The 72089-nt window shown below is 39.4% G+C and overlaps 2 protein-coding genes and 1 pseudogene across 6 annotated transcripts in view; 2 read left to right on the forward strand and 1 right to left on the reverse strand.

Moving 5' to 3' along the window:
• Positions 1–13699: 13699 nt before the first annotated feature.
• Positions 13700–38725, reverse strand: LOC106026950 (zinc finger protein 599). Of its 4 annotated transcripts, XM_063252324.1 has the most exons (6): positions 38322–38725; positions 34963–35089; positions 32678–32729; positions 22036–22131; positions 18223–18252; positions 16213–16421 (listed from the first exon to the last, which is right to left on the reverse strand). In XM_063252324.1, exons 1-6 carry the CDS (start codon positions 38337–38339, stop codon positions 16403–16405), a joined length of 342 nt encoding a protein of 113 aa, XP_063108394.1. In that variant the 5' UTR covers positions 38340–38725; the 3' UTR covers positions 16213–16402. The 4 variants fall into 4 exon arrangements, with proteins under 4 accessions (XP_013004563.1, XP_013004564.1, XP_063108394.1 ...); XM_013149109.3 differs by lacking the exon at positions 32678–32729 and having other exon boundaries at positions 13700–16421; positions 38322–38720; XM_063252325.1 differs by lacking the exon at positions 18223–18252.
• A 1458-nt stretch (positions 38726–40183) lies between these two features.
• LOC111755866 (U2 spliceosomal RNA) lies at positions 40184–40293 on the forward strand (annotated as a pseudogene).
• Positions 40294–67813: 27520 nt separating this feature from the next.
• The window catches only part of LOC100718196 (zinc finger protein 419-like), a 16982-nt gene continuing 12706 nt past the window's right edge, over positions 67814–72089 (forward strand). For both annotated transcript variants that reach the window (XM_003466606.5, XM_005002245.4), the window contains exon 1: positions 67814–68086. In XM_003466606.5, coding sequence (XP_003466654.2) covers positions 68054–68086 — 33 coding nt within the window. In that variant the 5' untranslated portion in view covers positions 67814–68053. The remainder of the gene's footprint in view (positions 68087–72089) is intronic.

Raw genomic sequence — 72089 nt, forward strand, 5'->3', positions numbered from 1 at the left:
AAGAGGATCATTGCAAGTTTGAGACCAGCCTGGGATGATACCTTCACTACTGAATTCTACAAAAAAATTGGAGATCTAATACCACTACTTCTCAATGTTTTTTAATGACATTGAAAGAGAAGCAGTATTCCTAGGTTCATTCTTAGAAGCAAGCATTACCCTGAATAAGCTGCATAGCAAGACATTGTCTCAAAAAGATGAAAAAAAATAACAAACAAATGAAAGACAAAACTACAGTATGCTGAAAAAGGAGATTGAAGAGAATATCAGAAAATGGAACAATATCACTTTTTCTTGGGTGAGAAGAACCAATATGGTGAAAATGGCCTGTCAAAATTGTTGTACAGATTAAATGCAATCCCTATTAAAACTTCAATAGTGTATCTCACAGGATTAGCAAAATAATCCTAAACTTCGTTTGGAACCAGAAGAAACCTACTTTAGCAAAAGAAATTGTAGGCAAAAAAGACAAGCCTGGGGGCATCACAATCATGGACTTAAAATTACAGTACAAAGCTACTGTGATAAAAAAAAAACAGCACAGTATTGGTTAAAACAAAAAAGACCTGAGGACCAAGAGAAAAGATTTGAGGGTGCAGAAACAACAACAAATAACAACAACAAATTCACCCACTTGATCTTTGACAAATGAGTCAAACACCTTCACTGGAAGAAAGACAGCCTCTTTAATACATAGTGTTAGGAAAATAGGCTTTCCACATACCAAAGATTAAAACTGGACCCATATCTTTCACCATACCATACACTAAAATTGAAATGGCTTAAAGATTTAAATTCTAATACAGAAACACTAAGTCGGCTGAAAGAACTCTTAAAGACATTGGTATAAGCAAAGACTTTATCAAAAATGACCAACGGAAACTGTCAAAAAAAATGAACTGGGATCTCATCTCATTAAAAAGGTTTTGCACAGAAAAAGAAATCATCAATGAAGTGAAGAGACAAACTACAGTGTGGATAAAACTGTTCTGCACAGCTATATATCTCAAAGGACTAATATCTATAATATATAGAGAATTTTTTTAAAATTCAGACTCCCTCAAATTTAAAGGCTCCATCCAAAAATAGCCATCTGAAACAAAGAAACACTTCTCAGATGAAGTAGAAAAGGCAAATACATGAAAAAATGTTCAAATCACTGGTCATTCAGTAGATGAAAATTAAAAGAACTCTCAAATTCCATCTCACTTCCACAAGGCTATTGCCAAGAGATCAACTAATAACAACTGGTGGCAGGGCTGTGGAGCAAAAGCAACCCTTACCCACTGTTGATGGGAATAAAGATTGGTGTAACCGCTGTGGAAATCATTATGGAGATTCCTCTAAAAACTAGGATTGGATATCCATTCACCCACCTATCTCCCTTCTGGGTATCTTCCCAAAAGAATTAAAAATATCATACCACAAAGATAGATGAGCACCCAAGTTTATAGCAGCAGTTTGTAATAAATAGCAAGATCTTAGAAACAACCCAAATGCCCATCAACGAGAAATGGATAAAAAGATGTGACGCTAAAACACTAAGTCACCCGGGCTGGTCTCATAGTCTTCCTGCCTCAACTTTCCACATTGCTGAGATCCCAGAGACCATCTCATCTTAGGAAACAAGCACCTCCAGTAGTAGGTTGTCAGCTAACCCTGCAAAGTTTTCTTTGTTGACTTGATTGAAACTGTAGGCATATGAAAGCCTTGGCTAAAATTGGTCCTGTATGAATTGAGAGGAACATGGAAGGCAAAGCCTTCCAATGAAACATAATCAATTTCAAAGGCAAGGTCCAGCATACCAGAACCAGCCCAGGGAGTTTAAGATCATCGCTCCCAGTGGTTAAGGATCTGCCCAGCTTCCAGCCACACTACACTGGGCTCTGCAGGTTTCCAGCCTGGCTGGGCCATGCCCAGCAACCTTCTTTCAATCTGGGGAACTAGGCTGTCAGCAGTGAGAACCAACACACCAGCTTGGGCCCCAGGAGAATTTAACACCCTCACTCCCAGTAGTGAAGGACCCGTCCAACTTTCAGCCACACTAGACTGAGCTCTGCAGATTTCTCAACCTGGGTGAGCCATGCCCAGTGACCTTTCAATCCGGGGAACTGGGGCTGCCTGAGGTGACTTTGGGCACTCTGGCCCAAGCCCAGGGAGAGTTTAACATCATCGCTCTCAGTGGTCAAGGACATGCCCAGCTTCCAGACACATTGTACTGGGCTCTGCAGGTTTTTTGGCCTAGCTGGGCCAACCCAGGAAACTTCTTTCAATCCAGGGAACTGGGGCTGCCCAAGGTGAATTTCAGCACACCAGCACAGGCCTGGGAAGAGATTAAGATCATCATTTCCAATGGTTAAGTGCCTTGCCAGCTTCCAGGCACACTAGACTAGACTCAGGAGGCTTTACCAACCAACTAGATCACACCCAGTGACCTTCTTCAATCAGAGGAGCTGAGGGCACGTGAAGTGAGTTCCAGAACATCGGTGCTTGCCCACAGAAAGCTTTGGAACATCATCCACAGTGGTTAGGAGCCTTCCCAGCTTCCTGGAACACTGGCAGTGACACAGGAGGTTCTGTGGGCCTGACTAGACCACGCTCAGCAACCTCATTCAGTCCCAGGAGCTGAGGGCATAGTAGACGATTGCCAACATTCCCAGGAAAAGCTTTGGAATATCACTTGATACAAGGAAATATAGGAAAATGACAAAATGAAAGACCAAAATGCAATATCAAACCTTCAACCCATCCCAAAAAAGCCTAGGAGCAATGGACATAGAATAAAATATATGCAATATACCTGAAATAATAGCAACTGAAATAAAGAAGCAACTCTGGAAAGCTCTTCAGGGGAATTCACACTAGAAATAATCTCCCAGGTAAAAAAAGAAACGATAAAAGTAATTAAAGAGATGCTGAACACATCTAAAGAAGACACAGTTAAAAAAAATAGAGGAGCAAAAAAAAAAGAAAGAACCCCTGGATGAACAATATAAGAAACAAACAGAACACATGAAGAAGATTCAGAGAGATATACAGGGAATTAAAAATTCCATTAACAGTTGTCAAAACTGCCTCAACAAAAATGAAGATAGAATTTCAGACCTCAAAGACAAGATTGCAGCTAGTGAACAGGAAAGACCTTTTAAAAATAACAAGGAATCAGGAAATCACAATGCAACAGCTGCAAGATAATGCAAAGAAAAACAACATAAGATTTATAGGTATAAATGAAAAAGAAGGGGAAAACATAAATGATATCAAGGCTATATGCAGAAGTAGTAGCTGAAAATTTCCCAAACATGAGAATGGAAACTGACATTAGGATTAGTGAAGCATACAGAACTCCAAATAGCCATAACCAAAATAAAACTACACCCAGACATATAATAATAACCATCCCATAAGCCCAATGGAAGAATAAAATATTAAAAGGTGTTAGAGACAAAAGACAGATCATTTATAAAAGAAATCCTATCAGAATCAGAGCACACTTCTCAACACAAACAATGAAGTCAAGAAGAGCGTGTAGTGAAGTATGTCAGATCCTAAAGGAAAACAACCTCCAACCTAGACTAATGTACCCTACAAAACTGTCCTTCAAAATCAATGGGGAAATAAGATACTTTCATGATAAAGAACATCTGAAGAACTTCATGATCACAAAATGAACCCTGCAAAGAATACTAAAACACATTCTAGATACACATAGGAAAAAGCCACTAAGCAAGGAAGACAAACAGAATGGAAAGATAAAGATGCAAGGTAACATGTCCACAATAAAACCAATATATAACAGTTATAACCGTTAATGTAAATGGTCTCAATTCACCTATTAAAAGAAATAGACTGGCAGAATGGATCAAGAAACAACATCCAACCATATGCTGTCTACAAGAAACCCACCTAACCCAAAAGTGTATTCACAGACTGAAAGTCAAAGGACAGAAAACAATATTTCATGCAACAGAACCCAAAAAAAGCAGGGGTAGCTATTCTGTTTGCAGACAATGTGATCTTCAAACCAAGAATAACCCAAAAAGATAAAGAAGATCACTACGTACTAATTAGGGGAAAACTTCAAGAGGAAGAGATAACAATCTTAAATATATATGCACCATTTGCCAGAGCACCCAGCTATACAAAGCAAGTATTAACAGAAATGAAAAATCAAATAAGCAATAACACAATTATAACAGGAGACGTTAACAACATTGACACCAAGGGACAGATCAACCACACAAAATCAGCAAAGCAATAACAAACTGAATCACACCAGTGAACAAATGGACATGATAGACATATACAGTGTTCCATCCAACAACATCAGAATATACATTCTTCTCAGCAGTACATAGGACATTCTCTAAAATAGACCATATATGAGCCTACAGAACTTATTTAAGTAAATGCAAAACAATTGAAATTATCCTATGCACGTTATCAGGTCACAGTGCCATGAAACTAGAAATTAATGATAAAATAAACTGCAAAAAACACCACAAACACATGGAAATTGAATAATACACTCTTGAGCATTCAGTGGGTCACAAGGGAACTTAAAGAAGAAATTAAACAAACTTAAGCAAACAAAAATACAAATACAACTTAACAGAATCTGTGGGATGCAATGAAAGCAGTCCTCAGAGGAAAATTTATTGCACTGAGTTCCCACATCAGGAAAACAGAATGAATACAAACAACCTGATGCTACACCTCAAACACCTAAAAAAAAGATCAAGTCAAGCCAAAAGCCAAAAGAAGAGAGGAAATTATAAAAACCAGAGCAGAAATAATTGCAACAGAGACTAAGAAGACAATTGATAAAGGCCTGGTCAAACTTATTTAAAAGGTGGAAGAAAAAACTCAAATTGATGCAATAAGGAATGAAAAATGTAAATCACTACAGATTCTGTGGAAATATAGAATTTCAACAGCTATTTCAAAAACCTCTACTCTCATAGGTTTGATAACACAGAAGAAATGGATAGATTGCCAGAAACATATGAAGTATCAAAGCTGAGTCAAAAAGATGTAAAATTCCTGAATAACCCAATTTCTATTAATGAAATTCAAAATGTAATTAAGTCCTTACCTACAAAGAAGAGCCCAGGCCCAGGCAGATTCACTGCAGAATTCTACAGGAAATACAAAGAAGACTTAATGCTGACACTCCTCAAACTGTTTAATGAAATCAAAAGGGAAGCAATTCTTCCTAAGTCATACTGGAAGCAAATATTACTCTAGTACCAAAACCTGAGAAAGACCCAACTAAAAAAGAGAACTACAGGCCAATCTCCCTAATGAACACAGATGCAAAAATTCTCAATAAAATATTGGTAAACAGAATGCAACAAATCATCAAGAACATTATACACCACGACCAAGTGGGATTCATCACAGGCATACAGAGATGGTTCAACATAAATAAATCAATAAATGTAATCCACCATATCAATAGAGCCAAATGGAAGAATCATATGATCATTTCTTTCTATAGATGCAGAAAAATATTTAATAAGGTCCAACACTCATTCATGATAAGAACCTTTCAGAAAATTAGAATAGATGGTCTTTACCTCAATCTAATGAAGGCCATCTATGACAAACCAACAGCCAGCATCACATTAAATGGCCAAAAACTGAAGGCCTTCACCTTAAAATTAGACACAAGACAAGTATGTCCATTATCACTGCTCCTATTCAACATAGTACTGGAAATACTAGCCAAAGCAATTAGATAAGAGAGAAAAATAAAAGGGGCAAATATAGAAAAAGAAGAAGTAAAATTATCATTATCTGCAGATGACATGATACTCTATACAGATGACCCCAAAATTCCACTGAAAGACTCCTAGATATAATAATTCAGCAATGTAGCTGGATACAAAATCAATACTCAAAAATCAATAGCATTCCTATGCACTAACAACAAAATCACAGAGAGACAAACAAGGGAAGCCACACCCTTCACACTAGCACCCAAAAGAATGAAATACTTAGGAATTAATCTGATGAACGAAGTAAAATATCTATACAGGGAAAATTATAATACCCTGATAAAACAAATCAAAGAGGATCTCAGAAAATGGAAAGCCATTGCTTGCTCGTGGATAAGAATATTAAAAATTGTGAAAATGGCCATTCTCCCAAAACTGTTATACAGATTCAATGCAATCCCAGTGAAAATATCATCAACATACCTCATAGATCTCAAGAAATCACTTCTAGAATTCATCTGGAACCAGAAGAGACCTAGAATAGCAAAGGCAATTCTAAGCAGCAAAGGCAAGGCAGGAGCCATCACAATCCATGACTTGAAATTATAATACAAAGCAACTGTAATAAAATCAACATGGTACTGGAATAAAAACAGATCTGAAGATCAGTGGAATAGATTAGAAGAAACAACCATAACTACAAACACACTCAACCACCTTATCTTTGATAAAGGGGCCAAACATGTTCACTGGAAGAATGAGTCTGTTTAATAAATGGTGCCGGAAAAACTGGCTCTCCATATGCCGAAAACTAAAACTAGATCCATGCCTATCACCATGTACTGAATTAAAATCTAAATGGATCAAAGATCTGAATATTAAAACAGAAACACTAAATCTATTGGAAGACAAATTAGGTAAAAACCTTGAATACTTAGAGGTAGGTAGATTATTCATGCACAGGACTCAAACCACACAGAAAATACTCCCCAGAATCAATAAGTGGGATCACCTCTTATTAAAAAGTTTCCTGCATGTCAAAAGAAATCTCCAGCATCATGAAAAGAAAACCCACAAATTTGGAAAAAATCTTAGTGAACTGTCCCTCAGACAAAGGACTTCTATCTAAAACATATAAAGAATTTTTAAAAATCAGACCCCCGAAATTCAAAGACCCAATTCACAAATGGGCATCTGAGATGAATACACACTTCTCAGATGAAGAAATACAAATGGCAAATAAATACATTAAAAAAATGTTCATCATCATTAGTCATTAGAGAAATGCAAATTAAAACAAAACTGAGATTCCATCTCATTCCAGCAAAAATGGCCAGGATCAAGAAAACTACCAACAATAAATGCTGGAGAAGTGTGGGGGAAAAGGAACTCTCCTGCACTGTTGGTGGGAATGAAGACTGGTGCAACTACTATGGAGGTCAGTCTGGAGATTTCTCAAAAAGCTGGGATTGGGGGTCCCATTTTACCCAGCTATTCCATTTCTGGGCATATTCCCCAAAGAACTGAAAATATCACAGTGATATATGTGCATCCATGTTTATAGCAGCACAATTTGTAGTAGCTAGATCTTAAAAACAACTTAAGTGTCCATCAACTGAGGAAAGGATAAAAAAGTTGTGGCATTTTTATACAATGGAGTACTACTCAGCTATAAAGTATGATCACATTGAGACATTTATAAATAAATGGACTCAGCTTGAGATCATACTCATAAGTGAAATAAATCAAACTCACATGTGTGAATACAGAAGTTTCCCTAGTGTAAGAAATGATTCAAATATATAAAAGTATGTGGTAATCATGATTCCCAATCATATTGGTTTGAAGCCATATAATGTTTTCACTCATTTATTGCAATGGTTTTAACCTGGGTTGTTTGATTTTAGTATCTATGATAGTACAAATAGCGATTTTGAAGAAAACAACACAACATAAAAGCTAGTGCTGATTTAATATCATCTTGTTTTGAAGTCCCATCAAGCTGTGGTACATCTGTTTCCACTGGTTTTGACATGATGTATCTTACTATATTTCACTATATGCTATAGTATAAACAAAATTCTTTATAGGCAAAGAAATAATATAGAAACCATTGTTTTCTATTAGCTGGTTCTAAATACCCTGTAATTCTTGCATTCTCTTAAATGGCTTCACACTGTCTTGATATGCTTGATGTTATATAATTCAAGGAAAAAGGCACTATGGCGACTACTATTATGTTAGATTATCTGGTGGTGAAACACAATGATGCTTGAATTGTTCAGTTCTGACCTGCGTTGTTCTGTTACAATGTCCTCTCTTATCTCAATCCCCCCCCTTTTTTTAAATCTATTTTCTCTCATTTTTTAATTAAGGGAAAACTAAATTAAAAAATAGCAGGACATATTATAGTAACTTTCTTGGTTTTCCTATTAACCTGATTTGAACCCCAGTATTGTTCTCCCCATCTTGTTAGGTCTATTCTATATTCTATTTTGTTTGATAGTATCAAGTTTGAGGGTATAGGCAACCACTTTGAAGGCAATAAGATATACCATGATGCCCATTATGGTTTGACTATTATCTTCTTTTGAAGTCCTGTAAGGTCTCCAGTGTAGGTTTTATTGGTCTTGTTCTGTACTGTTTTGATCAATTCTATTATACCTGATGATATAGGCAACTCAGTTTAAAAATAGCAAGAGGCACAATGGTAACCACTTTTGATCACCTGGTATTCTATTTTTGCATCATGTACTATGCCCACTCTTTTGTTATAACTGACTATGTTTTGCTTAGTCATGTTTGGTTTTATTCCCTTCAAAAAAAGTAATAAGAACCATGGGAGTAATAAAACCCAAAAAGTCTAATTGTTATTGTAAAAAAGAGAGGAAAGTAAGGTGGACTAAGGGATATAACCGCAGGTATGTTCAAGTGTGTAGGATGGAAAACCATATTACTGAGCTTTTGTTGGATCATTGAACGGAACTGTCTACAATGTCACTGTATGAATGTTCACTTTATATGCTTTCATTTTGTAATTTGGACAACTGTTTCTAGGAAGATAATATGTAACTTATTAACTGGTGATTTCTTACTGTATATTTTTTCTTGAAATTCTCTATTACTTGTACCCTTTTACTGCTTTGTTTTTTCATGTCCTTTCTTTTTTTTTCTTTAAATAAAAAAAAGTTGTGGCATTTTGATACAATGGAGTACTATTACTCAGCTATAACAAATGATTACATTGAGATATTTATAAATAATGGATGCAACTTAAGACTATACTCATAAGTGAAATAAATCAAACTCAGATATATAAATACTTTTAGTCTCCCTGGTGAAAAGAAATGATGAGTACATAAGATATTATGGTAATCATGATTCCCCATTACATTGCTTTGAAGCCTTATAATGTTTTCATTCATTAGTTGGAATGGTTTTCTTCTTTTGATTTTATTATGTGTGATGGTATAAACAGCTATTTTGAAGAAAACAAGGCATTATGACAGCCATTGCTGTTTAATATCATCTTGAAGTTCTACCATGCTTTTGTTCTTCTGTTTCCATTGGTTCTCTATCATGTTGTATCTTAGTTGATTTTATTATATATGATAGTATATACAAATTTTTTATGGACAATGAGATAACATAGTAGCCACTGTTCATTTTCTGTTATTTAGTCCTGAATGCCCTGTAATACTTTCATTTTCTTGAATAGTTTTATACTATTTTGTTATGTTTGATACTATAAGAAAGTATGCTCAACTATTTCAAAGAAAGAGATGTCATAGTAGCTACTGTTAATATCAGGTTGTCTTGTGAAATACTGTGTTACTTAAATTGTTCTGATCTGCTCTGTTATGTCTTCTTTTGTATTAATCTCTTAAAATTTTAAAAAGATATGGTATGGAGGGCTTCCGGAGAACATGGCGGACAGACAACAGCAACTACTGAACGCTCTCTAAAGGCTCGGCTCAGAGGCCAGGAATGATGCGGACTAAGGAGATACGAACCAGTAGAGATATGCTCTGCTGACTCAGGAACGAATTGGGCTGAGAGAATCCAACTTGGAATACAGTCCTGGCGCTAAAATAGGAACAGAAAAATCTCGGTGTGGAGGCTCGACTCCGCGCCATTGGAAACCGCGGTTTGGATTTCCCGCCCCGCCCGGCGGCCGGCGCCTTCATAGCGGCTCGGCAAGGAGAGACGCGCCCACCGAGCTCTGGGAACGGGAGTTTGCGAACGGAGTCGGAGACGCGACGGTCAGGGAGGAAGGCTGACTGGTGGCAAGGTGAGCGAGGAACTGACTCCCTACCGCAGTTTGACTCCAGCGGAGGTTTTTCTGGGCGCGGGCAGTCCTGTAAGAGCAGGGCGCGGTGGCACTGCAGCCGCACGTTTCCCTCTCGGACGGGATTGGTGAAAGGTGCCTGGCCGGAGGGACGCTGCTCGCGGACTCCCTGGGCTGGCCTAACCCAGATCCCAGAGCCTGACGGTGGCCCGGAGGAGCGACCGACTCCCGCGTAGGCTGCCTCCTCCGCAACTCCCTGGGGCGCAGCGGTGAGCGGGAACAACTAGCCAGCGCAATTTGATCAAGCTGTGGCTGACAGGCAGGGAAGCCGGGCCTCCTGTGTAAGATTACATTTTATAAGGAACAGAAAATATGGGGAAGGGAAGCAAAAAAAAAGGCTCCTCGACCCCCAATCCTGACAATCAGGCAATAGAGGACACTGCACCAATATACATTAAGCGCCATTTAGAGAGCCACATAGACCAATTCAGGAATGAAGTTATCAATGACCTGAAGCTAGAAGTATGCAGAATAGTTAGAGAAATGCTAAGCACCACCCAGGAAAAAGCAGATGGTGGAATGGAAGAACAGAAAAAGAGGGGAGAATTGCTTGATGGAGAAAACAGAGAAAGCATTGAGTATGTGAAGCAGGTGCAAAGAGACTATCAAGAAATTAAGAAGTCTACCCAAGACTGGCATAACAGCTTGAAAGAAACTAAGGACAGACTATCTGAATTGGAGGGCAGACTTGAAACATGGGAGAATGAAATGAAAAACTTCTTAAAAATAACAAAGAAACACACAGCAATAATACAAAGACAAGAAGATGATAAGAGGAGCCATAACTTAAGGATTAAGAACATAAAAGAAGAAGTAGGGACACAAACAAGTGAACTACAAAAGCTACTCACAGAAATAATCCAGGAGAATTTTCCTAATTTAGCAAAAGGTAAAGATACTCAAATGTATGAGGCATACAGGACCCCAGCTACCTACAACCCTAACAGAGAAACACCCAGGCATATAATAATAAAAATTCCAGAAATTCAATACAAGAACAGAATATTAAAAGCTGTAAGAGACAAGAAACAGATCACTTACAAGGGGAGACCCATCAGAATTACAGCAGATTTCTCTTCACAAACCATCAAATCACAAAGAGCATGGGGAGAAATAATTCAAGCTTTGAAAGATAATAATCTACAGCCAAGATTGAGATATCCTGCACAACTGTCCCTGGAAATTGATGGAAAAACGTGGTGCTTCCAGGATAAAGAGGAACTGGGGGAATTTGCAACCACCAATTCAACCCTACAGAAAGTATTGCAGGATATTCTAAAAAAAGAAAAATACAAAGAACCCAGAAATAGGGGCGGGGAAGCCACAACGAATGGAGCAGAGAACAAAATGAAGAAGACAAACTGACAGCTACTGACAGAAAAAGAGCTCAACAGAAATGAGACAGAGAAGATTGGATGATAGGAACAGCTTTTTTTGGAGAAAATGACATCTTAATAGGTAATGCTGATTTAGTACCATCTTGTTTTGAAGTCTCATCTAGCTTTTGTTCTTCTGTCTCCAATGGTCTAAACAGGTTGTATCTTATTGGATTTTGTTATGTACGATAGTATAAGAAAAAACCTTTTAAAGACAAGGAGATTATACAGAGACCATTGTTCATTTTCTGTTAGTCGATTCTAAATACTCTATAATGCTGTCATTCTCTTAAATGGATTTACATTGTTTTGATATACTTAATGCTACAGTATATGAAGTTGTACTCAAGGACTTCAGGGAGGGAGTCAATATGGTAACTATTTTTGGGTCAGGATTATCTGGTGGTGAAACACTATTCTGCTTAAATGGTTATGTTTTGATCTGCCCTGTTTCGCTGTTATGCCCTCTTTTTTTCTCAATCTCCACTCCATTATTTACTTTTTTATTTTTATCCATTTAATTAAAGGGAAAAATATAGCAGGATATAATATAGTAACCCACTTTGACTTTCTATTATCTCGATTTGAAACCCTGTGTTACTCTCACCATCTTGTTATTGACTGAGGTTCCTCTATTCTGTTTTGCTGGATAGTATCAGGTTCGAAAGTTTAGGCATCAGCTGAGAAGATAATGAGATTCATTATAACGCCCATTCTCGTTGACTTTTATCTACTTTTGAAGACCTACAATATCTCCAATGTTTTGGTTTTGTCGGTTTTATTCTTTACGGTTTTGTTCAATTGTATTACAACTAATGATATAGGCAATTCTATTAGAAATAGCGGGAGGCATTATGGTAACCATTGTTGATCACCTTGTATTATGTTTTTATATTATCTATTATGTCCACCCTTTTGACTTGACCGATTCTGCTCTGTTATGTCACATTTGGTTTTACTCTCTTCCAAAAAAGCAACAAGAACCGTGGGAGCAATGAAACCCAAAATGTGTAATAGTCACTGTACAAAAGAGAGGAAAAGAAAGTGCTCTAAACTATATAACTGCATGTATATTTAAATGTATAAGATAGAAAATGATATCACAGAGTTTTATTGGATCATTGAACAGAACTGTTTGTAGTATCATTGTTGGAATGTCCACTCTACAAGCTTTAATTTTGTGACTGGAATAATTATTTCTAAGATGGCAATATGTAATCCATTAACTAGTGATTCCCTACTGCGCATTTTTTTATTCTGTAAATCTGTATAACTTGTACCCCTTCACTGTTTTTTTTTCTTTCTTTTCTTTTCTCCTTAAATAAAAATTTAAAAAAAAAAAAAAGATATGGTATGTTTATACAATGGTGTGCTACTCAGCCATAAATAAGGATAAACTGGAAAGTTTTATAGGTAAATGAATGAAACTTGAGACCATACTCAAGTGATTGTACCCCTTGCCTCACTCCATTCCTTTTATGGTGGGATGCTTACGATTTAAGGTGAAGGGCTGGGGATTTAACTCACCAGCATTAAGTGCCTGCTTTGCAATTGTGCAGTCGTTAAGTTCTATTCCCAGTACCCAAAAAAAAAAAAAAAAAAAAAAAAAAAGATTTAAGGTGAAAAACTAACAGATAAAACACGTATTTTTTCAAGCCAATTCAGGAGGGAAAGTTGGTGAAACTATCAAGTGGTGAAAGTCAAACACCAGAGACCATACCAGATGTTATCGTGTCACACTCACAAATGTCTTTCTCTTCTGCAGAATTAAGTTCCATCAGTCTCTGTTTTCTTGGGGCAAAGCAATGTCATGAGGTTTAATCACAGAGTACTGTCCCATCACAGATCCTGTAGCTCCATCCAAAATCAAATTTTAATCTTAGTTAACTAATTCTAGTTTTTCTTCAATGTTTTTAAACATTAAAACATGATGTACCTGGCTATACTTCACACTATAGATTGTGTCCACAACACTGTTTCCAGTATTAGAACTATGCAGTGTTTACTTGATATGTGTGCTGTATATAAATACTGTGCTTGTGTGAATATAACTGAGTTAGCTAGGCATCATGGCATATACCTGTAATCCTAGCACTCAGGGGGCTGAGACAGGAGGACTGCATTAAGTTCAAGCCCAGCCTGGGCTACGCAGTAAGATACTATCTCAAAAAATAAAAACCAAAAACAAACAAAAAACTATCAAAAAATTGAATTAAAGAGATATAGTAACAATATACTACAGTATAACAAAATACTATAGTTAAAATACTTTATTATAAAGAAAAATTATAATTTTTAAGAAACATGTATTAATGTATCTTTAAATAGAGAAAACATGTAAAACAACATGTAATTTTTTGTACTGGGGATCGAACTCATGACCAAGCAGGCCCTTATGCCACTGAGCTAAATCCCCCACCCAACCTATATAATGGTTGATGAAAATGTTTGGATCAGAGGCTCCCAACAACCTAACCAAGTATTTTCCCTGGCAACAATGACTCTAATTCACAAATTCAGTGTTTCAAATTCATATAACATAACGACCAGGAATAAGAATTCCCTGTAACTATGAAGATGTTTGCATGCATCTAGGTATTTAACAACTACCAAAACTACTTGAAGATAAAAATTATGTATTATAACAAAGAACGCTCTTAATAAATGTTGGCAAAGTTGTCCTTATGAGTCAATTCTCCAGATCACAGATATATAAAAAACACATAAGAGGGATGAGCCCTTTTTAATCTTTCACCTGTTACCCTGGCTTGACAGAGAAATTGGAAGGAATGCATGCATACATTTCTTTTACACTTCATTCTCCATTTCTTAGTTTTTTGTTTTGCTTTGAGACAGGGTCTCACTATGCAGTTCAGGCTGGCCTTGAGCTTACTTCGTAGCCTACACTGTCTTGAACTCACAACGATCCTCCTGCCTCAGCCTCTTTAGTGCTGGGATTACAGGCATGAGCCATGCCTGGCTCATTTCTTAGTTTTTAAAAAAATAACCAAGTTAGGGCTGAGGCATAAGCATCTGCCTTGCAAGCATGTAGTCATGAGTTCGATCCCTGGTACAAAAAAAAAAAAAAGAAAAGAAAAGAAAAGAAAAAAAATAACCAAGTTAGATATTTGTATAAATTAAAAGAAATTGTTGCTAACATTTTACCTAAAGACATAATAACCGCAGTGACTCTTTGCTGGGCAATTTTCAGATGTGACATAAGGTTCAGGCTGGGACAACTTCTAATATACTTTAGATGACAAGAGATGACCTACCATAAAGTTTTCAAGGGGATGACTATTGTTTCTTTTCAATATGAACTTATGGACACTGGTTTTTCTCTGTTCAAAATATTTTCCTTAATTGTTACATTCAAAAGAAAAGATATTTCAAAATGTGTTCACTCAAGTTGACTAAGAACACTGTTTTAAAAGTTCTTCCTATAGCTTTTTATTTATTTATTTATGAGATGGGGTCTTTCTTTGTAGTACAGGCTTGACTTGAACTCACTACATAACCCAGGCTGCCCTCAAACTTGCAGTGATCTTCTTGCCCCAGCTTCCCAAGTGCTGAGATTACAGCTATGTGCTACCACGTCCAGGTGGCCTTTCAATACCTTTTAAATTCTACTATGAATCTTTCGATGAAGAGTAAAGGATGAACTATGCCTGAAGGTCTTTCCACATTCACTGCATTCAAAGGGTTTCTCACCAGTGTGAGTTCTCATATGCTGAGTTAAAGCAAAATTGTCAACAAAGGCCTTTTCACACTCTTTGCACTCAAAGGGTTTTTCACCAGTGTGGATTCTATAATGCCGAACAAAATTTGCAGTTTGAGTAAAGGCTTTTCCACATTCTTTGCAAACATAGGGCTTTTCTCCAGTGTGACTCCTCATGTGTCGAATGAAGGAAGAACTGTAGTAAAAGGCTTTTGTACATTCATTACACTTTAAAGGTTTTATTCCACTGTGGGTCCTATTATGTCGGATAAAAGCAGAGTGCTGTGTAAAGGCCTTACCACATTCATTGCATTCATAGGGTTTCTCACCAGTGTGAACCCTCATATGCCGAATTAAGGAAGAACTGTCACGAAAGGCCTTGCCACACTCTTTGCACTCAAAGGGTTTCTCTCCATTATGGGTTCTCTTATGCCTGATGAGAGTAGAGCGATGAGCAAAGGCCCTTGCACATTCGCTGCACTCATAGGGCTTTTCGCCAGTGTGAATCCTCATGTGTTGAGTGAAGGAAGAGTTCAGACCAAAAGCTTTTCCACATTCTTTGCATATAAAGGGTTTTTCTCCAGTGTGAGTCATATTATGGTGAATAAAAGTAGAGCGATGAGTAAAGGCCTTTCCACAGTCATTACACTCATAAAATTTCTTTCCAGTGTGAATTCTCATGTGTTGAGCAAACGAAGAACTGTAGTAAAAAGCTTTCCCACATTCTTTGCACAAAAATGGCTTTTCTCGACTGTGTATATGCTGATGCTCTATGAGGTGAGACCTGCGTTTGAAGGCCTTCCCACACTCATTACATTCATAGGGCTTCATGCCAGTATGAATCTGTTGATGCTGAGTAAGGGCCCAATTCTTGCTAAAGCCTTTTCCACATTGTTTGCATTTATAGGGCTTGCTCCTTGCTTTAATCAAATGTTCTTTCCCTGACTTTTTAGAGTCATGTTCATGGCTATCATCTTGTGCCATGACTTGTTCCTGTGAAACTCTTAAACATAGGTTATCACCTGTCTCTAAATTATCAAGTTTGTGGCTTAGCTTTCCAGAGAATGTCTCCTTAGAGAGGTCTGTTCCTGGCCTCAGGTTCCCTTCTTGTGTCTCTAATAGCCTTTCCTCATGTGTGGCATGCCCCAACCTGGAATCCCTTGAGGATCTCTGTATCAGTTGATCTTGGTAAAAGGATTCCTTGGAGAAGGCCAGCTGAGAATCAGTGGGCTCTGTTGTATCAGCTTTTGCTTTCTGACCTAAAAGAAAGTCAACATAAAAACCATCTATTAGTGACATAAACAAAACAGATGAAATCACCACTTTAGTAAAAACATTAAGATGGAAATACAGTGACTTTGAGGCCTCCTGAATTTGTATGTTTTCTTTTGTTTTTTGTTTGTATTTGAGACAAGGTCTTGCTATGTAGGTTCAGGGTTGGTCTTGAACTCACAGGCTGGCCTCAAACCCATGGTGATCCTCCTACCTCAGCCTCCCAAGTGCTGGTATTATTGATGTGTACTGCCATGTCCATCTTGCATTTGGAATATACCTTAAAACCACATTTACAATTTCTAATCTGTTGGTTCTTGACATCTTCAAAAGGATAAAAAGGTGGGACAAGAGAGAGAAAACCTGGAAAGAAGACTATTTCTAACTCTCCTGAATGTAGACGGAGGAAGGATTACACTGTGTATAATTAATATACTCTAAGAGAGGAAGTCTCAAGTCATTCAAACAAGACCGACAGAATAGCTAACCCAGAGGGAAGACATAAGGAGATCTGTGGAGGCAATTTAGAAAAGGTGCTTATGTGTGCTTACTTCTAAAGCATAAGAATTACAGGCCGGGCCTGGTGGCTCATGTCTGTAATCCCAGCACTTGGGAGGCTGAGACAGGAGGTTCATTGCGAGTTCAAGACTGGCCTGGGCTACAGAGTGAGCTCAAGGCCAGCCTGGACTGCATAGTAAGACCCTGTCTCAAAAAGACAAAAAAAAAAAAAAAAGGAATAAGAATTACCAGACCGAAGAATTAAGAGGGAAACTGGCAAGTGAAAAAAAGAAGTCACAAAGATTCAGAGTTTTAAGAGACGCCAAATGCTTAGCAAAGTGAAGAGGGTGAAAGAATAGTGGAGATAATGTATGCAAAGAGAAAAAAACTGTCAAGATTCGGGCTATACAACAGTAGAGAGGGTGAGAAGCAAATGGACATGTCTACTGAGACTGCTATATCAGACTAAAGAGCAGGTGAACATCCCCAAAATAGACAACATGTAGATAAAGAAAACTAATATTTAAAACATGAAGGATTATATGAAAAGATTAATAATAAAAAATTGTAATTCCAAGTCCATCCATAAATCCAATATACATCAGGTAAAACTACAATAGTTTTTCACGGATATTGAAAAGCTAATTGTAGAATTTATATTAGGATGAAGTATCTCTGAAGAAGAATAAAACAGAAGAATTTGCCATGTAAAATGTTAGTATTATAATATTTCAGGGAATTGGAGTCATATATGTAAAATTAACTGTCAATGGAAAAAGTGGAAGAGAGAACTAGAGGTGTATAATACAATTATAAAATGTACATAAGATAAAAATGCATTAATTATAAAAGAAAAACTAGTTGATTTGATTAAACTAAAAATAAAACAGATGAGAAAATATGGCTATATTAATATCTGATAGCCAAATTCAGACAAAAGAAAGTGAGAGAAAAAAAGGACATTACATAATGATTTTTAAAGAATTCATTTTCTAACAACACAAAACTGTCCTAAACTTATATGCAACAGACACCAAAGCTTCAAATACATGAAGCAAAAACTAACTGGTAGGAGAAATAATAGGAAACAGGGAGATAGATCTTTTGCCAGTGGAAAGAAGACCAAGACATGGAGTTGAGAGGTGTGGAAAAGGGTATAAAAGAAATTAAGATGTGTTATATACATGACCAACTTCCCATAATGAATATAATCATCATGTACTTCAAATATATATTAATAAAAATAAAAATCTGGGGCTGGGGATTTAGCTCAGCAGCATAAGCACCTACCTTGCATGCAGGCAGTCGTGAGTTCGATCCCTGGTACCAATAAAAACGAAAAAGACAATAAATAAATAAATAAATAAATAAATAAATAAATAAATAAAAATAAAAATCTGAGGCCAGGCATGGGGGCATACACCTGTGATCCCAGCACTAAGGAGGCTGAGGCAGGAAGATCATCATGAATTCTAGGCCTGCCTGGGCTATACAATGAGTTCAGGCCAGCCTGAACTACATAGTGAGATCCAGACTCAAGAATAAATATAAATATATAAATAGTTGAGGAGCTGGGGTTTGTGGCACACAACCGTAATCCTAGCACTTGGGAAACTAAAAAAGGAAGATTGCCATGAGTTTGAGGCCAGTGCAGGATACACAGTGAATGAGAATTTAGGTCAGTGACTCAAGTGCTTGCCTGGTAAGCCCAATGTCATCAGTTTGATCCCCCATACAAAAACAAAACGTTTCCCAATAGATACCACCCATCAGGCAAGAGATTTGGACTTTATAAGAATTGAAAAATGAAGCCAGGTGTGGTGGCTCAAATCTGTAATCCCAGCACTCAGGAGGCTGAGGCAGGAAAATCATTGTGAGTTCAAGACTAGGCTGGGCTACAAAGTGAGCTCAAGGCCAGCCTGAACTGCATAGCAAGACCCTGTCTCAAAAAGACAAAACACAGAACAAAACAAAGAATTTAAAAATGAGTGTAGGATACACAGTGAATTCAAGGTCAGTCTGAAGTACATAGCAAGACCCTGTCTTTAAAAAAAAGAAAAAATATATGCTGATAATAAATAAAAATTAGAAAAAAAAAACAGAAAGGACAAATGAACTCAAAATTATAGTTAGGAACTTTAACACTCATGTTAGTCAACCAGTGTATGAAATTCTTGGTAATGGTTTACATCTAGATGTTCCCCCAACTACAACTCATAGGCAGGGCTTTTGGAAGGTCACTGAATTATGGGGTGGTATAACTGACTAGCTGTTAGGAGGCAAGATCTGGTTGAAAGAGAGGTTGCTGGGGATGTGACCTAGAAAGTCCTTCCCAGCTCCTTTGGCTTTCTGTTTCCTGTCTACCATGAGGTGAGCAGTTTTGCTCTGCCCAAGCCATATCCCACACAAAGACTAAACCTTATGAAACATGAACCAAAATAAACTCCTCTTCCTTTAGGTTGTGGGTGTTGGGTATTTGTTTCAGCAATGAGGAAAGTAATTAAGACATGAAGCAAAAACAAATTAAGACCATAGTGATATACCATTTTATAATTTCTTGGTTGAAAAAAAATTTTTTTTTTTTTGTCTTTTTCATTTTTATCGGTACCAGGGATCGAACTCATGACTGCCTGCTTGCAAGGCAGGCGCTTATGCCGCTGAGCTAAATCCCCAGCCCCCATTGGTTGAAAAAATTTAAGAACTTGACAATATTGAGTACTACAGGGAATGTGAATCCATGGAATTGTTCAGACAATGCAAATACAGCATAAGTGAGTATAGGGTATTCTCCCTTATTCATAGTTTTGCTTTCTGTGTCTTTATTCCCAGTTGACCACAGTCTGAAAATATTACTGTAAGAAATTGGAGAGAGTGCATATTCACTAACTTTTATTACAATGTTTTATTATAACTGCTCTATTTTATTATTACTTGTTGTTAATGCCTTATTGCACCTAATTTAGAAATTAAAGTTATCAAAGGTATGCATATGTAGGAAAATAAACACAGTATTATAAGGTTTGATACTATCTGATTTCAGATTCACACAGAGGATCTTGGAATGCCCTCACCTCAATAAAGCAGGATTATTTCATTTTTGTTTCTGCTTTTCTGAGAGAGTTATGTACTACTATGTCGTCTTAAACTTACGATACAGTCCAGTCTGACTTTGAACTCTGGTAATCCTCCTGCCTCAGCTTTCTAAGGTTTGGAATTACAGGCACGCTCCACCATGCCTGGCAAGCAGAAGTATTGTAATCATTTTAATAAACACCAGCGTATCTTCTAACAGATTTCTCCTATTGCTTACCTTATAATCCAAAATAGATAAACATTAGTAAAATAAACTCATACATGTGCATAAGAACACATTTATATGTATGTTCATGATAGCTTTGTTTATGAGAACAAGAAGCCTTCAACAGGCAAATGTCCCTGAAAATGGATAAACATATTATAGTTTACTCATGCAATTGACTACAATATAAAAAGAATGAATGATCTGTAACTATATACACAATGAATCTTAATAACATTCTTTGAATAAAGAGTAAAAATCTGGAGTTGGGGATTTAGATCTGCAGGATAGGTGCCTGACTGATAAGTGTGAGGTTGTGAGTTCAATCCCTGCCACCAAAAAAAAGTAAAAATCTTTGAAGACAACATGCACCATCATACACTTTTCATAATGTTCCAAAAAAGAAATATATGTACCCATATAAATATACTCAAACAATATTTCAGAAAATTTTTTGAAAAAGTAGATCAGTTTTCACGGTATTATATGAATGAAATATACAAATCATATACAGTTCACCTTTTATTATAGTAAAATATATATAATATTTACCATTTTAAGATGAAGCATCTTCAAAAGTAATGGGTAACTAAAGTGAACAAATCCCTTAAATGACTCAAATTACCAGAAAGGACACAAGAAACCAGAGTAACTGAATTGCCTATACCCTCCCCCTACCTAGATCTTCCTACAGAACAAGCAATCATAAACCTGCAAAGGTACCAATTCACATACTTGATAGCTCTAGCTGCCCTTAGGAGCAAGGGTATAGGACTAACAAAGGCAAACATGTCGCCAAGAGATTGCAAGAAAGCAGGAGGGCAAGAAGACAAGAGGACTTGGGACTGTTTCTGAGTCAGATTCGCAAACAGAAAGTTGGATGCATGAAAGTATGCACAGGACAATCAATGACTGGATGGGAAAAGGGTAGAACATAATGGACAGCTGGAGGTAGCAGTCTCAGAAAAAGGATCACCTGTTGAATTTGGAAGTAAGTTTGAAATGTCACTATTCATTATGACTAATAATACATACATACTAATAATAGGTGACTTTTGTCAAGTCATCCTGGATAAGGCAGTGTGCTACACAGTTTCTTGTTACCTAATTACATTCAACCCAGTGATGCAGAAACTATTCTCACTACTTTTTTCAAACATAGGCCAAGTTTAAGAGACTGAGTAAATGCTCATAACATGGGCTTTTTTCCTTGAACAAAAGGCAAAACCACTTTTCTAAGCCTGATATTACATGTAGCTCAAAACTGTTCTTGTTAATGAAATGTAAAAGGAAGGAAATGTGTACAAGTGAATATGAGTACTGTCCTCTTGGCCAGGGAAACTAAAAACCACATATTGACAACAGAATAACCCTCGGTCCTTAAATAATATGTGGTGTAGGGCTCTCCTGGTGACCCACAATAAAACTATGATATGAATGAGAAAAAAATCTGCTGAGTCACTAAAAGGTTTGAATTTGTGTTTTAGAGAAGGTCACATAAACTCAGCCTAACTTGTATCATTTTCACAGTGAGGTCATGTAACTTCCACAGTCAAAAGGCTAGTAAGTAGCATATAGGCCCACAACCTATCTTCTACCTGATATGCCACATTCTGTTCCAAGTAAAGGTAAAGAGTATATGTTGGGGGAGGGAAGTTAGGGGATCACAATTCAAAGAGATCTATAATCACTCAAGAGCCAAGGAAGGCCACAAAAAGGAGCTGTCTTCAGAATTTCAGATGCCATAATCCCATAGTGTTTTGCTGACTGCTCTGACACCTCATGCCACACTCTCAGGCCCTTACCTGTGCAGGTGTGTTGTAGGAGAGCTCTCTTCATCATCCACAGTCTCTGTCCATACTCTAGGAGACACATCAGCTCTGCTTTTGGAACAGGATGCCCTGCCATGAGAAATAAGTGGTGCATGGATAAAGAGGAAGTCTCAAGTTCAGAGAGTACATACCTTCAACACAAGGACAGGAAACCTTGCCCCTGCTCCACAAGGTGTTCCGTAGTCAATCAGTACATCAAGACTACCTGGCAAATCTAAGCTAAAAAAAAATTAAAACTGGTGAGCACAGGACTAAGAACTGGTAGTTCTGAAGGGTTTTGTTGTTTCTTTATTTTTTTGCTTTGCTTTTGGTTTTTTGAGACAGGGTCCTACTAAGTAATTCAGGCTGGCCTTGAACTTGTGGCACTCCACCTGCTTCAACCTCCCAAGTACAGCATTGGTGGTTTTTAAAGCCACTCAGGTAATTTTCATGCCCAGATGGTTGACAAACACTGAAGCAAATCCACTAAGGAATGGAATCTACTGGTAGTCAGCTAAATGAGCTAAACAGATGAATTAAGCCCAGTACCACTTTATGGAAAAAGCCTTTATTTCACATTATCTTAATCAAATGTGGAGCTTTTTACTATAGTTGTTTTACAGCACCTACAAGGTGCTGGCCTGATGACCCAAATCAGGACAGAAAACAGTTAGAGAACTGGAATGTCATCTGTCAACCTGGGGCCAACACTAACTTTGCCTTTTTCATTAGGTGAAGTAGTAAGTTTTTTTCAGAATGAAACCTATGGAGTTCCTTGTGACACTCAACAGATTAATGTCTGCTTGAGTTGACTCAAAGAATGGAAGACCTGTAACTCTGAGAAGATAGAACATCTGAAGTCAGGATGTTTTGCTAACTCAAGCAGAGATGAACCCTACAGGGAAAACAAGGGAGTTCCTAGAGGACAACCAGATAAAAGTAATTCAGTCAAATGATCACTATGCATTGATAACCTAAAACAAACTTCTGTGCTCAGCAGAGCACTGTACCTGTGTTGTTTCTCAATAAATCTGGGAATTTGAATGAGTTTGGGGGTTCATTTCAGTGAAGTACTTGGAACTTACACAAAGATATTTTGTCTCTCGCTCTTTTCCTTTAACTCTTTATTGGAGTTTGCTAACCTGAATCTGGCAAAACCAGTATGAGGTGGTCTTCTGTTATATTCAGCTAAACATACAAATGTGAGGGCTAAAAAAAAGAAGGCTCTGAAAAGAAGCCAATGAATGAGGCAATAGGACACACAGAAACATCAACTAGAAAATCCTGTCTGCCAGGCTAGAATGCAACTACATGTCTTGTAGCACATATTCAAGGATAACTGCCATGTGCCTGGCACTGAGCTCAGTGATGCAGCAGTGGGAAAGAAAAACAAGACCTTCCTTCATCTCTATTAAAGAACTGAACTCCCCATCTATGCAAGGACTTTGCTTGTGCTGGTCCCTCCACCTGGAATGCTGTGTGCTTGTTCAACAACTCATTTTAAAAAACTCATAAAATAGAACTGTTTTTAATTACTGATGACCAAACTCCCAGAAAAGAATGAGAGGATTTAAGCTGGAAGAACCCTGTCAGATATAACTATTTGGATGTCTGTGAAAAAAGAGACTTTTTGACTCCATTCAATTCCTATTTAGACCAATTTCTAGGTAAAACAGCCATTAAAAGTTTAAACAGGGGGCTGGGGATTTAGCTCAGTGGCATAAGCGCCTGCCTTGCAAGCAGGCAGTTGTGAGTTCGATCCCTGGTACCGATAAAAACGAAAAAGACAAAAAAAAAAAAAGTTTAAACAGGAGAACATTTTAGATTTGTTCATTTGTTATATATAACAAATACATTTGTAGAACTTGCTGTAGTCTACAGATTTTACTCTTAAGCACATAATACATATTAGTTCACTCACCTTATAGTTATTAGTAAAAAGTTAGTACAAAAATGATCAAATCAAATTAATGTATGAATTCTCACAAGCTCATGCTGCCTGCTCAAGGCCGGGAGTTTGAGACTATTTCATTTTGCTGAGGGGGCAGTTAGTCAACAGCTAGAGGAGCGTGAAGTCAGAACCAAGTCAAGGTGTAAGAAACACAAGGCTGGCAAGGTGTGGTGGTGCATATCAGTAGTCCCAGCACTTAGGAGGCCGAGGCAGGAGGATTCCCATGAGATTGAGGCCAGCCTGGGCTAGTTAATGCAAGGTCAGACTGAACTGTATAGTGAGACCATGCTTCTTAAAAAAAAATAAAATAGAGATTGGGTCAAAATGGCGGCTTGCTAGGGGATCGAGCGAAGAGTCTCCCCGGAGAATTCATACTAGAAGCTAAAAAATGACAACATGGAGAGGGCCAGACAAATCGATAGCGATTCTTATTAACCAAGACAGTACAGCTGGAGGATTTAAAGTCGTGCTGAGACCATGAACGCTGATAACGGGAGGCTGCAAATCCCGCGCCTTTAAATCAACAAACTGACCCGTGGACCCAGCAGGAAAAGCTGAGTTGCTTTTGGGGACTGCGGGAAACTGAGACCCGGGCCAGGACTCCAAGTAGCAGCCAGGACTGCACCGCTGCACCAGAGCGGATGTACAAAGCTCTGGCGTTTCAAATCTAAACGGTGCACAGATATCTGACCGTTCAGCGCTGTGCCGGGAGCGCACGCTGTGCACCATTCCATGCTGTGCCGGGAGTGCGGGAAAGGTGGGCAGCTTGGTGTGTGGTGGTCCCGGAATGAGGACCTGCACTGGACTCTGGTGAGTACTGGGAACCCCGCAGCTGCTGGGGTTGGCCAGAGAACAGCTGGCCCGCCACCACGGGGAAATCAATAACACAGAGTCTGGTGCAGACATTTTAGCCTGGCGGCAGAAACTGCAGCGTGGTGACATCACCAGGTCCCCCTTAGGGAGGGCTGGTGGAAGACATCTTGAATCCTGGCAGAGCCTGATTACTTGCTGGCTTCAGCTCCACACAGAGAACTTAGTGGGAGACATCTTGGTTTTGGGAGGATCTGCTATTCTGGTGCTCCTGTCACCGAGAGGTTTGGAAGAGAGCGGCTGGGATTTGGGCAGAACCCTGTGCCATAGTGACATTACTCAGCTGCTTCTGGTACAAAGAGATCTGGCAGGAGCTACTGGGGCTAAACCAAGCCTCTGCTTGGGGCCCAATAAGCAGATACAAAATAGTCACAACTCAGTGACAACCAGAAAGTACAGCCTAATTTATGAACTAACTGGCACAGAGGCTAGAGACTAGCCTGTACCACCCCTGCATCCCAGCCTACCCCAGATAACAGTAAATTGGGGAGGACAGCAAAAACTCAAGCCAGCACGCTTCTGAAAGGCCCTAAGCAATTCGGAGAGGGCCAGAGAACTCCAGGACAGTCTGAAAGAAACCAGAAACATGACGAGATAAAAATAAAAAAAAAATCTCCAGCTGCCCAACAGGAGAAAATAAGCCCAGGAGAACTAAACACTGAAGAGAACAAGCACAGTAACTATCCACTATTCAACACAGCATCAGCCGAAATTAAAAAGTACCTACATGATCTCATAGAGGAATTTAAAGCTGTACTCCTGATCCAAGTGAGGCAAGATATAAAGAGATTAATTAAAGAAATGACAAGCCCCGCCCAAGAGAACACAGATGGAAGAACTGAGGAAATCAGAAAAGAAAGAGAAGCATCTGAAGAAGAATTTAAGCATAACTTAGAATACATGAAACAGATCCAAAGAGAATATCAGGAAACTAAAAACTCCATTGAACATTGGCAAAATGCCTTGACAGAAACTAAAGACAGCCTTCTGAAACTTGAAGAGAGATTTAGGGCATATGAACGTGAAAGAAAAAGCCTCTTAAAAATAACAAGGAACCAGAAAGAAGCAATTCTAAAACTGGAAGATGACAAAAAGATACATAACCTAAGAATAAAGAATGTGAGTGAGGAAGCAGGAACATCCAAAAATGAAATACAAAAAATATTCACAGATATATTAAAGCAAAATTTCCCATGTATAGCAAAAAGAAATGATATCCAGATAAAAGAAGCATACAGAACACCAGCTACCTACAACCAAAACAGATCTACGCCTAGACATATAATAATCGAGATCCCAGAAATCCACCAAAAAAACAGAATATTAAAAAGCAGCCAGAGAAAAGATGCAGGTTACCTATAACGGGAAATCGATCAAAATAACAGCAGACTTATCAACACAAACTCTTAAGTCAAGAAGGGAGTGGGGAGAAATATTCCAAGTCCTGAAAGAAAAAAATATGCAACCAAAGTTCATATATCCATCAAAACTCTCTCTAAAAATTAATGAAGAAATAAGATACTTTCAAGACAAGGAGGAACTGTGGGAGTTCGTGGCCACCAATCCAACCCTACAGAGAGCGCTGAAGGACATTACAGAGAAAGAGAGGAAGAGATACCAGGATTCCAGCAACAGTGGCAGAGAGGCCTCAGTGATCGGGGCAGACAATGGAATGAGGGAATAAGGTGGACAAATTATAGCAGAAAAGTGGAGTAGCAGACATGAGGCAGAGACGGTAAGCTAGTCTTTAGTATAGACAGCTCTGAAACTATATTTTAAAAAAAGCAGAGGTCATTGCTAATGGTGTATAACAATTTAAAAGACACAGTAGTCCTAGTGCCATATTTAGATTGAATTTAATTTGTTCTGGTCTGTCCACTCATGTCAGATTTGAGGACACAGACCTCTAGAATCAAAAATAGCAGGTTATACCATGGTAACCATCCTTACTTTCCTATTGACTTAGGCTGAAATCCTGTATTACTTATATTGTCTTACTATGATCTTAATTGTATCTGAATCATAAGACTATTGGTTGGCCTTGACTGATTCTATTTGAAATTGGTATGCTTGTTAGAATCAACCCTAAAAGTAGAGGAAACTACTCTGAGCATGACAAGATGTAAAGGATATCCATACTGGTATGAATTAGTAACAGCTCTCAAATCCTACAATGCAGTCAAATTTAAGTTTTAATAAAAATAGATGATAGTATGTTTAACTATAATAAGCCAGTGTTGTGGACAAATCTATTGAAAATAACAAGAGAAAACATAGTAGCTACAGAAGATCATTTATATTGTAGTTTTATATGTCTTATCCATTGCATGTTTTTTTAGGAAATTGTTTTGCTGTCTTGCTATGACTTGGTTTTCCCTATAATACAGAGAGGATAGACATATAGGTAGAAATTCACACATGGGTTTTTTTTTCTTAAATTATTTATGGGAACAGATTATATAATGCAAGATGTAAGGAACAAATACTCTGAGGAAGAGACGCTGAGAAACCCGAGGCTTATTTTGTAGCATTATAATATAAATTCTAGCAATCTATTGTTTGCTGATTAGAATGACATTGGACTGGTTTCTTCAGTTCAACTTCAGCATATGCAGAGATGGGGACGGCTATCACAAAGAGAATGAGAGATGCGATGGTAGTTGCTATTGTCTTCCCTAATTTGGAACTTGAGGACCTAAAAAGACTTCATCATCCTGTAATGATTTGATTAGTTCTATAATATGCAATAAATATATAAAGTGGGTGAAGATAGGGACAACTATTTGTAAGAAGCTAGAGACAGTTAGATAATGAAGATCTCCAGTGGACTTGCTTTGAAATCTGTATTTCTTTAAATTGTTTTTTATTTTTTTTTAAATGTTCTGTTCTGTTTTGATATGGTTAATATTACCCTCTTTGAGATGTAAAACAAATGTGTAGGACTGATAATCATATTACTGAGCTTTTGTTCGATCATAGAGCAGAATGGTTTGTAGGGTCACTTTTTTGAATGTCATTCTAAATACCTTAATTCTATAACCTGAACAACTATTTCAAAGATGACAATGTGTAACTTATCAACCAGCAATTTCTTACCTTTTGTTTGTCTGTAATTTTGTATTATTTCTACCCTTTTTTTATCTCCATGTATTTTTTTGTTTCCTTTTCTTTAAATAATAAATAAATAAATAAATTAAATTAAATTAAATAAAGAAGTAAAGATCATCACTCCCAATGGTTAAACACCCTCCCATTTTCTAGCCATACAAGACTGGACTCTGCAGGTTTTCAGGACTACCTGGGCCACGCCCAGTGACCTTCTTTCAATCAGGGGAACTAGGACATGAGAGGGGAGTCCAGCAAACTAGTGCCAGCCCAGGGAGGGTTTAAGATCATCGCTCCCAGTGGTTAAGGATCCACCCAGTTTCTAGCCACACTAGACCAGACTCTGCAGGTTTTAGGACTGCCTGGGCCACACACCCTGCCCTTCTCTCAATTCGGGAAACTGGTCAGCCTCAGGTGAGTTCAGGCACACCAGCGGCAGGGCCCAAGGAGAGTTTAAAATAATCACTTTCAGTAGTCAAGGACCAACCAACTTTCAATCACACTTAGACTGGGATCTGTGGGTTTCTCCACCTGGCTGGGCCACACCCAGTAACCCTCTTTCAATCTTGGAACTAGGCTGCCAGAGTTGATTTCCTGCACACCAGCTCAGGCCCCGGGAAAGTTTAAGATCTTTGCTCCCACTGGTCAAGAGCCCACCCAGCTTCCAGCCACACTAGACTAGGCTTGGGAGATATTGCGGTCTGACTAGACTACGCCCAGTGACCTCCTATAATCAGGGGACTTGAGGGCACATGAAGTGAGTTCCAGCGCATTGGTCTTTGCACGAGGGGAGCTTTGAATCATCATCCACTGTGGTTAGGTGCCTGCCCAGCTTCCTGGAACACTGCAGGTCACACAGGAAGTCCTGTGGGCCTGACTGGACCATGCTCAGCAACCTTCATTCAGGCCCAGGAGCCGAGAGCATAGGAGACGACTGCCAGCATTCCCAGGGGAAGCTTTGGAATATCACTTGAAACACGTAAATATAGGAAAATGACAAAACAAAAGACCAATATGCAAACTCAAGCCTTTAGCTCATCCCAAGAAAGCCTAGGAGCCATGTACATATAAGAAAATATATGCCATACACCTGAAATAATAGCAACTGAAATAAAGAAGCAACTCCAGGAAGCTTTAGAGAAATTTACACTAGAAATAATCTCCCAGGTAAAAGCAAAAATGATAAAAGTAATGAAAGAGATGCTGAACATAGCTAAAGAAGACACAGTTAAAAAATGAGAGGAGTATTTGGACATAGTGGCTCACGCCTGTAATCCCAGCACTCAGGAGGCTGAGGCAGGAGGATCCTTGTGAGTTCAAGACCAGCCTGGGCTACAAAGTGAGCTCAAGGCTGACCTAAATTGCATAGTGAGACCTGGTCTCAAAAAGACAAAAAATTTAAAAATTAATTAATTAATTTTAAAAAATAAAAATTACAGGAGCAAAACAAAAAGATAGAATCCCAGGATGAACAATATAAGAAACAAACAAAATACATGAAGCAGATGGAGAAAGATATACAATAAATCAAAAATTCCACTGAAAATTGTCAAAACTGAAGACAGAATTTCAGACCTCGAAGAAAAGATTGCAGCTAGTGAACAGGAAAGGAAAGATCTTTTAAAAATAACAGGGAGTCAGGAAATCACAATTCAACAGCTGCAAGATGATGCAAAGAAAAACAACATTAAGATATACAGGGATAAATGAAAAGAAGGGGACAACACAAATGATATCAAGAACCTATTTACAGAAGTGATAGCTAAAAATTTCCCAAACATGAGAATGGAAACTGACATTAGGATTAGTGAAGCATATAGAACTCCAAATAGGCATATCCAAAATAAAACTACACCCAGACATATAATCATAATCCCAGAAATCCAACATAAGAATAGAATATTAAAAGGTGTTAGAGACAAAAGACAGGTCACCTATAAAGGAAAACCTATCACAATCTCAGCAGACTTCTCAACACAAACAATGAATTCAAGAAGAGTATGGAGTTAAGTATGTCAGATTCTAAAGGAAAACAACCTAGAACCTAGACTGATGCACCCTACAAAACTATCCTTCAAAGTTGATGGAGAAATAAGATACTTCCATGAGAAAAAACACTGAATAACTTCATGATCACCAAACCAATCCTGCAAAGAATACTGAAAGACATTATAGATACACATAGGAAAATGCAGACAATTACACAGAATGAAAAGATAAAGATCCACCAGCAAAAAAATAACATGTCAACAATAACCCCATATATAACAGTTATAACCATTAATGTAAATGGTCTCAGTTCACCTATTACAAGAAACAGACCGGCAGAATGGATCAAGAAACAACATCCAACCATGTGCTGTCTCACAGGAAACTCACAGACTGAAAGACAAAGTATGGAAAACAATACTTCATGCAGCAGGAATCCAAAAAAAGCAGGGATAGCTATTCTGTTTGTGAACTTCAAACCAAGAATGATCCAAAAAGATAAAGGTCACTACATACTAGTTAGGAGAAAACTTCAAGAGGAAAAGATAACAATCTTAAATATACATGCACCAAATTCCAGAGCACCTAGCTATACAAAGCAAATATTAACAGAAATGAAAAATTAATAAGCAATAACACAATTATAACAGGAGATCTTAACACAACATTGGCACCAAGGGACAGATCAACCAGACAAAATCAGCAAAGCAATAACAGAATTAAATCACACCTGTGAACAAATGGACTTCATAGACATATACAGAGTGTTCCATCCAACAACTTCAGAAGATACATTCTTCTTAGCAGTACATGGGACATTCTCTAAAACAGAACATGTACTAGCCCACAGCAAATATTTAAGTAAATGCAAAAGAGTTGAAATTATCCCATGCATGTTATCAGATCATAGCGCCATGAAACTACAAATTAATGATAAAAGACACTGCAAAAAAACCACAAACACATGGAAATTGAATAATACACTCTTGACCAATCAGTGGGTCACAAGGGAAATTAAAGAAGAAATTAAACAATACCTACAAATGAATGAAAATACACATACAATTTACCGGAATCTGTGGGATACAATGAAAGCAGTCCTCAGAGGAAAATTTATTGCACTGAGTTACCACATCAGGAAAACAGAACGAATACAAACAAATAACCTGATGCTACACCTCAAACATCTAGAAAAAGAAGAGCAAGTTAAGCCCAAAGCGAAAAGAGGGAGGTAATTATAAAAATCAGAGCAGACATTAATGCAATAGAGACTAAATCCAATCCAAAGAATTAATGAATCAAAGACTTGGTTCTTTGAAAGAATAAATAAAATTGATAAGTCCCTAGAAAACCTTATTTAAAAAATGAAGAAAAAGCTCAAATTCATGCAATAACAAGTGAAAAAAACAAAATCATTACAGACTCTGTGGAAATACAGAAGATCATCAACACCTATTTTAAAAACCTTTACTCTCAAAGGTTCAATAACACAGAAAAAATGGACAGACTGCTAGAAACATATGAAGTCCCAAAGCTGAGTCAAGAAGATGTAAAACTGCTGAATAACTCAATTTCTATTAATGAAATTCAAAATGTAATTAAGTCCTTACTTACAAAGAAGAGCCCAGGCCCAGACAGATTCACTGCAGAATTCTACAGGAAATACAAAAAAGACTTAATGTCGACACTCCTCAAACTCTTCAATGAAATGAAAAGGGAAACAGTTCTTCCTAAGTCATTAATGGAAGCAAATATTACTCTAGCAATACCTGAGAAAGACCCAACAAAAAAAAAGAGAACTATAAGCCAATCTCCCTAATGAACACAGAGGCAAAAATCCTCAATAAAATACTGGCAAACAAGATGCATCAAATCCATTAAGAAGATTATACACCACGACCAAGTGGGATTCATCACAGCCATGCAAGGATGGTTCAACATACATAAATCAATAAATGTAATCCTCCATATCAATAAAGCCAAAAGTAAGAATCAAATGATCATTTCTGTAGATGCAGAAAAGTTTGGATAACGTCCAACACTCATTCATGATAAGAATCTTTCAGAAAATTGGAATAGATGGTCTTTACCTCAGTCTGATAAAGGCTACCTATGAAAAACCAACAGCCAGCATCATATTAAATGGCCAAAAACTGAAGGCCTTTTCCTTAAAATCAGACACCAGACAAGGACGTCCCTCATCACCGCTCCTATTCAACATAGTACTGAAAATACTAGCCAGAGCAATTAGATAAGAGAGAAAAATAAAAGGGATGAACATAGGAAAAGAGGAAGTAAAATTATCATTATCTGCAGATGACATGATACTCTACATAGAAGGCCCCCCCCAAACTCCATTAAAAAAAACTCCTAGATATAATAAATTCAGCAATGTAGCTGGATACAAAATCAATACTCAAAAATCAATAGCATTCCTATACACTAACAACAAACTCACTGAGAGACAAACAAGGGAAGCCACACTCTTCACACTAGCACCCAAAAAAATGAAATACTTAGGAATTAATCTGACGAAAGTAGTAAAAGATCTATACAGGGAAAAATTATAATACCCCGATAAAACAAATCAAAGAGGATCTCAGAAAATGGAAAGCCATCCCTTGCTCATGGATAGGAACAATAAATATTGTGAAAATGGCCATTCTCCCAAAACTGTTATACAGATTCAGTACAATCCCAATGAAAATACCATCAACATACCTCATAGATCTCGAGAAATCACTCCTAAAATTCATCTGGAACCAGAAGAGACCTAGAATAGCAAAGGCAATTCTAAGCAGCAAAGGCAAGGCAGGAGCCATCACAATCCCTGACTTGAAATTATAATATAAAGCAACTGTAATAAAATCAACATGGTACTGGAATAAAAACAGATCTGAAGATCAGTGGAATAGATTAGAAGATACAACCACAATTACAAACATACTCAACCACCTTATCTTTGACAAAGGAGCCAAACATGTTCACTGGAAGAACGACAGTCTCTTTAATAAATGGTGCCGGAAAAACTGGCTCTCCATATGCCAAAAACTAAAACGAGATCCATGCCTGTCACCATGTACTAAACTAAAATCTAAATGGATCAAAGATCTGAACATTAAAACAGAAACACTAAATCTGTTGGAAAACAAATTAGGTAAAAATCTTGAAGACATAGGGGTAGGTAGAGAATTCGTGAACAGAACTCAAACAGCACAGGAAATACTTCCCAGAATCAATAACTGGGATCATGTCTTATTAAAAAGTTTCTGCATGTCAAAAGAAATCTCCAGTATAGTGAAAAGAAAACCCACAAATTAGGAAAAAAAAATCTTAGTGAACTGTCCCTCAGACAAAGGACTTCTGTCTAAAACATATAAAGAATTTTTAAAAATCAGACCCAAAATTCAAAGAACCAATCCAAAAATGGGCATCTGAGATGAATACACACTTCTCAGATGAAGAAATACAAATGGCAAATAAATACATAAAAAAAAATGTTCATCATCATTAGTCATTAGAGAAATGCAAATTAAAACCACACTGAGATTCCATCTCATTCCAGCAAAAATGGCCAGGATCAAGAAAACTACCAACAACAAATGCTGGAGAGGCGGTGGGAGAAAAGGAACTCTCCTGCACTGTTGGTGGGAATGTATACTGGTGCAACTACTGTGGTGGTCAGTCTGGAGATTCTTCAAATGGGACTGGAAGTTCCATGTTACCCAACTATTCCACTTCTGGACATATTCCCCAAAGAACTGAAAGCATCACACCACAGTGACATATATGCACCCATGTTTATAGCAGCATAATTTGTAATAGGCAAATCTTGGAAACAACCTAAGTGTCCATCAACTGAGGAATGGATAAAAAAGTTGTGGTATTTTTATACAATGGAGTACTACTCAGCTATAAAGAATGATCACATTGAAATATTTATAAGTAAATGGACACAACTTGAGACCATACTCATAAGCGATATAAATCAAACTAAAATGTATAAATACCTTATGGTCTCCATGGTATATGAAATGGTAAGAGTACATAAGAGTTTATGGTAATCATATTCCCTATTTCATTGCTTTGAAGTCTTATAATGTTTTCATTCATTAGTTGGAATGGTTTTATCTTGTTTTGTTTGATTTTATTATCTATGATGGTATGAACAGCTATTTTGAAGAAAACATTATAATAGCTAGTGCTGATTTAATATCATCTTGCTTTGAAGTCCTATCATGCTTTTGTTCTTCTGTTTCCATTGGTTCTATCATGTATCTTATTCGATTTTATTATGTGTGATAGTATAAATAAATTTTTATGAACAATGAGATAATATAGCAGCCATTGTTCGTTTTCTGTTATTTGGTTCTGAATGCCCTGTAATACTTTCATCCTCTTTAATGGTTTTATATTATTTTGTTATGTTTATTACTATTGTATATGAAGGTAAACTCAACTATTTCAAAGAAAGAAACATTGTGGTAGCTACTATTATATCGGGTTGTCTTGTGGTGAAATACTGTGTTGCTTAAATTTTTCTGTTCTGATCTGCTTTGTTATGTCCTCTTTTGTCTTAATGTCTTTAAAATAAAAAATAAATAAATAAAAGACAGACAAGTAAGACGGATAAAGGGGGGAAAAAAGCCTTTTATTGAGGACAAGTTGCTTAGAAAGATACTAGTAGTACAGCACAATTACTTTCTACTGCCTGTCTGAATCATGCTCTTCTTGGAGAAGGCCCCTGCTAACTGAGCTATGAAGACATTTGACTCAACCATGCTGGGCCAGTGACCTCAGACTGAGGCTAGCTTGTGCTGGTCATCAGGTGAAAGTGCTAAGAAGGAGACCAAGAGATCAGACCACAATATGCTGAGGCTGCAGGGAGCAAGGAAGGTGGCCTCCTGAAGCTTTCTCAACCAACTAAGCCTATGGTAGCAGGGAGTAGGTGTGGGAAATAAAAGAGACTTTAAGTTCCTCTTTCTGGAAGAGAAATGAGTCCTTACCCAGAGAGACTAGGAGCTCACAGGTCTGGAGCGTCACTTCCTGGTATAGGCTTCTCTGGGCCAGATCCAGATGCCTCCATTCCTCCGCAGTGAATGTCACAGCCACATCTTCAAATGACACCAATGTCTGGAAAATCAAAAAGAAATGGGAAGGGTGGCTGTGAAGCTAAAAAATGACATTACAGCCTACTGGTTATTGGCAAGAGTTCAGGTAGACCCGAGGCCAGAAACACTGACATTGAGTTCCTCAAAACCTCCCTTGAACTTATCTGTGCTAAGTTCAAGACAGAGGCAGCTGGTGCCTTTGACAGAATAGAAAGCATAGAAGGGAAAACAGTAAGAAGTCACTGAAGAATTACACAGACAATGATAGTTCCATGAGGACTGTGAGTAGATAGTAAATGTTCTGGGACATTAGAAGAATGGGAAGAAAATAATAATTCAAATAATGATTATGGCAGCAGCGGCTGAGCCTTACTAATCTGTTTGCCTGCCCTTGAGGCCTTTGCATGCTCTGTTCAAGCAATTAAGTCTCCAGGTCTCCTGGGATTTAAATCCAGCTTCTTGAATATATATCATATGTGTGACCTGAGAAAAGTCTCTTCCTTTTCTACATTAATACATTAGTTGATACTATTCCAGATTGTTAGGGGAATTTTCATAAAGCAAACACTGCAATACCTGTTACATGTCACAGGAGTAAGTTTTGCATGTTTGCAAATTTTATTAATTGTCCCATAGCCTATCAGGTAAATGCAGTCATCATCTCTATTTCACAAACTGAGGCTCAAAGTCAGCTCATTCAGAGCCATATGTTTATTGAGTAGGATTTGAACTTAGGTCCCTTTGGTCCAGAGTCTATGGGTATAACCCTTTCCTCTGTCATGAGTAAATTCACAGTGACAAGGGCAAAAAAAAATTTCCAATAATTTTCACATTTAAAAGCATTTCAGCCATCTGAAAATATTTTCACATATAGGTAAGAACAAAGAGCCCTTATCATGCATTTCACAGAAGAGGTACCTGAGGAGATACAACTGCTTAGGGTTTGGCAGGGCTCACACAAGCTCTCCCTGCCCTCAAGCTGTAACTGTAGCATGCAGTCTCCCTGCCAGATTCCACCAGGAGACACTAGCCTATTTTTTCTTTCTGAATCACTGTCACCACATTTCCCCAAGGTATTACTAATTATGTACCAGGTAACACAAGTAACCAAGGACAATGTAAGCTATGGGTGTAAGAACACAGGCAGTAGCCTGTAGCATGACTTTTGTTTTGGGTAAGGATGGCCTAGTAGAATGAGGATCAAAAGCCACACAATCATACTTCCTGAAACACATTTCAGCAGTTTCTGAGAGTCCTGGCAACCCGTCAGGCCTTCTCATGCCTCCGTGATCAAAACCTATCTCCATGCAGCTCCCTTTGTCTGAAGGTTCCTGAAAGTCCCCCTCATTCCTGTGCCAGTGAAAGACTTGTCAGAGAATTTTTTCCCATTTGTTCTTATAGTGCCCTGGGAAAGTTCAATACAGCACACATCCAAGGGGCAGCCTTGCACAGATCTCAAGACGATGTAACAGATGGAGGAGGACAACAAGCCTGGCAAGTTCAGGCCAACACATGCCAAGGACAGGGTGTGAAAGAAAAGAATGGGAGGGTGGCTTGGTAGTAGACTTTGTAGCCTTTGTAGAAATATTTAATCCAAAGATGATGAAAACCCTAGAGGGTAAAATCTTTCATTCATCAACCATTAGTTGAGTAAATGCTATAGCTGAGCTCTTTTCCAGGAACTCACAATCCAGAGTTAGGGGCAGTCTCAACAATAAATGAGCAAGATAAAGTCAGATGATTCTAAGGGCTCTGAAAACAAGAGAATGAGATGACTACAAAGATTAGGGGAGATTTTAGGTGACACAAGCAGGGACGATCCAGAAAAAAAGGCTGGAATGAAATGAGAGAATAGGCCCAGTGACAAAAAAATGAATCAATAAGAGAAGTCCAGAAGGTGATCAGGGCTATGAGAGTAAACAGGGTGGTAAGCTACAGAGTAACCTGGAGTTTGTTGCATATTTATATCCCAAAAGACACAACAGCCTAGTCCCTCTCATTAATGAATACTGTAATTGATTCTCTTTACAAATATAGGTAAATGCAACAGACAGAAAAATGGATTCATTGCTGTTACATGGAAGACCAAATTCACTTATGATAAACAGAAATTTATCATATCAGGCATTTGGAAAGATAAACCCAGTGCTTGTCTTCCAGCCTTGTCAGGAGACATCATATTCCTGTTAGAGAGCAACAATTCCAAAAATACTGCTTCCAACTCATTTCTGCCTTGGAGATTTTAATCCCTTCGCCCAGCTTTCAGGGAGACAGAAGGCTGAGGCAGGGAGACCTGAGGATCAGAGTCCCTCCTCAGAAATGGCATACAAAGTGATGTTCTCTTTGTGGTGCTGAGCACTGCAAGACACATGTCATAAGCATACCATCTTCAGTTCCCTCAATAAAGAATTAATATTCCCATTTCAGATCCAAAGAGCTGAAGTCCAAGTGCAGTATACTATCAAGTTCAACACTGGACCAAGAAACGGAAAACTTAAAGGCATATTACAGTGATGCATACATACTCATGTTTATAGCAGCACAGTTTACAACAGCTGCTAAATCAATGAACGAACAGGTAAAGAAAATGCAGGATATATCCACAATGGTGTATAAGTCAGTCCAAAAGAAAAATTAATGTGAGTCATTTGCAGGAAAACTGATGGGCCTTGAGACCACAATACTAAGTAAAATAAATCAGACTCGGGTTAAATATCAGGTCGTTTCTCTAATATGAAAGATCAAAACTATAAATAAAACGCAAAATAAAAGAGATGGTAGGAAACGGGGAGACTGATTCTGTGAGGATGAGAAGGGGATTTGGTTAATGTGGGGAGGGAGAATAACGGAGGAGCAAAAATGATCAAGATGCCGGGCTTGGTGGTAGATGCCTGTAATCCCAGCAGTGGAGACGGCTAAGAGTGGGGGCTTATGCAAATTAGAGGTCAGCCTGAGCTATACAGCAAGTTCAGTTCCAGCCTGAACTATATAGCAACACCCTGTCTCCACAACAAGCAGACAGGATCAAGACGTGGTGTGTACATGTATCAATTCTACAAAACGAAAGTAATTGCTACTAGTAATTACTATAAAGTAATCACAGAGACTAAGAGAAAGGGGACACAGAGCAAGACAGAAAATTTCTCTTATTAACTTCTGACCCGGAAGGACACAAAAAGGGTAAGAAAAGTTGCAGGATCCCCTAGGACCGAAGCGAGCCAAGTGCGTTTGGGTTTGTGGAGCGCTTCACTCACCAGCGCAGGCGCCGCCATGAGTGCAGTGGAAGGAGCAAGGCTGTGAGTGGGGACGACCAGAGCCGCTGGGGTAGCCTCAGCGAACCTCTCGTTCCTGTCTTGAGCAGGGCAGACCCTCAAAGTCTCAGCTGCATAACATGCGCACAAGGCTCAAGTCGCCGCCTCCAGATGTTACGCAGGCAGAAGGCTGATGCTAAAGCACCTCAAAGCGCTGGGCAGACTACTCTATAATGGGAAGGAGCGCAGGACGGGGATACAATTCACATAATAGGTGCAAGTGAGTCTTACTGTCCTCACTGTCCTTGTCTGCTTGGTCGCAAAACCCTGACAAGCAGCTACTGACCACACGCCAGGCACTGCGCAGCTGCCAAGTGTCTGGCCACCAACGAATGACGTCAAGACCGGAAGTCCGAGACGCCCAGGAAATGCCAGTCTCCGTGTTCCGTCATTAGCCCAGAGACTGCCCCCCCCCCGACGGCCGAAGCATTGCCTTCTGGGTAACATAGTTTCTGATGGGAGTCGAGGTGGAATTTGAAGCCCTGTTCCGGTTCCCTAGAAAAGGCAGCCTAAGATTCCAAAAGGGGGCGTGGCTTCTCTTGCTCTTAAAGGAGATGCGTACAGATTTCCGAGGCCCCTTCATGCATGCTTATAACTAAGATCTTCACTTTGTTCCTTAAGTGTCTCTGACCTGGCCCTTAATCTTTCTGGGCCTTGAAATTTATAAGAAAAATGAAGACAATTCTTTAATACAATATTAGATGTTTTCTTATTAAGTTTTCAGAGCACATTAAGCATTACTTGGGCTTTGCTTCAAATACAAGATCTTAAGAGACATTCTCAGCTGTGCTCTATTGGGCATTCTGTTTAAGTCCTTCGGAGGATTTTGCTGCTCTAACACAATTGAGAATTGCTTTAAATTGCAGTGAATAAACAAAACCAAACTGTTTATGGGAGATAACTGAAAAGTGCTTAAATGGGCCCAGAGCAAAATAAGTAAATCTATTGCTGTTAGTTATATTCATATCATTGGCAGCCTCTTCACGACAATCTCACACTGCCATGAGAAAGTTTGAAATATTTATTTGCAGACTTATTGGTGATATTTATCAAAATGTGAAACACATTTACTCAGCAAGTTTCCTTATGAGTAGTGTTTACCTTTTTTTACACAATAATATAATTTTTTGGTTTTTTTACCACTTTCTTCTTGTAAGTTTTTTCCTGTCTCCACTATGCCTTATCATCCCTATCACACTTATATGAGTTTCCTGTGTCTGTGTTGTGTAGACTGTCTGGGTGCTTAGACTCTCCCAGAGAAGATCTTTGAGGAGATTCACAGAAAGGAACTCAGTCAGTAAGTAATAGGCTTTACAAGCAACTTTATTGAATAGTAATCATGTTACACACTTAAGCAAAGCAGCTTCTCTTGTACAGGATAGTATACTCCCCCAAAAAAGGAGAATGAGCATCTCAGTGAAGGACAGAAAATGTTGTAAGGACCAGGTTGCAGTCTCCATCCTGTTAGAATTTAGGAATTGTGGGTGTTTGTTGTTATCAGGGTTTCTTCCAATCAATAGTGAGACTCCAGCCTCCTGTTTGCAGCAGGGGTTGAAGATATAAGGTCTTGGCCCAAATGAATACATACAGTGGTCTTTTGTACCTAACTTGCACCTCTTTTTGTTCAAAAGTCCTACACGAAGAGGAGAAGCCAAAACCACAAAGATAGATATTACTCATTTAACACCCAAGTTCTGGTACCACAGTTAGGTCATTAAATGAATTGGTCACTATATGAGAAACTGTATATAGTATGTACATTAAAAAATTCAGAACAAAACATGGACAAGGAAAACTCCAATTTGATTGCTTCTCAGCCTTTTGGCTAAGATCAAGTGTAGTATCTGTTCTTATCAGTTTAATATCTGATACGTCCTCTATTTGAGGACAATAAAAAAAGAAAATTCCAACTTAATTACTTTGCTTTTACTTACATGACTCTCAGATGAAATACTGTAATATATAACAATGTAAAACTACATATTATACAGTTCAATCGGCAAAAATTATAGTACTGTATAAACAAAGTGTACTGTACACAAAAAAGACACTGAAGCTCTATAAACAAGATTACAGAACTATACAAAAAAAGGTAGCCTGGGATTTAGCTCAGTGACATAAGTGCCTGCCTGGCAAGTGTGAAGTCATGAATTCAATCCTGGGTACCAAAAAAAAAAAAAAGAAAGAAAGAAAGAAATCTATTAGAAAAAAAAGGTACTAAGTCTGAGCAGTGGGGTTGAAAGTCTGAGCAGCTGCTAAACAGGTAGGCCAATTAAATGAGGGATATCTATATATGTAAATGAAGCTTAATTGAGTCAGATCAGTTGTAATGGGGTCAACATGTGACTTGAGTCCTCTAGGGACACATGCATGGACACTAGGAAATTTACCTCAAACTTACCACAAGCTCTCCAGGATCAGCCAGACCCCAAAATGTCAAATCTTAATAAAATATAGAAAATGTTAAAGGCACAAGGCTCAACCATGTCTCCTGGTGTATCCAAAATCATATCTTCTAGTTACAAGCAAAAGTGGATGTGAGCTTCTTCCTTGACCCCTAGAATTAATGTTTCCTCCTAAAGGCATGCCACATACAGATGGCACCACCCTCATAGCTTTGGCCCCATCTGTGAACTCCCATTGCCACTGTTATCCAGCCCTGGCACATACCACAAGCCATTTGCATGGAGCTTCCGTAAGTCCCTCTATACATGGCAAACAGAAACTGTTTGGTAGAAGCAACCAAGATTTCATTTGTCCCAGTAAACAAAGTGCCATAAACTGGGTGACTTAAAACAGAAATTTTTAAACTTGCCATTCTAGAGGTTAAAATCTAAAGTCTAAAATCAAGACATTGGTACAACCTTGTTCTCTCTGATGGTTCTGGGGCAGAATCTTTCCTTGCTTCTTCTAACTTCTGATCTTTGCTTCTAATCTTTGATGTTCCTTGTCTTATAGACATGTCACTCTAGTCATAGGACTATCACCTGTGTCCTTCACATCATCTTCCCTCGTCCAAAAGTCCTCTTTATATACAGAAATCAGTCATAATGGATTGAAGCTTACTGAATTACCTCATTTTAACTTGCTTACTTCTTAAACCTCTATTTCCAAATAAGGCACTATAAATTCTGAGGTACTGAGTGTTAACACTCAATGTCTGTTTTGAGGGGACATAATTCAAAATAAAACACCTTTGATGGCTCCCACTGGCAAGGACAGCACTCAAGCATGCTTTGAAGGCTGCTCCTTCTAGCTGCATGAGACTTCAGCCTATCATAACCACACACATTCAATACCTTTGGTCCCTCTCCTTTATGTTGTATATTTGGTTCATTCATCCCTAAGAGTCATCATCAAGCCCTCGTGAGTCCATAAAGTTGAATAAACCCTATCCTAGGTTATACGGCAATTTTACTTCCAATCCTGTGAAGCCTCGGTATCTATCTTATTTTACCCACGAAAAAATCTGGCTACCTACTAGATCCTGCACCCTCTCATGGTCACTGTTATCCCTCTTCTGTCCTGTGATGCCCTCTTACATACCAAGCAATATAATTTGTCCTTAGGTCTCACCTTTTTCCTCTGCTTACTGGCATTGCCACTCATGAGCAGAAAATTCCTTCTAATTCCAACACAATTCTATTCCCTTTGCACACAAAATTCCACATTTGGGGTGTTTCCAGAGCCTCTCAAGCACAGTGTAACTGTACCTTGATGTTTGTAACCTATGCTTAGTGATATGGAACATCAGACTCAACGCAGTTAGCACCTAACTTCTGAAAATACTGTGACCAGTTTTGCACTTCTGTCTATCCTTACAAATAAGCCCCAAACCTGGGATCATCTAACTTCATCACTTTTTTTTCCTCATGCATCATATTAATAAATCATGTCAGCTGGCCTTTAAAAGAACCAGAATCCAGGTGAGTTCCTGCACACCATTCCGAGCCCCAGAAGAGTTTAAGATCATCGCTCCCAGTAGTCAAAGACCCTCCCCATTTCCAGCTACACCAGGCTGGGCTCTGCAGGTTTTGGGCCTACCTGGACCAAGCCCAGTGACCTTCTTTCAATCTGGGAAACTGGGCTGCCAGTGGGGGTGAGTTCCTGCACACCAGCTCAGGCCCTGGCTATTCTGCTTCTAGGTATATTCCCAGAAGAACTGAAAACATCATACCACAGTGATATATGTGCACCCATGTTTATAGCAGCACAATTTGTAATAGCTAGATCTTGGAAACAACCTAAATGTCCAACAACTGAGGAATGGATAGAAAAGTTGTGATACTTTTATATAATGGAGTACTACTCAGCTGTAAAGAATTATCACATTGAGATATTTATAAATAAATGGACACAACTTGAGACAATACTTAAAAAAGCAAAATAAATCAAACTCACATGTATAAATACCATATAGTCTCCCGAGTGTAAGAAATGGTAAGAGTACATAAACGTTTATGGTAATCATGATTCCCCATTACATTGCTTTGAAGCCTTATAATGTATCCATTCATTAGCTGGAATGGTTTTATCCTGGGTTGTTTGATTTTATTATGTGTGATGGTATGAACAGCTGGGTTTTTTTTTTTGTCTTTTTTGAGATGGGTCTCACTATGCAGTTCAGGCTGGCCTTGAGTTCACTTTGTAGCCCAGGCTGGTCTCAAACTCACAATGATCCTCCCACCTCAGCCTCCTGAGTGCTGGGATTACAGGTGTGAGCTACCACCCCTGACTTGAACAGCTATATTGAAGAAAACAAGACATTATAATAGTCAGTGCTGACTTAATATCATCTTGTTTTGAAGTCCTACCATACTTTTGTTCTTCTGTTTCCATTGGTTCTATCATGTGGTATCTTATTGGATTTTATTATGTGTGATAGTATAAACAAATTTTTTATGGACAATGAGATAATATAGTAACCATTGCTCATTTTCTGTTATTTGGTTCTGAATGCTCTGTAATACTTTCATTCTCTTTAATGATTTTATACTATTTTGTTATGTTTGATACTATTGTGTATCGAGGTATGCTCAACTATTTTAAAGAAAGAGGCATTATGGTAGCTACTGTTATATCAGGCTGTCTAGTGGTGAAATATTGTGTTGCTTAAATTGTTCTGTTCTGACAAAAAAAAAAAAAAAAGAACCAGAATCCGGGCTGGGTATTTAGCACAGCAGCGTAAGTGCCTGCCTTGCAAGTTGTAAGTTCAATCCCTTGCACCGCCCCCCGCAAAAAAAGGAAAGAAACAGAATCCAACCTCTTTTGCATGCGTTGTGTTCAGCTACCAGCACCACTTACCTGCATTCTTCCAGTGACATATTGCCTGGTTTCCCTGCTTCAACTATAACCCCGTAATATGTTTTATTCTCTGTGGCTATAAGGAGTGTGTTAAGATCTGTATGATCGTTGCCCCGCTCTGTCTCAGACCTCTGGGCTACCAGCACACTCAGAACAGGCTGGCTCCTTGTGTAGCCGTCCCATATTGCTCTCTTTCCAACTGTTTCTCAAAACACTGTTGATTTTCCACCAGAATTTCAGATTAAAAGGCAGAGAAATATGGAAAGGAGAAAAGGCTCAAATCTTGATTTGGATGGAAGTCACATTAGTGGAAATCACAGATGAAATGAGCATCAAGCTGAATATCTAGAGATATACATTTTACTGTATATGCGTTATACCCCCAATAAGTACATAAGCATATTAAAAAATAAAAAAATCATTATTGTCTTTAGGCAGGATTTTTTGGTGTTGGATCTTTTAATTTTTATTTTAAAGAGAGTAAAAGCAAGAGAAATAAAACAGAATAAAGCCAATAAAAGCAAACCAAAGTGATACCGGACTTTAAAACAATACAAAATCAACAATGGTTACTATAATGCCTTTTGTTGTCTTCCAGATAGCTGCAGATATCCTCAGACATAGTGAAAATCGAACAGAGCAGAACAGAATAGAACCAACAAAAACAAAACAATGAATACAATAAAGGACTTCAAAACAAGACAATAATAAATCCAAAAGGGCTACCATAATATATCTTGCTATTGTTGAAATAGCTGCTCATGCCATCAGATATAACAAAAGAAAACAGAACAAAACCCAACCCAACAAAACAATAAAAACAATACAAGACCTCAAAACAAGACAAATAGGGAATCAACAATGGCCACCACCCTCAGAAGGCGATCCCCCTAAGATGGCACACTGCATACCACTATGCTCTGAATAGATGATCAGACCACTGGCTCTATACCTTCAAGGTCAGTGAAACACCAAAACACCACAAACATCAAATTGCATTTCACCTCAATAGCTTCATCTCAGCTTGTGTTTCTCTGAATCAGCTGGTTGCTTACAGGGGTATTGAGTGGATTAGCTCGTCTTGTTAACCAACCCATATTCCAGAAGAGATCTGGGCCAGCTGCCTCTCACCACCAGTGGCAGCCTGCGCCTGGCACTGGTTTTCAGGGAAGGCTTGCCTCTTTGTGAGGCCTTGTTTTCTCCCCGGAGTCCGTGATTGGCGCAGACTCACAGGAAAGGCTTGGATCTGGCTGTCCCAACTCCAGCAGCCCACACATTCCCCCCTCACTTTTGAGTCAAGATCTTTCTATGAAATTTGGCCTGGCCTTGAACACACTTGGTAGCCCTGGCAGGCCTCAGACTTGCAATAATCCTCCTACCTCAGCCTCCCGAGTCCTGAGGTTATAGGAATGTATCACCACTCCTGGCTTCTTGGCAGGTGTTTCTTACAGGGCAAAGAATTCAGTTCAGGGTCAGTAGCATTAAGGAAAAAGGAAAAGAGAGCACGCCTTGCATGATATTAGTATTCAGGAGACATTAGTGTGACCATTAGTATAATCTGCCTTTTTAAAAGTTCACCCATGTTCTGTTTACATAAATAGATTTCTTCAGAAAGAGAATCTTGAATTGCTTATAAATGGGAAAACTTAGTTTCACTTTTTACACACAGATTACCATCAAATTACAATGAAATAAAAACAATGCTCTAAGTCCCAGGAAACTTACATGGCCTTACCTGAGCTGTAAGTTGGGGCTACTCTGTTGAAAAGAAGGAAAATTAAGAGAAAGGGAATAGCTAAAAATCATCACTAAAACAAGACTTTCTATTGATAACAGTCAGGAAACAGAAAAGAAAAAGGAAACAGTTTTCCCAGAGTATCCATTCACTGCTAGTTAATAATATGTTTGTGTATCCTCTAAATTCATCTATAACAGCAAATGATTGTGACTCGGCCTTAGAAGGCATGGGATGACTGTGTAGGCATTAAAAAACTCTTCAATGGAGATAGGATGATTTAGAAAGTTACTAGGTGGTTTGCCTCATGGAATTTTTGGAAAATTGTCCAACATCTGGAGCCCATGATAATTGGACTATGGAAACACCTACCTCTACCAGGCTTGGCCATTCAGTTTCCTTCTGGTCAGTGTCAGGTGTAAGGACTTGTGGCTGAGGACAGCTTGTGCTATGTACTGGAATTGAGAATGTGGGCTTAATTTAATTATTGGTTTAGTTCTTGATTTCACTTACAGTATTTGGTCCTTATGATCCCTGGCTGAACCCAGAAGAACCAGGAAATAAGAGGTAAGACAAGAACATGGCAAAAATTATATGAAGAAGGTCTCCAGGGACGTTCTCTACTGGATAGACTAGAGTGAGAGGATAAGGAAGGCAGTCTAGGCAAATGGGAAAGGTGAGCCTTATTGTAGTAAACCATGTGTTATCGATTAAAAACTGGTGATCAACTTAACTCCAGATGAATTAAATCACCATAGTCTGAGCATGGATGTTCCACCTGAGGAAATTTGCCAGTGTAAATAAAGACGTGGAGAAAGAGAAGGAAGACATTGAGGCATTGTGGGTTCTCCTACATGTTGCTGTTTGAGATATTGGTTTTCCTGGAGAAGTTCTGGTCCTTGCATCAGGCATTGCTTTCTGGCTTCAGAGGGGAAGATGTATGCTGTTAATCTCCAGGATGAACTCATCATGCTGGCTTCCAGGCATGTACTCAACTGTGCTTATCGTCAGAGGAGCTCCTGGCCTCCATGTCACTGAGGATTGCTGTGGTGCTTTTCAGGACAGCCCTGGTCTTTGTTGTGAATGTGACTTCTCAGCTCCAGTGTAGAACCCTCAACCTATCACAACCAGGACAGCTCCTTCACCCTGCTGGCGTAGAGTTTCTAGCTTCCACCACTGACCTTTGGGCCTTCCCAGCACGGATCCATAAAAGAGATTGGCATGAGTGCTTTTTGTGGGCCCTAGATCTCCAGTTGGATTCGTGGGAGGCATTGTCATGAGCTCTGGGTCTTAATCTGGACTCATGTGGAACATTGCTGTGAGATCCAGGCCCTTGGCTAAATATTCTATGTCTTTAATATTGTGGATAGACTTCCTGCATTTTCTTATGTTAACCCTGGGTTACCATCATAAAATAATATTATAAATTCCGTGTCCTGATTGTAATTGTTCTCCTCACAACCCCTATCTACAAAACCATGTATTCACAGTTCTCCAGAGTCATCTGGTACAGGATCTTCTCAGCCAGAACCAGGTACCCACTTCCCTCCCAGGTGAATTCTATACACAAGTACCCAAAGGTGAGGACAGCTGAACAGTCAGATAGCCACACTGACCATGGCACAGCTAAATGAAATTAGGTCCTGTTTCTTGCTCACTGGTAGCAGTGCAAAGGGATTCATGGCCTGAATGGTCAAAAAACCTAGTGAGCTGTGCTTATGCTGTGATCATTGTTGAGGCAGGTGGGGCCTTTGGACCTTGTGCAACTGAGCAATGGGTGGGAGAAGCTATTAAACAATGATGCAAGATTGGAATGAGCCCATAGGGACTGAAAAATGCAGACAGTAAGTGGTCTGGTATGTCAGAGAATAAGGAAATAATAACAAAGTTCTGGTGACAGAAGCAGCAACAACAGCTCAGTGGTGCTTAGTATGTCCTGGCCCCCATACTGAGAACTTCATGTGCCATTATTTCAGTCCCACCTCTCAATCCAAACACTCAGTTTCAATCTAGGATCTAGAAATCAAGGTACATAACCTTAGAGAAGTCACCTTACTTCCTTGAGCCTCAACTCCCATTAACATAATAATTCTGACTTTGAGCTTCTGGGAGAACATGATGGACAGATAACAGCAGCTATGGAGGCTTTCTGAGATTACCAGCTTAGAATCCAGGAATGGTGCAGTGTGAGGAGTCCTAAACAAGGGGAGATATACACTGCCAACCCAAGAATGAACTAAGCTGAGAGAAACCAACTGGAAATGCAATCCCGGTGCTATAACAGGAACAGATAAAATGTCAGCACAGAAGTTGGAACCCGTGCCACTGGAAGCTGTGATTTGAATTTCCTGCCACCACTGCTGCGTCTGAATCAGCACAGCAGGGAGAGAGATGCGAGAAAGCTCTGAGAGTGGGAATCAGTGAATGGAGTTGAGAAGGGGAATTGGGGAACGGAGCTGAGAGCAGGACTGGCGGGAAGCCCTGCATTGAACTGCAGTGAGTGAGAGGAATAGGGACCCTTCCATAGATTAGGAGGCTCCAACAGAGGACATTCTGGGACCAGGCAGACTAGCCGGAACAGGATGCTGCAGTGACTTTAGTCGCATATTCCCCTCTCAAGCAGGATTGGTGGGGAGCACTTGGCCTGGGTGACAACACGGACTAAGATCCAGTAGGCTGGCCCAAATCAGGTCCTAGCACCTGGCAGTGCACCCTCGCAGTGAAGCCTTCAGTAGGTTGACCTGGAGGGGTGGGCCCAGCAGAGGCTACCCAGGTCTGTGTCTCCCTAGTATACTGCAGTGGGTGGGAACACCTAGCTGGCAGATTCAAACAAACTGTAACCGACAAAGAAAAAAAACTGGGCCTCCTATATACGCTTATATGAAAGGAACAAAAAGTATGGGAAGGGGAGCAGCAAGAAAGGGTCCTCAGTCCCCAATCCTGAGAACATTGATCCAGGAAAGATAAATGCAAAGGAGAATGAGGACAGAAAACATGCAATAACAGACATGGCACCAATAGACATAAAGTGATATCTCCAGAGCCTCATAGACGAGTTCAAAAGTGAAGTATTTAATGAAATAAAGCAAGATATAAGTAGAATCCTTAGAGAAAGGCTAAGCACCACCCAAGAAAAAACAGATGGTGGAATGGAAGAACAGAAAAAAAAGGGGAGAATTGTTTGATGGAGAAAATACAGAAAACATAGAATATGTGAAGCAGGTTCAAAGAGATTACCAGGAAACTAAAAACTCTATTGAAAGCTGGCATAACAGCTTGAAAAAAACTAAGGATAGATTATCTGAACTGGACGACAGATTTGTAAGGTGGGAGCATGAAATGAAAAACTTATTAAAAATAACAAGAAAACAAATAGCAATAATACAAAGGCTAGAAGATGATAAGAGGATCTATAACTTAAGAATTAAGAACATAAAAGAAGAATTAGGGACACAAACAAATGAACTACAAAGGCTATTCACAGAAATAATCCAGGAGAATTTCCCTAATTTAGCAAAAGGTAAAGATAGTCAGATGTATGAGGCATACAGGACCCCAGACACCTACAACCCAAGCAGAGCTACACCCAGGCATATAATAATCAAAATTCCAGAAATCCAATATAAGAACAGAATATTAAAAGCCGTTAGAGACAAGAAACAGATCACTTACAAGGGAACATCCATCAGAATTACAGCAGACTTCTCGGCACAAACCATCAAATCACGAAGAGCATGGGGGAAATAGTTCAAACTTTGAAAGATAATAACCTCCAGCCAAGATTGATATATCCTACACAACTGCCCCTAAAATTGATGGAAAAACAAGGTGCTTCCAGGATAAAGAGGAACTAGGAAAATTTGCAACCACCAAGTCAACTCTATAGAAAATACTGCAGGATATTCTAAAAATAAAAAATACCAAGATTTCAGAAATAGTGGCAGAGAGGCCACAATGAATGGAGCAGAAAGTGAAATGAAGAAGACAAACTGACAACTAATGACAGAAAAAGAGCTCAACAGAAATGAGGCAGAGAAGGTTGGATGGTAGGAACAGCTATTTTGGAGAAAACAAGACATCATAATAGCTAGTGCTGATTTATTATCATCTTGTTTTGAAGTCCCATCAAGTTTTTGTTCTTCTGTCTCCATAGGTCTTAACATGCTGTATCTTATTGGATTTTATTATATGTAATAATATAAACAAAAAGTTTTATAGACAAGGAGATTATACAGAAACCATTGTTCATTTTCTGTTAGTTGATTCTAAATACCCTGTTATTCTGAATACTGTCATTCCCTTGAACAGTTTTACATTGTCTTGATATGTTTGATGCTACAGTATATGAAGTTATACTCAAAGATTTCAAGGAAGGAGACACTAATGTCATCACTTTTATGTCGGGATTATCTTGTGGTGAAACACTATTTTGCTTAAATGGTTATGTTTTGACCTGCGCTGTTTTGTTGTTATGCCCTCTTTTATCTCAATCTCCTTTTTTTATTATTTACTTTTTAAATTTTTATCCTTTTAATTAGGGAAAAATAAAAAACAGCAGGATATATTATGGTAACCCACTTTGATTTCCTATTAACTTGATTTGAAGCCCCGTATTGCTCTCACCATTTTGTTTTGACTGATTTTCCTGTATTCTGTTTTGCTTGATAGTACCAAGTTCAAAAGTATAGGCAACAACTGTGAAGACAATAAGATTCATTATCACGCCCATTCTGGTTGACTATTATCTTCTTTTGAAGTCCTGTAATGTCTCTAATGTTTTGGTTTTATTGGTTTTGTTCTTTACTGTTTTGTTCAATTTTATTATAACTAATGATATAGGCAATTCTTTTTAAGATAGCAAGAGGCATTATGGTAACCATTGTTGATCACCTTGTATTTTGTTTTTACATTATGTATTATGTCCATCCTTTTGATTTGACTGACTTTGTTCTGTTATGTCACATTTGGTTTTACTCTCTTCAAAAAAAAGTAATAAGAACTGTGAAAGTAATAAAACCCAAAATGTGTAATTGTCATAGTACAAAAGAGAGGAAAAGAAAGTGCTCTAAAAGACATAACTACATGTATATTTAAGTCTATAAGATAGATAACCATATTACTGAGTTTTGTTGGATCATTGAACAGAACTGTTTGCAGTCTCACTGTTTGAATATCCACTTTAGATGCTTTAATTTCATAACTTGAACAACTATTTCTAAGATGGCAATATGTAACCTATTAACTAGTGATTTCCTACTGTTTATTTTTTTTTATATTCTGTATAACTTGTACCTTTTTTTTTCTTTTTCTCCTTAAATAAAATTTTAAAAAAATAATAATTCTGACTTCACCAGGTTGGGAGATTAAAAATAAAATGTTTCAAATCAAACAACAGAGTGGCTAGCTTATGTAACACCCCCTCCCTCTGTGTGTATGTGTGTGTGTGTGTGTGTGTGTGTGTGTGTGTGTTTAGTGAATCAATATTGATTTATTCTTAACTAAGCCTTATAGTTATTCAGATTTCCTTTGTATTTATGGAATGTAATGTCTATTTCAATATCCAGGTGATCCAAGAGCCAGGTGTGGTGGCTCATGCCAGTAATCCCAGAATTTGGAAGTTTGAGGTGGAAAGATTACCACAAACTCAAGGCCAGCCTGTGTTACATAGTAAATTCAAGACTAGCCTGACCTATACAGCAAGACCCCATCTCAAAAAAAATCTCATCCAGGATACTACATTGCATTCGTTATCCATTGTCTCAGCTGTAACAGTTCCTCAAATTTTCATTTTTAAAAATATTCTATATATTTAGGGCACACAAAATGTTTTTATAACTAAGTAGTGAAATGCTTAATATAGTCAATAAAATTAACTTATTTATTACCTTGCATAGTTATCTGTCATTTTTATAACAATAACACCTAAAATCTAACTTTGGCAAAAATGCCAAACATAGGACATGATAGATCTCCAGACTTACCATTCCACATATCTGCTACTGTGTATCCCTTGACCTACATCTCCCCCATTTTCTAGATTCAATGTACAGTATATTGGTGCAGCCATGTGGAAATCAGTATGAGGTCTCCAAAATTCCAAACAGAACTATATGATATAGAAATGTCTTTCTTTTTGTATCCCCAAAGGCAAAGAAATCACTATCTTGTAATCCCCATGTTCATTGCACCCCCCATGTACATTGCTCCATTTATCATTATAACCCAGATATGGAAACAGCAGGTTTGGAAGATAGTGAAATACCTGAGTGAAATACCTAAGTCAGACACAGAAAAAAGCATGCATGATGATGGCTTATATGTGTACTAAAATCAAATACACAGAAGTAGAGAAAAGGCAATGCACATCAGAGGAGATATGGGAAAGTGTGAACTTTGCATGATTTTGAAGACCTTGACAGTCTTTAGGAGTACTGGTCAGGTATTTTCAGGGATGCTCCTTTACTGGACCTTACTACCTGATTTTCTCAGTGAGTTATAGGTGGTTAATTGGGGGAGGTCACAGAAGTATTGCTATTGTCATCACATTATATTAAGGATATATACCATGAACATGACTTATGATGTTAATATTGACTTTGACAATCTGGTTAGGTGTTGTAGTCAAGGGTTGTACACAGAGAACAACTAGGATTAGGACATGGAGTTTATAATATTTTTATAATAGTCACCAGAAGTTAGCACGGGAAAATACAAGAAATCTATCCGCAACACCAATGACATAGATTATTTAGTCAAGAGCCTAAACCCCACAGCAATGTCCCACATAAGTCCAGATAAAAACCCAGAGCTCAGGACAATGCCTCCCACGAGTCCAGCTGAAGGTCCAGAGCCCACAAGAATGACTCATGCCAGTTTCTATGGATCCATGCCGGGAAGACCCAAAGTTCAGTGGTGGAAGCCAGAAAGTCTATGCCAGCAGGATGAAGGAGCTGTGATAGTGGGATGAGGGTTCTACGCTGGAGCCGAGAAGTCACATTCACAACAAAGACCAGGGCTGTCCTGAAAGGTACCACAGCTGTCCTCAGCAACACGGAGGCCCTGAGCTCCTCCGATGACAAGCACAGTCGGGTACATGCCAGGAAGCAGCATGACGAGTTCATCCTGGAGACCAAGCAGCACATTGCTTCAGCAGAGCCAAGAAGCAATGCTCGATATGAGGACCAAAGCTTCTCCAGGAGAACCAACAGCTCAGACAGCAACTAGTAGGAGAACCCACAATGCCTCCTTAATGCTTCAACACTCATCCCACTAGCACAGCTCCTTCATCCTGCTGGCATAGACTTTCTGGCTTCCACTACTGAACCTTGGGTCTTCCCAGCATGGATCCATAGAAGAGACTGGCATGAGTCCTTCTTGTGGGCTCTGGACCTCCAGTTGGACTCGTGGGAGGTATTGTCCTGAGCTCTGGGTTTTTATCTGGACTCATGTGGGACATTGCTGTGGGATTTAGGCTCTTGACTAAATAATCTATGTCTTTGGTGTTGTGGATAGATTTCCTGCATTTTCCCATGTTAACTTCTGGTGACTATTATAAAAATATTATAAATTCCATATCCTAATCCTAGCTGTTCTCTGTGTACAACCCCTGACTACAACAGAAATTGGTACCAGGAGTGGGGTCATTGCTGTTCATTGCCTGGTCATGTGACTTAAGAGCCTTAGAAATTAATTTGGAAAATATTTGACAGACTGGCCAAAGCAACATCCCCTGTGTGCAGTATTATTTTGGAGACTCTGGTCCGAACCTGGAAAATCAGAGTGCTGATGGAAACACTGCCAGTTAAGATGAAGCTTGGGATGCTTCTGTTTGGAAAGACTGCAGTGGCTGCTGGAGTCCGGTAGTATATTGTGCTTTAGATGAAAGTTGGTCTTCTTGTTTGTATTTAGAGATATTACCTGGGTGGCAGAAGAATTTCAGTGCAGTCTACTTTTGGGACGGTAGCATGGTTACTTTAGAAAACTTTTGACCAGGATGTGATGTAATGGCAGGAAGAAGGTGTGTCTTGCTCTTCGCTGGTTCCGGTTTGCTGTTTGCAGCTGCCATGAACTGGGGCCCAGCCATGCCAGCCTGCCTTGGAGCCAACTGAGTACGGATTAAGACCTCCAAAAACTGTAAGAAATAAACCTTTCCTTTCCCAACTTTGGGCTTCAGGAATTTTGTCTCAGCGACAAGTAAAAAGTAACTAACACACTGGGTGAAGCAGTGTTTAAGTTTATCCACCGTAAAGTTATTCTTTGTTTCTTTCCCTTTTTTGTTTGTTTTTTGAGGCAGTCTCTAGCCCAGGCTGGCCTAGAACTCACAGTGATCCCCCTGCTTTCACCTTCTAAGTGCTAGGATTACAGGCATGTGCCACTACCCTTAGCTCCCCTGAAAAGTTATGCTTTATCCTCATTATCCATAGTGTGCAAGAAAGTCACTATGCACAGTCTACACTTAAGGAATAGTTATATTCTCCCTCCTTTGGAGTAGAGTATCTAATTTATTTTGTATTCTGCACCGATTTGTTTCTTCTTGTGCACTTACTAAATTATGTGTTCACTTATTTATACCACTGTGTACTCATGGGATTTTATACTTTAAGTTATAATAGAATACTATATATATTCATATAGATATATAAATATGTATAAAATTCACTTGTTTATTCTCATATTTTTCTAGGTTTGACACTGGAAGCTCTTTCAATTGGTTCCTATGTCCCCCTTACAAGCCCTGATCATTATGTGTATGCAAGTTGTTTTCAGTGAGAAAGGAAACCACCAAGATTGTCAAGTAAATGGTGGTAACCTACTGAAAAAATACAGCCAGACTGAATTGGGGGTTCCGAGTGAGACCTCTCTGGTATAACTCTGAAGGGGATTCTGACTCAAGTTTATTGAGTGGAGTTTTTATTGACAGGCTTGGGAGGGTAAGAGTCAGTAAAGCAGGACTGGCTGAGTAGCAACAGCTATGTGGCCACTGATGAGAAAACAACAGCTAGTGTTTTGATTATGCTAAGCAAACCATGACCTAGCAATGAAGGCTGGGTGGCAACAGGATGTGGTATACTATTTTAGGGCACTTTCCAGCTCAGATGGCTGGGAAGGACCACGCTGGGAACCTGGAGGGCTAGGGCAAACAGGTCAGACCTATCACTAACAAGGAAGTGAAAGACCTTTACAATGAAAAGTACAGTATTCTGAAAAGGAAATAAAATAGGACAACAAAGCCAGACATGGTGATGCATGCCTGTAATCCTAGCACTCAAGAGGCTGAAGCGAGTTCAAGGTCAGCCTGTAGTACATAGACCTTGTCTCAAAAGAAAAAAAAAACAGGAAGATGGCAAACTGGTGAGCAGCAGAGAAAAAGCCCCTGTAAGATTTAGTGTGCAGACATTGAAATACAGCAATGTGAGAGAGAAGGAGGGAAGTGGGGCCCTGGAGCCCTGGAAGGATCTGAAGTGACAATTGAATCCCACAGGGAGAGTGAAGAGATTTCCACAAAGAAAAAGGAGGTGACAGGTGTCACTTTTCCCTATGCCTGGATTCACTGCGTGACAGACTTGAATCTGCAGATGCACAGTGACTACTAGTGACCCCAGAAGCTTCCAAAGAGAAATACACCAGTGAAATGGAGCAGTGGATGTAATGGACTGCAGTGGGTTAGCCAGTAGCCATTTTGTAGAGAGTCAAATTGGACTCAGAACTCAGAACAGCTGTAGGTCAGGTGTCAAGTTCAAGCTGGCAGGAGTTCTCAGAGCCAAGTTCAAGTAGGCAGGAAGTTCATGGACTGTTGTAGACAACAAATCTTGTTGCAGCCTCACAGCCAGGAACCATCCTGAACTCCAGTAGACTAAAGGTGCAGGCTTGCTAGGATTATCCCACTCTCCCATTGTAAAGCTAAGGCTGGTTTTTTTGGGATTAATCAACTCATATTGGGCCAATATCTGTCCACATTGCCTACCAGTGACAGCAGAAACATACCTTGAAGTGGATTTTTTTCCTTCTTTGTATTTTTTATTTTTAAATTTTTCTTGGTTTTTCTTGTGAACACGGTATCTAGTTTATTTCTTATGGTTGTTCTGTTCTGTTTTTGTTTTTCTTTCTTCTCTTTCCCTCCTAACTGCTTCACCAAAGTTTCTCAAAGTTTGGGTGTTCTTTTTCTGTTCTGCAGCTCTGTTTCTAATCTCTTCATCTTCTGTTTCTCTGTTCTTTCCCCCTCCGCCCCTTTAAAGTTTTCTCTCCTGAAGGTAAACTCACCATATTGAGGGTTTATTTATTGCATACAACTTTCTGGTTTGCTTTAAACTTTGTTACATAGCCATAACTTTAGCCATAACAGTATCTTTCTTCCCCTCCTTTCTCTGGCACACCCTTTGTCATGCATACCAATGATGTGTTACAGACATTCCACAAAAAAGTTTGCCATGGAGGAGCAGGTAGGAGAATTCCTCAATTTCTTACCACATTCCCTGTGTACTAGTCAGCTTTCCCATTGCTGAGATATAATGCTCTACATTCATAACTCAGTTTTGCTCACAGTTTAGGGGATTCTATCTATGACTGTACAATACAGTGTTGCAGCAATTTGGGCAGTAAAAGAATTCACCAAGACCGGTGTAAAAATAGTTTATTTAGATTACAGTACACTCACAAGAGGAACAATGGGAGGAAACAAAGGGAGGTCTACGCACAGGACAGTGCAGGGATGGTAGTGTTAAAGGGGACAGTGTAGGGTAGAAGGAGGGAGTGAGTTGGGCCAACAGACATAAGGAGAAATGCTAGGCAGAGAGAATTGTGGGCTCACTGTCTCCTTTGGGAACTGTCGATGTCGCTCCCGGCCGGCAGGAAAGACACACGACAAGGTCTGGCGGTGGTCAGGCTTTTCTTTATTCTCTCCTTATACAGTCTGCCCCGAAGCCTCTACCGGTCCGCTCTCCGCGGCTCCTTCCGTGCTTCAGTCTGCCCCGAAGCCTCTACCGGTCCACTCCCCGCGGCTCCTTTTGTGCTTCAGTCTCCCCCGAAGCCTCTACCGGTCCGCTCCCCGCGGCTCCTTCCATGCTTCAGTCTCTCTCTCGGGGGTGGAGGCACTGGCTATATATAGGATTAATAGCTAGGCAGACTACCCTGTGAGGCGGGAACTTAGTGGGGTGATAAGAAACAGGTGCCACACAGGCGGGCTCGATGAGAGGGGTAATCTAGCTCAGGCTTTTGTACTTTCCCACAGGCCTCGCAATCACCGCGTCTGATGACTTGACAGTGCCACGGCTCCCAACAGGGAACATCAGTGCACATCGTCCCTGTGACAAGGAAAGACCAGGGATAGGGGCCAATGTAACTAGATGATTGTTACAAAAAGGAACACCAGTGGTTGCTTTGCTGCAAATTTCTGGAGAGCTCATTCTGAAGCAGAGTAAAGGACTCTGACTTAAGGCCTATTGGACACCAAAATGGCCTCTTCCTGGTCGGTCACCTATTACTCCATGGTCCTCTGGCTGCAAAGGATATAGCAGAGCAAGTCTGCGGAGTTCACAGTAACTGGGAAGCAGAACAGCGCCGAGAGCAGATGTAGTACCAAAGACAACACCTCCAGGGTCTACAAGGACACAGCCCGGTGGGCACTTTCCTAATCCCTTGAGACCAACCAAATTGACATTTAAATTTGTCCAATCCACACCTAGGATCAAACAACATAAAACTGCCCTTCACGGATAACTTTCCAGTCAGTGTTGCCTGCATCCAGGCCTGTGCCTGAGTCAGTCTTCTTGTCTTTGTTCCTCCCAGTCTGAGTTTTCCCTTCAGGCAGGACTTCCTCTGCTGTGCATGCATGCTTCCTGGATTTTGTACCCAGAAAGTTCTACAGGGACTCGGCCTTCCCATCCTACTTTATATCACCCCTCAGAGGCTTAGTGCATTGGCCCAAGCTCAATATTAATCTCAGAAAGTGTGCGTGCGTGTGTGTGTGTGTGTGTGTGTGTGTGTATGTGTGTGTGTCATTCTTTCCTCAGTGTCACGCAGCACTCTGAAAGGGGGTGATTTATACTTCCTCCTTAACATGCAGCTTCTCAGGAAAAGTACAAGGGATTTCTCCTCCAGGATTAAAGAGACCTTCCTCCTGGTGCTACCTGAGTCAACAGTAAATCTCTTATCAGCCCAAATCTTCCAATAATTCCCCCTCCCATTCTTGACTGAGATGGAGACACTAGAAGCTCACAGAAAAAGAACTGTATAGAAGAGGATGTGATCAAAGTGTTACTGTGTTGTGGATCTGACAGATTCCAAGTTCTTGTGTATGGCAAGCAAAGAAGGAAAAAAGCCATGGTGAGGAAAAGTAGCCATGTTTAGTGAACGTCGTCACCAACAGAGAAATAGTGCCAAGATGGCAGAAAAGGCACACTCCACATAGTGCAGACAGATCAGGCTTTGGGGCTCAAGAGTGAGTGGAGGGAAGAAAATGAGTAGCCTGGCTTTGGTTTGCAGTTACAATGGCTTCAGTGTGCTGCCCTAGGTCAAGTGGACAGAAGGAGTGATTTCCTCAACCTTGAATGTTATACCTATACTAAAAGAAATACCTGCTGTTTGACAGCTTTGTGGCTACTGTGTCTTTCCCAAGTCCCAACTTTAGCTGGTGCAGCCAGCTTTGGAGAAGTGCTGAGAACAACAGGTAGCACCACTGCTGATGTTGAGAGAGACTTGGATCTGAGCACCTGCCAGCCTGCAGCACCCCCACTGCAATTACAAAGACCAAGTCTGTGGAGTAGAAATCTATCTCGGGAGACTTTTGCTTCCTGGCTATAGCCAGAGTATGTAGGGCCCACTCAGCAGATTGTATCTGTAACTATTGCTAGAGGCCCACTGCTGAGAAGGAACAGGAGCTGAGATCAGATGTAGTACTGCAAGAAACTCCTGTTCCTCCTTGACTTCAGACCTCCTGTCCTGCTGCAGAACTTCAGCTGGAGATATTTCTGTTCCTATCCGTAGTCAGCCTGTTGGGACACACCTGACCAGAGCACATCTGTAGCATGAACAGTTCTAATGCACATCTGTGCACGGAGGCCCCCATGGTCAGAGCACCTGGGTTCTACTTGTGCTCATATGTCACAGTGGGGGGTGGAGGTGGCACAGTAACTATGATGGAAAATCTTCTCTCTCTGCATCTGGAAGTGCTTGGGCCCACTTGGCCAGTAACATGTGCTCTGAGATATTTCTGTTCCTGATTTCTGCCAGATGACACATCGCTGCTATCAGAGGGATTGGAAACAAACTTGTGACTGGAAATGCCACTGTTCACAAGTAAAGTCAGAGCAACATGGGCCTTGTAGTCTGGCACATAAGTTGGCCTAGTGGAGAGTGTTGGAGACCACTATGAAGCGGCTCTGAGCAGAATTTAAATTTTACTAATTGGCTTTCTATGTTTATCTGTAAGTCTGTCCTAGGTCTAGGCCCCTTGCCTGGCGATGGGAGCTGATTCAAAGTGAACCTCTATGAATCGCTGGTCCTGGCTGAGGCCTGTAGTGACCTGTGAGGCCAGAGATACCTCAAAGGGCAAGCTAAGGCCACAGCTGTGGACACTCTGGCTCCAACCCCAGTTAACAAGGTACAGACTGCAGCTGCAAAGATTACTCCTACAGTCTCACTTCTACCATGTCTTCATAATAAGACGGTGATACTAAATTGACTTGATTCATGACTTGGTGACATCCTTGAAGTAACTTCCAAGGTCCTGCTCATTGCCTGCACTATCCTCAGTCTCTCCGCCCTTTGTCCTTGGTCCTAATACAAGTGGACTGATCCAAAGAATCCTTCGTCTTTACCCTCAAAGCCTTAAGCTTAATTAAAGGGTTTTGACCCTCCTGGAGCCCTAAAAATCATACAATTTGTCTCTTTTTATTTAACCTCCACCGTACACTCATTTGGGAGATTGGGGATCTAGAACAGAACCCGATAGGAGAAAGCACCACACCCATATATGGGGACACTTCTGTTCCTGTCATTATTCAGAGAAGCTGAGGTGCTATCCCTGAGTACACCTCTGTAGCTAAGAGAACAATATCCTTACTTTGCAGAAGACACCTCTATTCTCACCCAGGATATAAGCCAAGTTGCCTATATCCTTTGACTTTGTTTTTGTTTTGTTGAGACAAAGTCTCGTTATGTAACTCAGGCTAGCCTTGAACTCACTATGTAGCCCAGGCTGACCTCAAACTCACATCGATCCTCCTGCTTCAGCCTCCTAAGTCCTGGGATTACAGAAGTGTGACACCATGTCTGGCCAGTTAATTTTGCATACACTAAAGGCTATGAGTCCAAATGATGCTTGTCAGAAGAGGTCAGTACATGAACTTGAATGGAGAGGAGGAAGAAATTTGTAAATATCAACTGTGTGGCAGACTTTCCAACTGTTACCTTTGAAAAGTATGCAAAAATTCTTTCAGAGATGACAAAAAATATTCTAAAATTGTGCTAATGGTCGGGTGTGGTAGTGCATGCCTGTAATCCCAGCACTCAAAAGAGTGAGGCAGTATGACTTCTGTGAGAGTTTGAGACAATCCTAAACTACACAGAGTGACTCTAGGAAAAAAAAATCAATTGGTACATTCATCATGTATAAAAACAAGGAAACCCATGTGACTATCTCAATAACTATCAGCAAATTAATTGACAAAATTCAATACTTCTTTGCAAAAAAATCATTCAATAGAGTAGGACTAGATAGAACTTATTTTATGTGATAGTGCATGGATCTAATGGACAAAACAACTACAAATGAGAATACAAGGGCCCCTAAGATTAGGAACTGGTAAATGGGGCTAGGGCTCAGCGGCATAAGCACCTGCCTTGCAAGTGCACAATTGAGTTTGATCCCCAGTACCAATAAAGAAAAAAAGGAAATGGTAAATGATATCCAATAGTTCCACTTAAGTTCAACATTTCACTGGAAGTTGTAGCAAACGCAGAATTTATGAAAAATAAATAAAAGGCACACAAATTTAAAAGGAAGAAGTAAAATTACTTAATGGATAAAAGTCATGATTATGTGTGTAGAAAATCCTATGGATTTGATAAGGCCACTACAACAAGCATATGACTTTAGCACAATGTTAGTTTATAGGATTTTGCTTTACATAAAACTGTTTTTTGAAACAGAGTCTCACTATGTAGTTCAGGTTGGACTTGGACTCATGATCTAGCCTAGTTGGCCTCAAACTCAAAGTGATCCTCCTGCCTCAGTCTTCTAAGTGCTGGGATGATAGGCATGCACCATGATGTTTGGCTCACAGTGTTTTAGTATTTAAATCAGTATATATTAAGAATATTTTTAAAAAGTATTTTCTGCATACTATTATTGTACAGTTGAAAATTAGAGTTGGAAACATACTATTTACATGTCCCATAGAATATTTAGGGATGAAGTAGCAAAAGTTGTGCATAATCTATACACAGAAAGCTACATAAATTTTCTCTTGAAAACCCCGATGATAAATATAATAGATTTTTTGGACACTTCTAAGCCTTTCGCATATTCTTTTTTTTTTATTTTAAATTTTTTATTCCCCCGACCCCTTACAAGTGTTACACCTCTGTAATTAATCACTGGCCTTAGAAATAAAGATCAGAGGAAAATTCACCAATAGGCCATAATTTGTTGACTCTGCTACAAAATATTACTGAGAGAAAATCTTAAAGGACCCATAATTCATGGGAACTATATTGCCCTCCTGTGCTGAAAAAAGTTAGTATTGATAAATTGTAAATGTTGTTCAAGACCCTGATGTTGTCTTTGTAATTATTACAAGAATTATGCGTACTCTTGGTCAGGCCAAGGCCCTGTTGAGGCCAATGGTTAACATTTGAGTCAAACCAAAAAGAAAGTTCTTTTAGTAGGCAGCACAGGTGCTCATTACAGGGGTACCATGGACTGAGGACAATGAAAACTTACAATAACGATATGTATGTCTGTAGGATCCCACTCCCTGGCTGGGATTCTGGCAAGACTACTCCCACCAGGTGACCCAAGGAAAGCAGATGCTATTGTGACAAACTTGATAAGCAAAAATAAAAGACCTGTTTGCCCAGGAGGGCTCTTGTGGGTGAGGTGTAGCACTCCAGGCAGGTCCCAGTTTGTCACACCCTAGTCATTAATCTCTCCAGGGTCACCTCAGAAATGGTCCCTGAGTCCAGGATTCAGAGAGGTGATTAGTGATGCTGTCAGGAAAGGGGGAGCCCTGAGCACTGAGGTACCTGAAGGTGGGAGGGGCAAAGTTAATGTTTTCAGTGGCAACCACCCAAAGAGGCCTTATGATACCCTTGTCCTGGGAGGCATCTCCTCCTTGCTTTAGAACTGATCTTTCTCCTGGCCTCCTTGGGGTGCACTGGTCACCCCTAGCCTGCCTTTTCTCCAAGGCTGTCTACCATCGCTGGTTCTCACAGAGAGCCTGGTCCCTATCCTGGAAAGGTCAGCTCCTACACGAAGGGTCTGAGGCTCTGTCTAGGTAACTATAAATAAAAAGTTCAAAAGCCCAGTGAGTCCTGGTTAAATAGGAAAAAAATGTTTTTAAAAGGGCCTGGGAACAGAAAAGAAAACCCACAGAATCAGAAAGAATTTTAGCCAGCAACCTCTCAAAGGATTTATATCCAGAATATATAAAGAAAAACATCAAGCCCCCCAAATTCAAAGACCCTCTCCAAAAATAGGCATCTGAGATGAACACACAGTTCTCAGATGAAGATATACAAATGGCAAATATATACATGAAGAAATGTTCACCATCACTGGTCATTTGATAAATGCAAATCAAGACAGCATTGACATTTCATCTTACTCCCGAAAGAATGGCTGCCATCAAGAAATCAATTGATAACAAATGTTGGCAAGGCTGTAGGGGGGAAAAACACTTCTCCACTGTTGGTGGGAGTGCAGACTGGTGCAGCTACTATGGAAATCAGTATGGAGATTCCTCAAAAAACTAGGATTGGAAGTTCCATTCAATCCAGCTATTCCCCTCCTGGATATTTTCCTAGAAAAACTGAAAAGGTCATATTACAGTAATATATGTGTACCCATGTTCATAGCAGCACAATTTGTAATAGCTAAATCTTGGAAACAGTCAAAATGCCCATCAACTACAGAGTGGATGGACACGATGTGAAAACTTTTATACAATAGGATATTAGCTATAAAAAAGGATGATCTTCAGGCCTTCATAGGTAAATGGAGACAACTTGAGACTATCCTCATGAGTGAAATAAATAATCTTATTTATAAATATCACATTGTGTCTCTAGTGTAAAAAGAAATAAGAACTGTAGGAGTAATAAAGCCCCAAATATGTAATTGCTATTGTATAAAAGAGAGGAAAAGAAAGTGCTCTAAAGATATGCCTGCATGTGTGTTTAAGTATGTAGGGTTGATAACTATATTACTAAGTTTTCGCTGGATCATTGAACAGAACTGTTTGCAGTCTCACTGTTTGAATGTCCACTTTGTATGCTTTAATTTTGTAACTTGAACAACTATTTCTAAGAGGACAATATGTAATATATCAACTAGTGATTTCTTAATGTTTATTTTTTTTTGAAATTCTGTATTATTTCAACCCTTTTTCTGTTTTGCTTTTTTTCTCTTTAGATAAAATTTTTTAAATAAATAAATAAATAAAGGGGCTGGGGTATAGTGCAGTGCAAAGGCCTGGGTTCAGTCCTTAGTATCATACATACCAAAAAAAGAAAAAGATATTGAAATATTGTATATATGGTCTAGATCAGGGTTTCTCAAATTCCCTTGTGGGAAATAGTAAATAATGTCTAGGTTTTATTATTATTGTGATGTCCATGTATATGTCCTGAAGTTATCTCAAACTCAAAAATTTAAACTAAGCTAGTTTTCTATCCACAGATCGTTAAGAGTGTTCTCTTCATAGTTTCCTTGTCTTCATTACAGATATCACTATCTGTGCTGGAACCATTCATTTATACAAATAAACCTACTCTCCACCCTGCTTTATGTAGTTCAGGTAGAACGCTATAATTATTTGCAAATACCATTACTTGCTTAAATTCAATAAAAATCTGTTATTGTTGCAGTGGGAACATTAATTATATTCAGGCTTTGACTGAAACTTTTTTTTGTCATTTTGAGGCTGGACTTGAACCCACTTTGTAGCCCAGGCTGGACTCAAACTCATGGTAATCCTCCTGCCTCAGCCTCTCAAATGCTAGGATTATAGGTGTGCATCACCATGTCTGGCTCTGAAACATCATTTTTGAGAATGATGCATAAAATCAGATCAGTAAGAATGTAATGAATTAGTAATGTTGTAATTAACCAAGATTGATTTATGGAGGCTGGCACACGCCTATAATCCCAGCGTACCGGAAGCTGAGGCAGAAGGATCACTGTGACTTTGAGGACAATTGGAGTTACAAAGTGAGTTCAAAGTAACCTGAACTTTTTAATATTTTTTGTTTGTTTGATACTGGGAAGCCAGCCTAAACTGCATAGTAAAACTATCTCAAAAAGACAAAACAAAGCAAAAGACTGACTTACGGAGATATGCCTACAAGGCTCTCATGTAAACCAACCCAATAGTCTCTGTTTTATTGAGCTTCCAGGATTACAGATGAGTGAATGTCACCTCCTATAAGTCCAAGGAAACAGAAACAAATTCACCCAGATCTGCAGATATTGAATGCTAAATCTGGTAACAAATTCTTGATTATCCTCTGCCTCAAAGAGATTTTAAAGTTTAATCTTGGATGCCTCATTAAATGTTTCAGTAAGGCAATTTTTAAAATGTCTATATGTTCAATGTTATTTTTCTGAATTTATAGAAATAATCAGGCCAGCTCTAAAGAGATCAGACTTGTATTTTGTAAATAAGAGTTAAATGGGTGGGCATGGTGGCTCACTCCTGTAATCCCACCACTCAGGAGGCTGAGGCAGGAGGATCATTGCAAGTTCAAGACCAGCCTGGGCTACAAAGTGAGCTCAAGGCCAGCCTGAACTGCATAGTGAGACCCTGTCTCAAAAAGACCAAAAAAAAAAAAAGAGTTAAATGGGTGGTGACTGTAGAAGATTTGTGCTCCTGTGGGAAACTATATTGCACCTTTTTGGGTAATAAGATTATAGTTTTGTTCATAGTCTTTGAGACATTTTTTAATCTCATTTTTTATCTTTCCATTTAAAGTTATGCTTTCTAACACATTTTATCAGTCGTTAGTGTTTCAATTTTTTCCTACCCACTTGACACCACTGAAAATTAAAACTCTTCCTCTTCAAAAGCCCTATAAGCTGAAACTTGGATGACATAACATGAGTTTCAGAGAACTCACAACAAATTGTGTATAGGCAAACTTTGTAGGTGCTACTTGGCAGATCACTCAGAAAATTTTATGGGAACATGCAGTCCTATCAACAGGCAGTCATGCTACAAATATTCAGCAATTAGTCTTTTTTTAAAAAAATTATTTTCGTAGAAACTCTTCACAACCAGCAAAAACTCCTTACCAAAAAAAAAAAAATTCCCTACAATCAAGTCTCAATAGATGGTTCAGCTGGTTTTTAAAAGGTGACTGACTGGGAAATAAACTGTTCAAAAGAAAACAGAATGTCTGTTTTTCCCTCTGACAAGGAATGAAGAGACTCTTCTTCATTGAATTTTTGTCAGGTGCTTCTAAGCACTATATGCTTCAGCCATGGGGTTCTTCCATACCAAGCCTGTGTTGCCTAGATGCAGAAGAAGCAAATATCTCGCTACATCGGTTCAGTTCTTCACTTCATATATCTGATCACCCTGAATTTATGAGTGGTCAATTTTCTCAACCCACACCATTCAAGTGACATCTGATACCTTGGCCTGCTTTCAGCAAGAATCCTGTTAAGCCATTTAAATTGACGGCCTTTGTAATGATTTGTGGGCAGGGGATTTGACTTAGCATTATCCGCAAGGTCGCAAGTTCAATCCCTGGTACTAAAAAAAAAAGTCTCCAGATTCTTGATACTTTTGAGGTGGGTTCTTGAACAACAGTATAGGAATCCAAGCAGCCAAACTGATAAATCTGAAATTTAATTAACTGAACTCAGAACTACTTATATAATGACCCCCTCGTTTCACGGTCCAAATAAGTGGCACCGAACTGGAAAGTTACATGTAGGCAGCCACTGAAACTGAGACTGATCACATGTGTATGCTAAAGCAAGGCCAGCCCAGAAAAAACAGAAAGACCAAAACAAGCTATATAAACAAGTTATGGGTTGCTAGGCAGACCGGCTGAAATTGACATCATCTTGCCCAGTATAAATAAAGGTGCTATGGTGGTTGAGCAGTTCCTTTCCTCCCTTCAGGAACTTAAGGGCTCCACCTGACCTGTCTTTTCTTTATTTTTCTCATCCTCTCTCAGTCTTTAACCCCAAGAACCTCAGGAGCTGCATTGGCTCAAGACAGTTACAGAGTTTTTAAAAGAGAGAATCACAAAAGACATCCTGTTGGAAACAATTTAGCTAGGATCTTACATTAATTTTTGGTTGAAAGCTGTATCCTGCTTCTTTTGTTGAGCGGGTTAATTTTTCTCCTGTGGGTACAGCTCATTCTGCTTTTTTCATGGGACTTATATCCTGGGTAATTTTCCATTTTCCTGGGTCACATACAGGGCACTAGTTAAATGCAGGGCTCAAGATGGCGTCAACTATGCCACGCTACAATTTTCTCTTAGTTATTTTCCATCTGCTGACGCTTGTCCTGCTCCTTTTCTATAATTCCAAACTTATATTTGTTGTGTTCAAATTTTTTGGTTTGACCTAAGACAAAGCACTGATTAGTTCAGGCTGGCCTTGAACTCACTATGTAGCCCAGGCTGGCCCTGAACTCTTAGTGACCCTTTTGCCTCTGCCAGATGAGTGCTGGGATTACAGGTGTGTACCACCACGCTTGGTTTTGCGTTCAGATTTGATCCCAATTCTGTATTGGGTCTGTCTTCTTCTACTATAATATTTTATGAACAAAATTTGCCTTTACTATTTTAAATATAGTCTGGTTCTGGTTTTTTTTCTTTAAAATGTGTAAGAAGATCAAGTAAGAAATACTACTAAGATAAAACAGTATTGTTTCTGGGTTGAACACAAACAATGGCTTTATGTGTCAGGAAGCTTCTGTCAGAACCAGTGCAGAGAGAGACACGTTCCTCCACAACCACATGCAACATCTGTCCCATGGGCTTCAAATGTGCTGTAGAATGAATCCCAAAGCTTTAGTCTACACGGGTTTAAAGAGAAAAAATGTAACAGTGAGTGCAGTTTACTTCAGAGTGACTTTATGGTACTGCAATTTATTTGATTTTGGGGCTGGAAAAGTACATGAAATAGTGTCTTTAAACATTGCTGTGATGCCCTGCAGACTATACTGCATGGAAATCTGAATGAGTGTTTTCGTTTCTGTCTTTTCCTTTACTTACTTTCTTTTTTAATTTTTTTTTTTTTTTGAGACAAGGTCTCACTATATATTTCACCCTGACCTTGGATCTCAAGATGAAACCTAGGCTGGCCTTGAGTTTGCAGTGATCCTCCCGTCTCAGCCTCTTGAGTGCTGCAGTTACAGGCCTGCACTACCACACATGGCTCCGCTCTTTTCTTTTTTTTCTTTCCTTGTAAATATTGGGGATTGAATTTGAATCCAGGACCTTTTCACTGAACTACATCCATCTTCAGACCTTTATAAATTTTTTATTTTGAGACAGGATTTTGGTAAATTGCTCAACTGTCCAGTTTGGGCTAGAATTTAGGCTCTTAAAAGTACAGGATTATAGGCCTGTGTCACCAAACTCTGTAAGAGCAGTAAGCCATGTGTAGTGGTGCATGCCTATAATCCTAGCACTAAGGAGGCTGAAGCAATCACTTTGAGTTCGATGCCAGCCTCCATTACAAAGTGAGTTCAAGGTCAGCCTGAAATGCATAGTGAGACCCTGTCTCAAAAAAAAAAAAAAAAAAAAAAAAAAAAAACAAGAGTATGATCAGTAGGCTTGTGGGCACAGCCTATAATGCCAGTCCTCTTGGAAATTGAGGCAGGAGGATTACAAATTCAAATTCAAATTCAAACCCAGTCTGGTGAATTTAGCAAGACCCTATCCCAAATAAAAATTTAAAAAGGATCGCAGTGTAGTTCTGTGCGAAGACCCTTGCCCAGTCCACAGTATTAAGAAACAAACAAAAAAGAGCTGTTTAGTGTTAGGAGTGTCGAATCTGTTTTTCTTAAAGCCCTTCTAGATGTCTTTTCTCTCTGCTTGCATTTGGTAGTCCACAAAGCCAAGGCCGTGTTCCTTGGGGACTACATTACCCAGAGGACCTGCGCTGTGCTCCTGCTAAGCTCGACCTATGAAAGGGCTTTTCCGTGCCACCGACGGGCGTCAAGGCGGGGCTTCCGGCGCACACCTGGCGACAGTCATCTTGGGCTCTCTGGTATCTGCCTACTGCACGCGATTTTTCAGCGGTCAGTGGATAGACATAGAGTGAGCAGAAAGACTGGAGAGCTAGTGTAGTCCCCGCTGACGGAGACGGCTCTGAGGATTACCAAAGGGCGCTGCGGAGTGACTGCAGTTACGGCGGAGTCCGCCTCTTGTGGCTTTATCCCACCTACAGGCTTTGATGGTGACGCTTGCCCGGAAGGACCCGGTTCAGGTTAGTGTTGCGCCCCCTTCACCGATCTAATCAGTCCAGACTCTCACCTCCCAATCCTACAGACCCCACCGCTGGGCACGCGCTCTTGGCTGTTTCAGTCTGAAGGTTGCGTTCCCGGTTTCTGTCGCTCCGCGAGCTAGAGAGCGGAAAGGGCCGCAATGTGAGGAGCTGGAGTTGGGATCGAGGGGGCACTTTAGGGAATTTGTGGCCTGTCTCCTGTCTTTAGGAAATTGCTGGGGGATGAGTCACACGTGGCTTGGCAGCGTGAGCGAGGGATGAGTCACGCGTGGTTTGGCAGCCTGAGCGGAGGATGAGTCACGTGTGGCTCGGCTGTCTGTGATTAGGCCCACATTCGGAGGACGCTGTGGCGGCTTATCCGGAGGGACCAGAACTCAGAATCGCTCTGAGTTGAGACTAAAAGGTTTCTTATAGGCTGTCAAGCAAAGGGCAGAGGAGCGATAGAGTGAAACTTGAGGAAACCTTGAAGAGGTTACCTCTGCCGACTCCTGGATGATTGCTGTAATGTAGCCAGAGCACTAGTGCTGTTGACTGCCGCGGGTCCTCCCTTCGCTGAAAATGAAAGTTAAAACTGAAACAGGATTTGTAGGCGGTGGATTTAATTGGAGAGTAAGAGAAAGGTCAAGGACTTAATTAAGCTCGAGGAACTGACAAAATTCTTTTATGCTGGCCCTATAACGGAAAGCAAAAGAGGATAGACAGAGGCTTCGATTTAAGAAACTGATAGTGCAGATCTGAAGAGGTGGCTCAAATTGAGCTGAAAAAAAATCAAGACAGGTTTTCAATATTTTCTGGAGTGGACTAGAGGCTGGTTGGTCATGACCTCAATTCTGCTTTTGCGACATGGCCCTGGGAGAAGTCCTTTTGCTTGAGGGAACCACTTAAATTTTCATTAGGTGGTTATTTTTGCTTGGGACAGTCTCAGTCTCTCCCTCTCTCTTTTTTTTTTTTTTTTTTTTCTTTTTCGTCTTTTTCAGACAGGGTCTCATGCAGTTCAGGCTGGTCTTGAACTCACTTTGTGACTCAGGCTGGTCTCGCAACGATCCTCCTGCCTCAGTCTCCCGAGTGCTGGGATTACAGGCGTGAGCCACGCCCGGCGCAGTCTCAGTCTCTTTAAGAGTCTCCTGGAAGCCACGTGACACTCAATTTAGGGCAGTCATCTTAGAAGCTTAATGATTCCGAGTTGTGGACATAGTCGCATGTGTCTGTAAATCCTTTATCTTGATATTGGTTTTGTCTTCTTGAGAGAGTTTCATGTAGTTTGGGCTAGTCTTAAACGCACTTTGTAATTCAGGGTGGCCTCAAAACTCCAGTGGTCCTCCTGCATCAGCCTCAAGGGTTAGGATCACAGGTGAGCACCAGCTCGACCGACTGATATCCTCAGTTTTGAAAGGGGATGATGATGTTATGTAAATTGGGGACCAATTCACCTGTTTTTCTAACCTTTTGACTGAAACTTCCCAAATAATTAACATACTTAGCTATAGAACTGAAAAGAGGTGTGACTCCACACTTTAGGCTAACAGAGGGCACAAAATAAAGGTCAAAAGTCTTTGTTCTACTTTTAGTTACCTATTGGGCTTCTTTAGACTCAAACAGTCAGTGTTGGGTTTGTTTTGCTTTGTTTTTTGCAAAAAAAAATTTTTTTTTAAGTCCCACTGCTTTAGAAGAAAGTATTAAAAGATGCTGTCACAGCACAAGGAGGTCCTTAAAGCAAGGATGGGGAACTTCAGTTTACTTCACGCATAGGATAGGTTATAGGTTTGCTAACTTCCTTCACAGAAAAAGAATTTACAAGATGCATTCGTGAGAGGTTTAAGGACAGAATTCAACAGGACACAGAATAGAATGCAGACTCAAGAGAGAGACACTGGTTAAGAGTAAGGGTTTTTATGTAGACTTAGGGATCTCCTCAGATGGAAGTACCTACCATATACTGGCAGGCTGTTAGAATGCAAATCTTCTGTTTCAAGTTGAAATATGTCCATTTTCTGTAAGAGAAAGTGTAATATACAGGTGAAAACCACAAGCCCAGGCTAATGTGTTTAAATCCTTAGGAAAAAGTATATGTGTGTGTTGGGGGGGGGGGCGGTGAATTTTCTAGAAAGAAAAAAGGCTTGCATAACTTTTGTGTCCTGAAGCTGCGGTTTTTCTTTTTTTTCTTTTCTTTTCTTTTTTTTTTTTTTTTTTTTTTGAGACAGGGTCTCACTGTGCGGTTTAGGCTAGTCTTGGGCTCACTTTGTAACCCAGGTTGGTCTCAAACTTGCAACAATCCTGCCTCAGCCTCCCAAGTGCTGGGATTACAGGACTACGCCACCATGCCCAGCTGCAGTTTTTCTTAATAATTTTATTTGTTTGAGACAGAGTCTATGTAGCTATGTAGTTTAAGCTGATCGTGAACTCACCATGTTGCCCGCCCTAGCCTAAAACTTGGGTGATCCTTCTGCCTCAGGCTCTCAAGTACTGGGATTACAGGTGTGTGCCATCATGCCAAGTTTTAACATTACAATTTTCATTATCTTCTTTTTACATTCATTCATTCACTTATGTATTCTTGGATATTGAACCCAAGGCCTTCACACTAAGCTGTGTCCCAAGATCTTTTGTTTTGAGACCAGTCTCTGTATTACCAGCACTGGGAACCTCTTACCTCAGTCTGTCAATGCTAAGATTATGGGATGTACCACCATGCCAGGTTTATATTGGCATTTTATTATCAAACCTGTACAGAAAGCCAAATGTTTATTCAAGGGTACATATGCCCCTTGGCAGGGACACAAAGCAGTATATTGCTTTTTTTTTTTAATTGGTACTGAGGAATCGAACTCACGACTACACACTTGTAAAGCAGGCACTTATGCCCCTGAGCTAAATCCCCAGCTCACAAAGCAGTATATTAAGATAGGCTGAAGGACGTATTTTTGGAAAAGCTAGTAAAACTGGGAATACCTCTAATGGCTGTTGGTTAAGATATTAGAGGAGTGGCTGGAAACTATCAGTAACAGCTGGAGCATTGTTTAAAGCTCCTTTTTCATGTTTTTTGTTTTGTGGTACCAGGAATCAAATTTAGGACCTTACGCTTGCCAGCAGGTGTTTGTACCACTGAGCTATATCCTTGGCCCATGAAACTCCTTTTTATGTCTGGTTTAGTTCTGGTTTTACGTTTTTGTTTATTTGTGAGACAGGGTCTTGCTATGAGGTTCATGATGGTCTGAACTCACTGTTTAACTCAGGCTGGCCTTAAACTTGAGGTGCCTCCCAAGTGCTGAAATTATAGATGTATGCCACCTACACCTGGCAGTGTTTTTAATTATTTACCTTTTGGTCATACTTTTTTGCTGGGGGTTTAAGACTAAATCACAATAAGATATATATTACTTGGGCATGGTAGCTTTGTTTAGAAAGCTGTTTCCAAGAGTCTTGTTAGAGTTTTTTTATTTATTTTCTTTACCTGTATCTATTGATATATGTGCATGTACCCGCTCTGGTTTTCTTTTTTGAAGCAAAATTTAGAACCCTTTAGTAGTTGTACATAGGGTAATAGCATTGACAAAAGTCAAAGCATAGCCCCTATTAGTTTAGGACTAGTTAACTAGATTAGTTAACGACCACGGATAGACCTGCCCAAAATACAAGTGTACCTCATTTATACAATTTTTAAAACTGTTTAGTTAGAGCCAATAGATATAGAGGTATTGGTGGTATTTTCTTTTGTTTCAAGTTTTGTTTTTGTATACTAGAGATTGAACTGAGGGCCTTTGTACTGAGAGACATCAGCAGACATTTTTCTTAGTTTTGTTTTGACACCAGGTCTCAGTAAGTTGCACAGCTGGGCTGGAACTTGTGGTCCTCCTGCCTTAGCTGCCCAGGGTATGCTCCAGCTGTATATAGATCAAATGTAGATTAAATAGCAGAACTAAATTGTATCAGATACAAAGCAGAGAAGGCAAAAGATTTTGATCACTTTATATATGCTTGATGTTTA

Source organism: Cavia porcellus, unplaced genomic scaffold, assembly GCF_034190915.1.
Source record: "Cavia porcellus strain 051 isolate PalLab524CR breed Dunkin Hartley unplaced genomic scaffold, mCavPor4.1 scaffold_7, whole genome shotgun sequence".
Classification (NCBI taxonomy): domain Eukaryota; kingdom Metazoa; phylum Chordata; class Mammalia; order Rodentia; family Caviidae; genus Cavia; species Cavia porcellus.

Excerpts from the sequence above, each read along its gene's own strand:
- LOC106026950 (XM_013149109.3), bottom strand. Across the intron at positions 18,253-22,035 it reads CCTACAACACACCTGCACAG|GGATCGAACTCACGACTGCC; the intron begins GTAAGGGCCTGA and ends TATTGGTACCAG. Across the intron at positions 16,422-18,222 it reads CACGACTGCCTGCATGCAAG|GTCAGAAAGCAAAAGCTGAT; the intron begins GTAGGTGCTTAT and ends ACTTTCTTTTAG.